At 34.9% G+C, this 72,089-nt stretch overlaps 5 protein-coding genes across 15 annotated transcripts; 3 read left to right on the top strand and 2 right to left on the bottom strand.

Annotated features, from left to right (window-relative positions):
* The first annotated feature begins 18,268 nt into the window (after positions 1-18,268).
* On the top strand, positions 18,269-25,384 carry LOC110943341. Of its 9 annotated transcripts, none has more exons than XM_035978075.1 (12): positions 18,269-18,644; positions 20,819-20,839; positions 21,078-21,149; positions 22,933-22,953; positions 23,148-23,190; positions 23,341-23,367; positions 23,578-23,974; positions 24,423-24,530; positions 24,625-24,691; positions 24,783-24,851; positions 24,945-25,001; positions 25,109-25,384. In XM_035978075.1, the coding sequence occupies exons 7-12, from the start codon at positions 23,916-23,918 to the stop codon at positions 25,367-25,369; spliced, it is 621 nt and encodes a 206-aa protein (XP_035833968.1). In that variant the 5' UTR covers positions 18,269-18,644; positions 20,819-20,839; positions 21,078-21,149; positions 22,933-22,953; positions 23,148-23,190; positions 23,341-23,367; positions 23,578-23,915; the 3' UTR covers positions 25,370-25,384. The 9 variants fall into 9 exon arrangements, with proteins under 9 accessions (XP_035833968.1, XP_035833971.1, XP_035833952.1 ...); XM_035978078.1 differs by lacking the exon at positions 22,933-22,953 and adding an exon at positions 21,595-21,602; XM_035978059.1 differs by lacking the exon at positions 22,933-22,953 and adding an exon at positions 20,923-20,950.
* Positions 25,385-28,318: 2,934 nt separating this feature from the next.
* On the top strand, positions 28,319-32,389 carry LOC110943336 (probable glutathione peroxidase 4). The gene is made up of 6 exons (XM_022185087.2): positions 28,319-28,556; positions 28,668-28,744; positions 29,840-29,901; positions 30,806-30,924; positions 31,181-31,348; positions 32,125-32,389. The coding sequence occupies exons 1-6, from the start codon at positions 28,503-28,505 to the stop codon at positions 32,155-32,157; spliced, it is 513 nt and encodes a 170-aa protein (XP_022040779.1). The 5' UTR covers positions 28,319-28,502; the 3' UTR covers positions 32,158-32,389.
* Positions 32,390-33,250: 861 nt separating this feature from the next.
* Positions 33,251-39,686, bottom strand: LOC110943326. 3 transcript variants are annotated; one of them, XM_035978051.1, is made up of 10 exons: positions 39,553-39,686; positions 39,279-39,358; positions 37,475-37,634; positions 37,244-37,372; positions 36,500-36,969; positions 35,361-35,534; positions 35,172-35,288; positions 34,044-34,223; positions 33,914-33,960; positions 33,251-33,835 (listed from the first exon to the last, which is right to left on the bottom strand). In XM_035978051.1, the coding sequence occupies exons 2-10, from the start codon at positions 39,324-39,326 to the stop codon at positions 33,424-33,426; spliced, it is 1,737 nt and encodes a 578-aa protein (XP_035833944.1). In that variant the 5' UTR covers positions 39,327-39,358; positions 39,553-39,686; the 3' UTR covers positions 33,251-33,423. The 3 variants fall into 3 exon arrangements, with proteins under 3 accessions (XP_035833944.1, XP_022040770.1, XP_022040773.1); XM_022185078.2 differs by having other exon boundaries at positions 39,279-39,345; XM_022185081.2 differs by having other exon boundaries at positions 35,361-35,531; positions 39,279-39,345.
* Positions 39,687-43,902: 4,216 nt separating this feature from the next.
* Positions 43,903-45,195, bottom strand: LOC110943318 (adenylate isopentenyltransferase 3, chloroplastic). The gene has a single exon (XM_022185071.2). The coding sequence runs from the start codon at positions 45,167-45,169 to the stop codon at positions 44,177-44,179; it is 993 nt and encodes a 330-aa protein (XP_022040763.1). The 5' UTR covers positions 45,170-45,195; the 3' UTR covers positions 43,903-44,176.
* A 24,771-nt stretch (positions 45,196-69,966) lies between these two features.
* Positions 69,967-70,748, top strand: LOC110900800. Its single transcript, XM_022147888.1, has 2 exons — positions 69,967-70,330; positions 70,423-70,748. Exons 1-2 carry the CDS (start codon positions 69,967-69,969, stop codon positions 70,746-70,748), a joined length of 690 nt encoding a protein of 229 aa, XP_022003580.1.
* Positions 70,749-72,089: the final 1,341 nt, after the last annotated feature.

The following is a 72,089-nucleotide window of genomic DNA, read 5'->3' as shown; positions in this document are numbered from 1 at the left end:
AAGACCCATAGGCCAAACCATGTGGGATCTGCAAAAAGAAAGGGCACAAGTCTGTTGAGTGCCGAAATATCAAGGATGCAACCTGCTATGGTTGCAATAAAAAGGGGCACATCAAGACAAATTGCCCCAAGAATGCAAAGAAGCCCGAGGAGGCGAAGAAAACAAATGCGAGAGTCTTTCAGATGAACGCGAGGGAAGAGGTGAACGACGAGAACGTCATAAAAGGTACCTTCCTCATCAATAATAATTATGTTAGAGTCTTATTTGATTCCGGGGTTGATAAGTCTTTTGTAGATCATAAGTTCTATAAGTTATTGAATTTGCCTATTAAGACTCTAGACATAAAATATGAGGTAGAGCTTGCCGATGGTACCTTAGAAACAGCTTCAACTCTTCTTGATGGATGCTCTATATCCATTAAGAATCATTATATCCCGCTATCCCTCTTGCCAATGAAATTGGCTGGGTTTGATATAGTTTTAGGCATGGATTGGTTGTCGCATAACCAAGCCCAAATTGCCTGTGATAAAAAGCTAGTTATTATCAAAACCCCTTCTAGCGAATCAGTCACTATTCAAGGAGATACGCAATATGGATTGCCCAGCAATGTGTCTATTCTCAAGGTATCGCAGTGTTTGAAGAGCGGATGTGTCATCTACATGGCACAAGTGTCTGTGAATGAACCGAAGCCCAAGATTGAAGACATTCCGATCATCTCTGAATATCCTGATGTCTTTCCTGACGAGTTACCTGGATTACCTCCTGAGAGGCAAGTAGAGTTCATGATAGAAATTCTCCCAGGATCAGCACCTATTGCACGAGCTCCTAATCATCTAGCACCTATGGAAATGAAAGAGCTCAGAACTCAATTAGACGACTTACTGGAAAAAGGTTTCATTCAACCCAGCTCTTCGCCTTGGGGAGCTCCGATACTGTTTGTGAAGAAGAAGGACGGATCAATGCGCTTATGCATTGATTACCGTGAATTGAATAAGGTGACAATCAAGAATCGTTATCCTTTGCCCAGGATCGATGATTTATTCGATCAACTCCAAGGGGTGAGCTATTTCTCTAAGATTGATCTGAGATCTGGATATCATCAACTCAAGGTCCGAACTGAAGATGTGCCTAAGACAGCTTTCAGAACAAGATATGGACATTTCGAGTTTTTAGTGATGCCTTTTGGGCTCACTAATGCGCCTGCAGCATTCATGGACCTCATGAATAGAGTCTGCAAACCATACTTAGATAAGTTTGTCATTGTCTTTATTGACGACATACTTATTTACCCTCGTAGCCAAGTTGATCACAAGAATCACCTTTGGTGTATCTTAGGATTGCTTCGACAGGAGAAGTTGTATGCTAAATTCTCCAAGTGCGAGTTCTGGCTTCGTGAAGTCCAATTTCTTGGACATGTTGTTAGTGAGCGTGGTATCCAAGTTGATCCCGCCAAGATAGAAGCCATTATGAATTGGGAAGCACCGAAGACGCCTACAGAAATTCGCAGCTTTCTGGGTTTAGCTGGATATTATAGAAGATTCATTGAGAACTTCTCGAGAATAGATGCACCATTAACTTCTTTGACCCGTAAGAATGTAAAATTTGATTGGGGTCCAAAGCAACAAGAATCCTATGAGATTCTTAAGCAAAAGTTGAGCAATGCTCCGGTATTATCTTTACCTGAAGGAGTAGAAGAGTTTGTCGTATACTGTGATGCTTCACACACCGGTATGGGTTGTATACTTATGCAAAAGGGCAAGATAATTGCATATGCATCACGACAACTAAAGGTGCATGAAAAGAACTACACCACCCACGATTTGGAATTGCGTGCCATTATATTCGCACTAAAGTTGTGGAGACATTATTTATATGGAACTAAATGTGTGATCTATTCGGATCACCAAAGTCTCCAACACTTATTCAATCAAAAAGAGCTCAATATGAGACAGCGACGTTGGATGGAGACTCTAAATGACTATGATTGCGAGATACGCTACCATCCAGGTAAAGCGAACGTGGTCGCTGATGCTCTAAGCCGAAAGGAAAGAGTTAAACCAATCAGGATCAATGCCAAGAGCATTGAGCTAAAGAATAGTCTGAATGAAAGGCTATTAGCTGCACAGAAAGATGTTGTTTTGGAAGTTAACCTTCCAAACGAAAAGTTAGATGTAACTGCTGAGCAGTTAGCACCTGGCAAGGATGGAATCCTCAGAATGAATGGAAGAATTTGGGTTCCTATTCATGGAGGACTTCGAGATGTAATCCTCTAGGAAGCTCACAACTCTAAGTACTCAGTTCACCCTGGAGGTGACAAAATGTATCAGGATTTGAAGGCTAATTATTGGTGGATAGGTTTGAAGAAATCTACTGCCACACATGTAGCTAAGTGCCTGACATGTGCTCAAATTAAAGCCGAACATCAAAAGCCATCAGGTCTGCTACAACAGCCAGAACTTACCACATGGAAGTGGGAGACGGTAACCATGGATTTTATAACCAAGTTACCTAAAACAAGGCACGAAAATGATACCATATGGGTTATAGTTGATAGACTAACTAAGTCAGCACATTTCTTACCCATCAAGGAGACTCATAGCTCCGACAAATTAGCCCAGTTGTACGTAGATAAGATTGTATCTCTTCATGGCGTACCGGTGTCTATTATCTCTGATAGAGATACTAGATACACCTCTTACTTTTGGAAAAGTTTCCAATAATCTTTGGGCACACGTTTGAATTTTAGTACTGCTTACCATCCTCAGACTGATGGATAGAGTGAGCGTACAATTCAAACTTTGGAAGACATGTTTCGGCAGGTGTTATTGATTTTGGTGGTAGTTGGGATGACCACATACCCTTGATCGAGTTCTCCTATAACAATAGCTACCATACAAGTATTCAGGTTGCGCCTTTTGAGGCATTATATGGTAGGAAATGCAGAACGCCTGTCTGTTGGGCAGAAATAGGAGAAGCTCAGCTATCAGGACCTGATATAGTCCTTGAAACGACGGACAAGATTGTCCAAATTCGTGATCGCCTAAAAGCTGCCAGGGATAGGCAGAAAAGTTATGCTGATAAGAGGCGAAAACCTCTAAAGTTTGAGGTTGGCGATAAAGTCTTACTGAAAGTATCACCCTGGAAAGGTGTGATGCGTTTTGGTAAGAAGGGCAAGTTAAGCCCTAGGTATATTGGACCATTCAAGATTATCAAATGTGTCGACAGTGTAGCTTATAAGCTAAACTTGCCTGAAGAGCTGAGTGGAATTCATAATGTGTTCCACATCTGTAATCTCAAGAAATGTCTAGCCGATGAATCGCTAGCTATGTCTCATAAAGACGTACAGATTGATGAAAGCCTGAGATTTGTTGAAAGACCTATATCGATCGAGGATCGACAGGTTAAAAAGCTCCGAAGGAAACATGTGCCTATAGTAAAGGTCAAATGGGATGCCCGTAGAGGTCCCGAATATACGTGGGAAGTTGAGTCCACCATGCGACAGAAGTACCCTCACTTATTCCAGTAAATCTTGGGGTCGAGATTTCTTTTAAGGGGGTGAGGATGTAACACCACGTAAAAACGTGTCCAATTATGTATAGACAAGTGTCCTAAAATCTAAATATGTGAAAGATTGAATTTGAAGGACTAAAGTTGACAAACAGTGAATATATGTATGCGAAGGGACTAAAAGTGTCAACATGCCAAACTTGAGCATCTGAATGACCATACGTGAAGAATATATTCTTAATCGAGTGATTAATTGGATATAAGAAGTCGTTTGTGAAAATAATCGGAAGATTATAAAACTATAAGGGTTAAACGTGTCAACATGTTAATTCTGACCTGTGAGTGACCTTTTAATGAATCTGAGGCTTCAAAATATTCAAATATACTCTCAAGAATAAGTGATAAAAATTTCACGTGGTTTCGAGATCGTTAAGCGAGTTTTCAAGACTTTGGGTGAAAAGTGTCAACTTGATGAAACTTGCATTTATAGTGATATTTAACGAAACCGAGCCTAACGAAGTTTGTTTATACATCATTGAGCCTCAACAATCTAACTACAACGGCCTTATATGTCAACAATAAGGTTAAATAGGGTTTAAATGGGCCAGTGACTGATTCTGCCATTTCAGAAAATTGTTTAAACTGGTTATCAGGTCTACGCGGGCCGCGTAAGATCCTTCTTGATCTTACGCGGGCCGCCTAAAGTGCCCAGCGTAGAAAAAAGTGGACAGGTGCGGGTTTCAGCTGTTGCACCGCCTCAAACTTGTTTGTAACGATCCCATGGGCTCTTAAACGGTATTATAAATCCACTAGGACACCTGGAGTGATCCTAGGATTTCCCTTAACATCTGGAAGTGATCTAAACACTTGTAAATCACTATATAAGGAGCACTTGTGTAGTGTTCTTATGCACATAAGTTGCAACAACTTCAAAGGGACTCACTTCTGGAGCTTGCATCAGTAGGAGAAGAATACCAAGTGTAGAAAAGATAGCAAGGACCCTAAGTAAGAGCCTTAATCCCTGCTTAGTCGTTTTATTTAGCTTTAAAACCGAAAAGTCAAACATATCGTAATTAAGCTTTGACTTTCAGTTTAATCACATATGGTCCAGCCACTGATCAAAACGAAAGTGGTTATGGAACCATATTAATGTAGGTGATTAACCCTTAAAAGGGCACCTCATAATTATTTCGTTTGACTAGTTAATTGTCGGGTCAAAGTAGTTTGGACAGAAAGTTTAAAAATGAATTAAACTAATAAAACAGAGGTTCAGAATTATATTTTAACATTCTAATGACTTGGTAATTAATATTAGAACATGTTTTATCAGTCCTAACCCGGCAATTATCAGTCTAAGGTCAGTTTATAACCGAAAGTCGCAAAAGCTTGACTTTTGCTTTGACTTTCAGTTCTGACCCATTCAAGCTTAATTATCCTATGTTTTAAGCTTCCATTAGGACCACATTACTCAGTAGTATAACCCTCTGGAGTTATATTGCATGGTTCTTAGTGGTTTGAATTATATCCTCTTGATCGTTAATATGCTTAAAAATGCCATAAATGCCCTTTTGACACACAAATGATACTTTTAGCAATGTGAGTGGACAGAAACCTTTGATACTGATATTTTGACTTGTCCCGAAAATTTGACATCAGTTCTTAGTCCCAAATAGGAGTTATGCTCGATATCGTAATTAGAAGCTTTTTATTAACAAATTTGCGATATCTTGCATAATGCATGTTTAAACTTGGATTTTGAACCAAAACTCATTACCTACTGTTAAGATACTATGTTTAAGGAATTTTAAGATTTTTGGTCAGATTATTATCTGTTTAAAACATAGAGTTCTTGTGTAATTCGGTTAATGACGATAATACCCTTTTTAGGCATAAAATGAGATTAACAAAAGATTTAAATGCCAAACTTTTTCCTACTTATTTCATACATTAAATAAATTATTTTGAACAATTAAAACTGATCAAAACCTCACAATTTCATAAACATCTTGATTATCGTCAAATAGCGAGTTTTACACTAATTGGGTGCATAGTATGGTTTAAAACCATATTTAACACCTAAGACTTGTTACCTACTGACTTTTTAAACAAATTTAAATATTTTTACAGTAGATATAAGTTATGAACTCAGGTTTCCAAAAATGCCCTTAAAAGCCTATGTGAAATGACCAAAATGCCCTTTCGGGACATAGTTTGGTCATAAATAGTAAATTTCACATATGTATAATATCTTACTGACGTAATGAGGTAAATTAAATATTTTTACTGATTTCAAAAGACCAGAACTTCAGTTTGTTATAAAATCTCTTTTATAAGCATTAAAATTACCAAAATGCCCTTATGGGACTTAAATTGATTTAAATTGCTTTTTGGGCATATATGTTAACATCCTACTGATGTATTAACATATTTTAAGCATAATAACAATTAAGACCTGTATGTAATTCATTTGGTTACCCTTTACGTGTTTACGCGTTCAGATCGGTTTATGTGACTAGTTTACATAAAATAGCCGAAACGGGTCAAACCTTATCATTAAATCCTCAATTTCCAGAATGTGTTTAGTTTACCCATATTATACAAGTATCCAAGCTTATCGGGTCTAAACCACATTCTATTCCGGTCTCCGCTTAATCTAGCTTTTAGAACCGTAAAGTCTCTTTCTAGCTAGCCGGTCTAAGTCTTTGACTTAGCTAAAGACCCGTTAGCATCCTAATAGGTAAACCTTCCATACAGATTAGTAGCATCCAGTAGAAGGTACCATCATAAAGCTTTAGGATTTTACGGCTGAATTATCATTCACGTGTAGCTCAGGTAAATACTTTTAACTTATTTTCTCTTATACGGGCTTGGGATATGGTATTATTATAATACCACTTGGTCGGGTATGAAATCATTTAATCGGATTGTGATTAATAAATTACATAACCCGTTTTAATTTGTCTTGTTTGATAACATAAACATTTGGGGTTAGTTCAACCGTGTCCTGGATATACTCGGCTCATTTCATTTGAAAATGGCCACGACCTATGCACGAGGTGTAGGCATACACCTGACAGATGCAAAATGCTAAATAATATATAAACCCACATGTTGGGGATAACTCCTTTGTGGGTTCTATAAGTCGTGAGTCGATTAATTATGACCGGCTTCCAACCGGCCCCAATTGTATGACAAACATGTAAACCTGTATACAAGATTATTTTTAAATAATTGTCCCAAGTTATAAATGATTTGTGCTAATGGCACCTAAATCAATTTTCATAAATATTTTCAAAAGAGTCAGTTAATTGTATTTACCAGTTTATACTGACGTATTTTCTAAAGACTGATTGACAGGTACCTCTCGTAATAGGCTGGAGCTAATAGGTGTCATAAGAGGATCTTGCAAATCCATAGATACCTGAAGTCTGTTATTTTGTTTTTCTTGTATTTTACTTATGATCCGCCTGTGGATCTTATTACATTCCAGTCTGTATATTCTTTCGTGGACACTCAGACATTATGGTTTGTAATAGTTTATTCACCAAGCCTTCCGTTGTGCTATTATATTGTGTGTATTGACAAATGACAATGATGATATCAACTACGTCACGATACTCCCCGCCGGGCCCACGGTAATATGTGGAAATATCGGGGTGTGACACTTTACTAGGGTCCAACGGGTCATCCACAGCAATTGTTCAACCCCAGGGGTCAGGGGTTTGTCTTTGTAAGGTCAGAGTTTGCAATTCAGAAAGGGGTGGTGGTGCAGCTTGTTGCCCGTCTACCTTCTGTTTTGATGTAAGTTGGCATGTTAAAAATGATAAATAATCATTTATTCACCTTTTTTTAATACAAAAAAATAAGTTTAGTTATTCAAATTTAACCCTTCTATTTTTACTAGTTTACATTTAAACCCTAAAACTTATAGTGTTTTACATAAAAAGTGTAGAGGTGGTTTGTGTATTTAAACATTTAACCCCATCAATCTTCACTAGTTTACATTTTGTCATTAAACTTATACATAAAAAGTATAAATTAACATTATATATATATATATATATATATATATATATATATATATATATATATATATATATATGTAACACATTTAACCAAATTACATTATCAATTTCTACTACTATTCAATTTCAATTTTTATCTTCAACCTTCAATGTTTATGGTTATGTTTAGTAATTTGAATTTTGGAATTTGGTAATTTCTGTTTTAATTTGTGTACACTATACTGGTTCGTATCGAAATGAACCTACCCCCTCCGTACCGAAAACGTCACAACTAGCGAATCGCATACCCGACCATGTACACGTACCGGAGAGAACCACAAAGTAAGGAGCGTGAAGTGTAGATTTGTTGGTTGGAGACTAAATGTGTTACAAAGTTCAAACCACAAGGACCATCTCTATACTTTTAGAAAAGCTACAATGGATGATGTCATGGTGTACATGTCACATAACCTCCTCATTGATCTCTAACACATAAAGCCACACACAGGAAAACACATTGACTATAAACATAATTAAGTTGATTAACTACATTTATTGCTCACAATTTTTTGTACATTGAACAAATAATAATTAAGCAGCCCAATGCATGAGTTTAAAGCACATGTTAAGAGAGAGGCCCATTTGAGTATTATTGAAGTACATAAACTATTCAGTATTTAGCATCAAGTGGGTTGTTATGCTCATTCAGTGCATGAAGCGTTAAGCAATGGGAGCAAGGTTGCTTTGAATCTGGTGTGAAGTTGTAATTTTAATTTGTAGTCCCATCCTTCAAGATTTATCAGGACTACTACTACTACTAAACCTTTGGTAATTTTCACTTAATCTTTTATGATTATATTCTTTTCTTTTTAGCTTTTTATGATTGAAAAATGAATAAATGATTGAGAAAAATTCTTGTTACATAGGATTGTTTTCTTTTCGACAAATGTTACTCCTGGTTACATAGCAGCATGGCCCAAAGTACACGGATGATCTCTGTGGTATACCAAAATTTCGGATTTGGTCCCTAGCTTTCCAAAAGTACACGGATGGTCCATGTGGTTTGCACTTTGTAACACATTTAGTCTCCAACCAACAAATCTAATGGTTTTGCATGTCTAAATTAGTGACTAAATGCGTTACAAAGTTCAAACCACAGGGACCATCTGTGTACTTTTGGAAAGCTAGGAATTAAATTCAAATTTTGGTAAACCACACGGACCATAATTGTACTTTACTCTAATATTTGCCTAGGTAAGAAATGTGTTTTGGGACGGGTATCCACGTATGGGACTAGGTATGAAGTTAGTTTTAAAAGTTTCATGGGTTTGGGACGGGTGTGGTATTAGGTGATAACCGCCCAATCACCGAAAGGCCAAACCTATTACCCACATCAGAACAGGATATATTAATATATTTTTTTATAATCTTAAAATGTATAGTATGCTGAAGCTGTTAAAAAAATTGTTAGAATTGTAGTTAAGCGTCTAATATTTCAAGCCCATTTTGTACGTGAGTTTAAGATGGGATTTTGGGGTGATGGGCATCCCAACGAGGTAATTTTTAGCCATACAAGGTCGTAAAATGGATTTTTATACCCGTGAACCTGATAGATAAAACAGGTACATGATGGATATGGCACTTGGATTACAATACCTGGCCTATTGCCATTTCTTGTTACAATTAGAGGAGTAAACGAACACGAACAAGACCATGTTCGTTTTAACAAAACATTTTAGGGGTTGGTAAACACACTTTAGTAAACACTTATAAACATTGGATCCATTAGATTAAGTTGTGGGCCCAGGTCATAGAAACTATCTCTGGATCGACCTGACCCGTGTTAACTTTGTCATTTTGACCCTTTGATTACAATACATAACCTGAATTGACCCGTTCTCGATTATTTGTATTAGCACCATGGACCTCTAGCTAGACCCGCAATGGAAGCTGACAATCTTCTTCTAAGAATCGATTTCATTCGAGAGGTCGATAAGTTGCTAAAACAAATTAGGCCTTCGGAAACCGTTGGATCCGATATTGAAGCCCTTGATCCTCAATCAGTTGCAAGTAGGTTAAAAGAACAAGAGAAGAAGAAAGTGATTGGTCATGTTGAAGCTCTTTTGGATCTTGCGATAAAACTAAGTTGGTAGCTTCATACCAATAACTTATAGATTATTAAATTGTTGTTTAATTTTTGTGGGTTTTAATTAATATATAGATTTAGAAACTAATAAGTTATATAGTTTGTCTTATTTTACGAGTAAACTGTCAAAGATGTTACTTAAGGTTTATCACTTTTGCCACTTTAGTATAAAAGTCAAATCTTTGAATCTGGGTCCCTGTGGTTTCAATTTTGTTGCTATTTTCATCTAAAACTAAATCTGGTCAGATTTTTCAGTTAACATCCAGTTTTTTGTCTTTTTTATCCCTTTGAATAAAGGGCAAAATAGTCTTTTAACATTTTATTATAACAAATTAAAAATAATCTGACCATTTTGCCACTTTAGTCCAATAACTTATAGATTATTAAATTATTGTTTAATTTTTGTGGGTCTTAATTAATATATAGATGTAATCTAATGAGTTATGTAGTTTCTATATTAATTTACAAAATTTTCTCCTTTCATAAAAACACTAATCATTTTTCTTTTTTTAATCCTTTTATTTTTATCTTTTACATTTTAACCCTTTTCATCTTTTCCATAACCCCAATAGTTTTCATCTTTTACATATTTGTCACAAGCATATTCTACTTTTAACCTCAACACCTTTTCACTATCAACTTTAGTCCCTGTACTTTACATCTTTTACAAATATGTTGTTTTACGGTTCGTCCTAGATTTTGCGAGTTAACATGTTGCAACGCGTGCATGTGGTTCAACGTTTTTACGTCTATTTTTTACGGTTTAAAGACTCCCTCGAAACTCACTGGTCCTAAGCCGACTTAGTTGTTCTTTTCTATGTGTTTCCTTTTTGGTATAGTTTTTGCGTGTTAAGGTGTTCTTAACGTGCGTGCGTGATTCATCAGTTTTACATTTACTTTTTGTTCGACTTAAGTCACTTAGCAGTCCCGCTGCAAAGCACGGGTCAAAGGAACCAAAGTCCAAACTGTTCTGAAAGAGATTTTCAATTCCTCAAATAGAAAGTCTGTATGTTATTTAAAGATATAGTCAATAATATCTCAAATAACAAGTTTTATTTTTTTAAAAAGATTTTTTTTTATTAAAAATAGCATGCTTTTCTTTTAGCATAAAACAGTTTGTTCAAATTTGCCCACTTGATAAGGTTAAAGGAATAACATAAATACCTACAATGCTTCCATCTGGTGATATTAAAATATGAGAGCAATATGCAACTGCAAAGGGATTAGGCTATGTGTAAGGGCTCCAAAGGGGGCGCTATTGGTGCCACCTCAGTAGGGCGTGGAGCGTGAATACGGTCATGGAGGGGCGCTAGAGGGGGTGCGGGGCGGGGGCTCAGCTGGAGTCGCGAGAGTGGGTGAGATTTGGGTTTCATTTTGTTTTTTATTGTTAATTATCATTATCATCTATTAATTTTAGATTCTTAAGAATAGTGTTCTGTCCACTTGACATAACACTATTGGTTAAATTTTTTTTATACATCAGACCTTGATATTGTATTTATAAGTTTCTATTTGGTAATCTTATTTATTTGTTGCTTTGATGTAGTGGTTAGTGTGCTTTAATTTTATGGAATAAGCGCGGGTTCAAATCTGTTAATAAACCAATGTTTTTTAATATAAAAACCCATTATTTAGAGCCACCTCAAATGAATACAATATTTTACATAAAGCCTCAATAAAACCCCATAACGCACCTTAGTGGTGTAAAGGGTGAAAAAAAAATGTGTGTCTACAAGGCAACACTCACTTTTTTTTCACACAAAGCCTCAATGAAGCCCCCCATAAGGCCATGTGTAATGGGCTAACGCCCTTGATGAGGTTGTAACTTTTTTGGTGTGAAGAGTCAATATCACTCCTATGGGCATTAAAATGGGCGTAAAAGCCCTCTCTGTGAGTCGTCTGACCGGTGCGAGAGAAAGGATGGTGGGCCCCATGTACTTCAGCTAGCTTTATTTTGTTTTTTTTTTATTTATTAGATTTATATATATTATTTTAATGAGTAAAGTGGATAATGAAAACTTGTAAAAATATTTACACAAACGAATTATGCTATTTTTATTTTATTTATATTTTTTATTTTAATATCGGACAAGTAGATAGACCATGTCACTAAATGATATCAATTGAGTGGGTTTAAAAGTATTAAATGATTTCATTTGAGTGGGTTATAGGAGCAAATATATATCTTTCAACAAAAGAAGAGAAAATAATGTTGTAAAACAAGTAGGATATGAGTGGGTTCAAAAGTATTATAATCAAAATGATGATTATAAAAACAGTGTTAAGTGTATGAAAAGTTCATTGTAAACTTTTCATAAAATAAAGTATTAAACCTACGCCTCCAACTAAGCATCCGGTTCCAATATATTTTGTCATTTTTATTAACATGTTTTAAAAATATGTTAAATTTATAAAAGGGTAAATTACAATTATTGTTTCAAAAGAGGTAAAAGAGATTAGAGATTGGAAGCATGCTAAATAAAATTAAAATATTGGGGTTTCTTTGGATAAAGAATTGATTCAAGATTGGGTTACTAGAATGATTCAATTGGTGTAACTTTGAAATATGTATTAGCTCATGTAAATTGTGTGTAGTAACGGATCCAAAAAAAATTTCTAATGCATTCATTTTGATAGATTCTCACATTTTTTTTTTTCAAATCATACAGTGTTTTCACTAATTCTCACTATTTTTTTTCAAACTAAAAGGAAAGATTTCAAAAAGCAGATTAGGAAGCTCACTCTCTTAAAATCAGTCCTTTCCCCTCTAGGAACCCACAAAATATGGCTAAATCGCCACTGATTGTGCAGTTGTTGATAATTTCTTGCAATCTTGCATTTCAAAAGAAATGTGCTAAGAAGAAAGTGGACAACGTTAATATTAACAAAGATAGGTTCGAATGTTATAGAGAAAATGGAAAATTGTTGTTTAGATCAACGGTCAAGGAAAACGATCAATAATCAAGATGAGAAGGCCTTCACAAATTAATGTCAATAGCTTTTTATGAAGTATAAATGGGTTCGGATCAAATACAAATATATTAACCTAAGAACCATACTAGTGTATCGTATAGGTTTTATCATAACAATACATAAATATGTACCAAAAAATACAATAAAGTACATATACTATTAACATAATATAATTTAAGACAGGTAAATTTTTTTTTTTTTTTTTTTTTTTTTGAAAATTAAACTTCATTAAAAAACCACCTCCGACCCAAACGGGCAAAAGGCCAAACAAACAACAGCACCCCCGACCCAAACGGGCAAAGGGCAAGAAAATTACAACATATACATGGGATATTTACACCATTCCTTCCACCTAATATCCTTACAAGAAGATCTATTTTTAACCCACGCGAAACTTCTAGATTTTAACTCCCCAATAATGTCCAACGGGTTACACCTTTTCTGATTAAAAACCACTTCATTTCTCTCTTTCCATATGCACCAAGACGTTATTAAAGCCAACCCATAGATGATCTTCTCCTCCTTCTTGCTACACTTAATGAATTTGTGAATATCCAAAATATCTTTAAATTCAAATAGGAAAAGCGGCGGGATTTTGCACCAATCACTGAACGCCGCCCACACCCTTAAAGCTATCGAGCACGCAGTGAACAAATGCTCAACCGATTCCTCAGTCTCTTCACATAGAGGGCACACAGTAGAAGGTATGTCCACATTCCTTCTTCTTAAATTAACTCTAGAAGGGAGTCTATCCAGATTACCTCTCCAATTCATAATGTTGCATTTAATAGGAACCCATTTACACCAATTAAAATTTGGAGGATGACCGCTGCCTCTATCCGAGATCAAGGCCGATTTGACAGCCTTCACCGAGAAACCATTCTGACTATCCCCATTCCAGAGCCAAGCATCCTTTCCTATAGACAGACTCACCATACTGGTCACCTCGCAGCATTCCTTCCATTCCTCAAGCTCCTCTTCTGATTCAGGTTGTCTAGACCACTGCCAATTCAAAACACCATTACCTCTACCGTTATCCAATCTCTCTGACACCCTGCACAATTTAAACATCTCCAAGCCAAATAAGCGGGGCCACCTTTCCCAAAAGGGAAGATCACCCACCCAGGTGTCGATCCAAAACCGAATGTCCACCCCATTCCCAACTTTACCCTTTATAAGATGATTTAAACCTTTCCCGTTAATTTTCACTTTGGAAATCAGATTCACAATATTTTTCCAGCACCCAGAGATATTACTGTTAATAGGAAGGAAGCCCCTTTGATTATACTTACAGTGACACGCTTCCACCAATTTACACCACATATTATGATTTTCGGATCTATATCTCCACCCCCATTTGACAAGAAGGGCTTCATTGACCTCTTTTAATCTGCTAATACCCAGACCACCTTTTGTTTTGGGCCACGTAATCCAATCCCAAGCCACCCAGTTCATTTTAGAAGTGTTACCAGAGCCGGCCCATAAGAATTTTCTCATCTTGGCCTCGAGGACCTTTAAGACTCCCACCGGGGCTTTATATAAAGACAAATAATAAATAGGCAAACTTTCCAGAACAGAATTAATCAAAGTTAGTCTCCCCCCCATAGATAAAGTTTTGGCTCTCCACAACGACAGCCTTTTATCAAAAATCTCAATTATATTAGCCCAATTATTGATTCTGTTCATATTTGACCCCACCTTAATTCCCAAGTATGTAAGAGGGGTAGAATCCGATTTACAACCAATCACTTTAGCCAAATCAGACACAGACCCACTATCAACACCCAAACCGTATAAGTTAGACTTAAGAAGATTAATTCTTAAGCCCGAGCATAAGTAAAAAATTCTCAAACATCTCGCCACATTCTTAACATTTACCCTATCCCACTCCCCCAACACCAGAGCATCATCAGCATAAAAAAGGTGGGAGATTACCGGACCGTTATTGGGGGTTTGAATACCTTTGAGAAGACCTTCCATCCTAGCTTTACACAACATGTTAGACAGAGCTTCCATAACCAAAAGAAACAGAAACGGGGAAAGCGGATCGCCCTGTCTGACCCCTTTGGAGCATTTGAAATCAAAGGTGGGGGACCCATTAACAAGAACCGAGGATCTAGCCGACGATAGAATCCCTTTAATCCATTTGCACCATAAATCAGGAAAACCCAATTGCCCCATAATGTCCAAAAGAAAACTCCAGCAGACATTGTCGTACGCCTTTTCGAAGTCAATTTTAAGCAAAAAGGCCTTTTTATTGTATTTTTTAATCCACGCCATTAACTCGTTAAGCATTAACGGACTGTCGAGAATGTATCTCCCTTTAAGAAAAGCCGTCTGATTATCCGAGATGATAGACCCTATAACCATTTTGAGCCGATTGGCCAAAACCTTGGAAATAGTTTTGCTAATCACCCCAATCAGGTTAATAGGTCTATACTCTCTCAGCCCCACCGGGTCATTGTTTTTAGGAATGAGAGTTATGAAGGAAGAATTGCATCCTGCTGCTATCGAACCTTTGCTGTAAAAAGATACCATCACGTTATAGAAATCCGATTCGAATTCATTCCAATACCTTTTGATGAAATTAAAGTTAAAACCGTCCGGACCAGGAGCTTTGTCAGACCCACATTCAAACACCGCGCGTTTTATCTCCTCTTTACTGAAAGGGATCGTCAGAGAAGTCGCGTCCGCTTCCGAAAGACGCTTAGCATTCTGGCAAATGATTTTAGGTCTATCCCTAATCTTTTCCTCGAACATTCTTCTGAAGAATCCCATAATCTCTTTTTTTATTAATGAAGGTTTAGTGGTCCACACTTCGTTAATCATAAGGCCCGGAATATTGTTACCTGCCCTTCTGCTTTTAATGTAACCATGGAAAAACCTTGTGTTCTCATCACCTTCCAAATCCCATCTAGCTCTAGCTCTTTGTTTGATATCTTTCACTTTGTAACCTTCAAGCTCCTTTAGATCTTTAAGGCATTCTGATCTGGTCCACTCCTCCTCTTCTGTCAACTCTCTGTCTTCCGTCACCTCTTCCAAGCATTCTAACTCTTCCTTTAACTTCATTTCTGTTTCCCCTTCCTTAGCTAAGTTCTCTTTTCTCCAAATTCTAAGTCCTTCCCTGATCTTCTTAAGTTTTTGAGATAACACTTCGTCAGGATCCCCCACCCCGATAAAATTAGAGATCTCCTTAAGCACCACCTCATCGAAGTCCTTTCTCTCCAACCAAGAGTTGAAAAATCTGAACGGCTTAGGACCAAAGTTTTTATCCGAGCAAGTCAAAACCAGAGGGCAATGATCCGAAAACATTCTCGGCATCGCCCTAAGACACGCCACCGGCCACTTCATAAAGAAATCTTGACACACCAACACTCTATCAATTTTGCTAAGTTTATTATCATTATCTTTAAGATACGTAAATTTTCTCCCTTTCATACCGTACTCTCTTAACCCATTTTCAGAGATAAAATCATTAAAAAAAGAAGCACATTTTTTATTGAAAATAGAATTCCTCCTTTCCTCCTGAAAACGAACCGCATTAAAATCACCAAGAATCACCCACCATCCTGGGTGACAACCCATCACCCCCCCAATATCATCCCAAAGAGCCTTTTTAAGAGGGACTTTATGAGGAGCGTAAACGTTCACAATATTGATAACTTGATTGCTACCTTTTAAAGTCCCCCTAGTTAATAAAAAATTAGAATGTTTAAAAGAGTCGTGTACCTTGAGAATACCCGGGTCCCACATGCTAACCACCCCTCCAGATCTGCCAGCCGCCGGAACATGATCCATCTCAAAATTGCCAGCTCCCCAAAATTTCTCGAATTCGATACCAGAGATGTCACAAAATTGAGTTTCTTGCAACGCGATGAAGTCAATACCATTTTCCCGCTTTAAATTTTTTATCCACCCCGCTTTGTTTTTTTTCCCCTCTCCTAGACCTCTAATGTTTAAAGAAAGAAAATTCATCTTTTTCCATTTTGAATTCCTTCTTCCCTGATCACTTCTTTAATCAACTCCTCGTGTCTCTGTAGATCAACACCCAGAACGTCTCCCATGACCGATGTTATGTGTAATTCCTCATCAATGCTTTCCTCCATCTCCTCGGTTGGTTTTAAATTTAAATCTTTCACCACCTCCTCCTCCCTTTCCTTTCTAAAACCCCTTGGTTCCTCCTGTTGATGCTTCTCGAAATCTTCAACATTTCCCCTAAAAATATCGTCGTTGTTTTCTGAACGAACACTATTCTCGCTCTCCTCCTGGATCCCAATTATTTTGTTCAAGTCGAACGGATCATCATCTCTCAATCTTTTCCTGGGCCTCATAATCTCACCAACTTCCTCTACTATAGTCTTTTTATAATTGGGCTTCCTCCCCTTTTTAACTTTTTTGACAGGCCCAAATGATTTTAGGTCAACCTCGAATATCTTCTTCGTAGATCCCCAATTCCCAACGCCTATATACTCATTCTCTTTCCTTTGCCCCCCCTTATTAAATTCTTGTTCTTTTTCCACATTTTTTGTAAATATCAAGCCAGCCCCCATTCGATTCTCTCCTCCCTCATAGCTGTTAACATATCTTGGAACTCCTTCCTCATTAACTCCTTCCCCATTAAATGCTACCGACTGACCAACTTCCCCTGAAACCGTCGAGGACCTCCCTTCACCGGTACCGGAAAGATCCACCGTACCCTGACCGCCCCGCGGTTGCATCTCCGGCACCTCCGGGACCGGTAACTCGTCCACCTGATCAACCACATACTCACGGTACGCATCGACAGCCTTGTCTGTACCATTAACGGGAGCCGCTTCCTCCTGACACCGAACTCCGTTCACGTTCTGCCCGCACTCCGGCGTCGGCTCTCTTACCGGCGAGTCCGTCTTCTTCTTGTTGCTGAGATTATCATACTCCGACATGAGATCCCACCCGTCACTATCTTCCGAACCCACATCCTGATTGTCGACCGAGTCCGGTATCCATGCCCCCCTTTCTTCTTCGATCCAAATTCTGAACCGTTTTCCTTTCTCAAAAATCACCACTTCTTCTTCAATCCTTTTAACCGTGTCCGTCAACACGCACACACAATCCGACGTTAGGATATTATCCTTCGCTTCTCTTTGTGAAGCATGAATAATTTTCCCGAAAACTCTCCCCACCGAGTCAAAGGTTTCGTTACCGGACAAATGTAGAGGTACACCATAAATGTTGAGCCATGCTAGTCTTTCGAAGGCGATCGTCTGTCCCATCCATAACTCTACACTAACGAACCATCCAAACCCTGCAGAACTAGCTCGAAAACTGTCGGCCTCGAAAGGCGACTGGAAAACGACCATAACGTTCAGACCGCCAATATACTTAATCACCGCGTTTCCAAAGTTTGCTTCCTTGAGCAGAATGTCAAGCTTCCTAAGATACCATAAATCTTTCATCTTACCAATGATAGCCTTGTTATACAGTTCGGCGTAAGCCTTAGCATACTCCGAAACCGTCACCTCCTTAGTACCGCCCGCGCCTATAGACTTGCCGGATACCATGTCGGCGTACGACGACCCCATGTTACTAGCCGAGCTGCCCCAGCAACCTTCAAGATTATTGAAAAGAAAAGGTCTCTCTTTCTGTTCTTTACCTTTCTGCTCTTTACTTTTCCCCTCAAGATCCTTGTTAACACGCCCCGCGTCATTATCCCTTGCGAACCTGGCAACGTTAATAAACAACCTGTAACTTCCGATCCAGACATTTCTCATCTGTTTCTCTAGCTCTGTCGCATCCTTCACCCCTAAGAAACTTGCAAAGCCGAAACGGTATCCGTTTTTATCTCTTTTCTTCGCAATATAAACCCCCTGAATAGACCCGAATGTACCTAAAGCTTCCTCGACGTCCTTAGAGCTGCACTTCTCTGGTAGCCTTGACACAAAAAACTTCGTAGAAACACCGTTCCGCCGGCCGTCCATGTCTGCCGGGAGAGGAGAGGGCTGACGCTTTATTAGGTGGACCAAATCACCCGACAGGTAAATAATCGAACTATAATTTAATATTTTTGTTTAAGAAGTTTAAGAAAAAATCAAGAAAGATATGTTTCATACTGTATGTTGTATCATTCAGCATATTACAGCTTGGCGATATATTTAAAGATCAGGCTATAAAATAGTTGTATAAGTCTAACCAATTTATTGCAAGACAGAGCAAAAGTAAAATATGATTACACAGTTTAAAAATTATATAGTTTCTAGATAAATCCAATTAAAACAACTATATAATTATTCTTGCCTCAGCAATTTTTTTAATTATTAATAATCAAAATAACTATTGTTTCTAGATGAACTATTTATATAAATTTTTTTAACACCAATAGGGTAGATGTCCATTGGCAAAGGCAAAGCCTTTAAACACATTGAGAGAGTGAGATTTTGGGTTCATGTCCCACAGACGACAGGTTAAAGAAAGTTGCCGTTAAAAAAAGCTATTTTTAACGAAAAATTTGGATCATTGACGGACCACTAGAGTATTATCATGCCACCATCGGAACCACCCGATCATATCCATCTCCACTAGTCAATAATGCATATACATCAATTCAGGAGGAAACACAATAAATCTGGGAAAAAACCCTCTTGTGGAAATGAACGCAAAACCTAATAGTCTCTAAGGGTGTAGGGAGTGGTTAGACACTTTGAATAGGTAAACTCCCAAATCACTCAATCACATAGCGTCATGTCAATTGTTTACCTAATGCTAAAAAACGCTGACAGTGGTTTACCTAATGCGGTTTAGGTAAACTATTTTTTTAAAAGAAAAATATGTGATTGGTTGAGAAGAAATGGACCACACCACATACCCTTTCTCTCCCCCTTTCCCTCTCTTCACCGAGTCGGTGAACCTTCACCGATTTCACCCCCAAATTCGGTAAACTCCTTGGCATTGGTCACCGATCGGTAAACAAGAAGTTTACCGACTCTACTCCGTATGCCCTAAGCCTTATCTTACTCCTAAGATGTCTAAGCTATAATGTCATAGGCTTAAATAGAGACTTTAAAAGATTATTGGATTTTATATTTGAACATTTACTTTTTTAATTAGTTTTGTGGGAAAAAACCTTAAACATTGAAAATGAAATGAACCAACCCTTAAGGACCATCTATGAAATTTTAGAAAACAAAATATATAAAAGAAAACTACCTTCAACAAGTCTTGAACCTACTTTACATGGGTGTGTTGGGTTTTAAAGGGGCAAGGGAATGGCACTCGTTAACAGGTTGAGGGGTATCCTTCAATTTTTTTTGGCAAACTGCATTTTTAGTGCAAAGTTTTATTTCATCTTTTTATGTATCAGCTACTCTAAATAAAAACCTTTTAGGCCGTACAACTCTCAACTTTTCTTTTAGATTCGATACTGCCAGTCGCTCACCCTGCCCTTGTCCTAAGTCGGCCCTAACCGCAACCGCATCCTACCAATGTTTTAAAAACCGGTTCAAACCGGCGGTTGAACCTTCTAATACACCCGTTTAAACCGTCTCTAAGCCCAATTCAGTACGTTATAAAAACCGAATTTACCATCAAAAATATCCTCTTGATACTACAATATCTTAGTAATAAAATTTATCTCTCTATATATATAAATGAGATGTGATGTGGGCTATGTGGCATTTGGTTTTGGCCATTTTTGCTGATGTGGCAAGTTTTTTTGTTGAGTTTAGGAGGGAATTGATAAAAGAATTCTAAATTAACTAATTGCTTCACAAATGGACGCTGGATCCGAATAAAGTCCGGGTCGGATCAGTTTGATTTGGATCCCTTAAATTTTTTGAAAGCTTTCTTCCTCTACACAATTCCATCAGATCTCCTAGGGCTTGAAGCTTATATTTTTTGAAAGCTTTCTTCCTCTACACAATTCCATCAGATATCCTAGGGCTTGAAGGACTATATTCATTTGATGGTGTCTGAACGTGGAATGCTTTTGGTCGGACAACTGAGGTTTTTTTTTTTTTTGTCTATTAAAAACTTTTGATTTAGTTTTTTGTGTTTAGATTTATCAAGATTTGATCAAATTCAAATGTAAATCTACTAAAACAAAGCTAAATATTGTTTCTTTGTGTTATTCGATTATATAGATGTTGATATTTTTTTACAAACTGATTCGATTGATACTAAGTTTGTCATTGTTCTTATTTTTTTTTTTTTGTAGATCCGTAAACATAAGTTGCAGGTATGTTAATCCGATTCGATGCTCTCTTTGTTTCCACCGTTTTTTGTCTATTAAAAACTTTTGATTTAGTTTTTTATGTTTAGATTTATCAAGATTTGATCAAATTCAAAGGTAAATCTACCAAAACAAAGCTAAATATTGTTTCTTTGTGTTATTCGATTATATAGATGTTGATATATTTTTACAAACTGATTCGATTGATACTAAGTTTGTCATTGTTCTTATTTTTTTTTTGTAGATTCGATGCTCTCTTTGTTTCCACCGTTTTCCAGAAACATCACCATGTTGGTCTATCAAGATTTGATTACTGGTAATCTTTTCCTTTCAATATCACATATATTTTGTATTTACGAATTTAGGCTTATTAGCTCTTTGATTGCGAATCTTATCGTTTTTGGTTATTGATTAGGTTTAATTTGGTTGTAATCGTCTAGATCTATGTGTTACATAATCTATTAGGTTATTGTTTGATGTGAAGTTTTTTAGTCTGAAGATTGGTTTTTTGGTTTATTTTTTCATGTGAATCCGTAATCTGTGATAAAAATCGGACTCCGATAATTCCTCAAAGAAAAGAGTTTAGTTAAATTTTATATTTTTTTAAATCTTTTTTAAGTTTGTAATATTTAATTTTATCCTTTCTGTTCAGTAATTTTTTTTTAAATTAGTAATATATGTTCTGAATGATTTATGGTTTGTATTTTCCCATGGTTAACCGTCAATCTTTTGTGAAATTCGTATTCGGAATGTTCGTCTAGCAAAACAGGTTAGTTAAATGTTGTTGGTATTGTTTGTTTTTTGATGTATAGTCTTTCTTATTTCTTATTAAATTTTGTGTCACTATTTTTTTAAATTAGTAGTATTTGTTCTGAATGATTTATTGTTTGTATTTTCCCATGGTGAACCCTCAATCCTTTTTGAAATTCGCACTCGGAATGTTCGTCTACCAAAATAGGTTAGTTAAATGTTGTTGGTATTGTTTGTTTTTTGATATGTATACCCTTTCTTATTTTTTATTTCTTATTAAATTTTCTGTTTAGGCATAATTTTGAAACTTTATGTCATTAACTCATTATCTTTTGAAGTTCATATTGTTAGTTTTGTCAGTTATGAGTTTTTCTTTTTAGGTTTAAAGATACCTTTAATTTCTTTCTAAAGATGTTTTTGTTTCCATAAACACATTACTATTTTTAAGGTTAATTTTTGTATTCTCAATTATAACTCGGTTTCTGTAATTAGACATTGTTTCTATAAATAAGTTACCGTTATATTTTTTTAGAAAATTCCTTATTTCCTTTGCAGTTATGGATTCTATAAACAACGCTTCTTTGTTTTTAATATTAGTGTTGGTTTGAATGCATAATACCATTTTGGTATTACATTCCTTTTAATATTTGTCTTCTTTATTTCCACATCAAAAAGTTGTTTTGGTTATGACATTGATTCCTAGAATCAACCATCCGAACCTCTAAATATATTTGTACGATACCAATAATTCTGTTCTATGTATTTTTAATCTTATAAAGAGTATCTTCACTATTGATTTGTTATTTTTTAAAAATAAATTATTACATGTTAATTAAACTTCATAAAGTAGCAGTTAACATGTCATATACCATTTCTGCACCTATTCCAAACCGATACTGAAATAATGTTAATTGATTTATTTAATCTATTTTTATTTTGAATTAGGTTTTTTAAATTTGTATTATTTTATTTACATAATATATTTTTTGAAAATTTCATCTATGTCAAACCAAAAAGGAAACAGTAATAATTGATTTATATATATAGATTTTGTGATCTTTTCTATCGATTTTTAAACAAAAATATGTTAAACATTATTTGAAATCATGTTGTTATATAATATAAAAGTATGATACTTAAATTGATTTGTTTACTAATTTACATTCATTTTTAGGTAATATGGAATCTAATTTTTGTAGACTAATAATTTTAATGTATCTTTTATGTTTAATTTGATTATAAACTTAATATGTATAATCTTATAGATATACATTTGAAATTGCCGTAATTTTTATCATTTTATATTTTATATATACATTTAAAAACCATTTTTGTTCTGATTTCTGTAGATCGGATCAAAGAAATTAAAGGTATGTTGTTCTTTATGTTATTCGATTGTATATAAAGTTCATTTTATAAATATTCTTTCGATTTCTAATAACTTTTTGTTTGTTTTGATTTCTGTAGATCCGATCAAACTTTATGTTTTTCTTTCTTTGTATTTCTAATAACTTTTTCTTTGTTCTGATTTGTAATAACTTTTTCTTTATTCTGATTTCTGTAGATCTGATTTCGGACTCCGATAACTCGTCAAACAAAAGAGATTAGTTAAGTGTTATAGTTGTTTTTTTTTAAGTTTTTAATATGTAATTTTATCCCTTATGTTCATTAAAAAAAATTTTACTTATTAATATATTTTGATTGATTTATGGTTTGTATTTTCCCATGGTGAACCCTCAATCTTTTTTGAAATTCAGACTCGGATTGTTCGTCTACCAAAACAGGTTAGTTATATGTTGTTGATATTGTTTGTTATTTGATATGTATAGTCTTTATTATTTGTTATTGAATTTCTGTTTATGCATAATTATTTTTAAATAGGTATAAAGATAACTTTAATTTCTTTTTAAACATGTTTCTTTAATTAGACATTGTTTTTATAAATAGGTTACCGTTATATATTTTTTTTTTAAAATTGCTTACTTCCTTTGCAGTTATGGATTCTAAAAACAACGCTCCTTCGTTTTTAAAGTTGATTGATGAAGATGATCTTATATTGTTGGTATGTTTCTTTGGTTTTCATTTTTTCAACAGACAATAATTTATTTAAGCTTTTATTTTTTTTGTTTCGATTCATATGAAATACCTTATGAAAACAAGAGCCGAGAAGTCTGGTGATGGTTACAGGTATGGTTTTACCAAGTGGTCATCTTTCTTGAAATGAAATCACATCCGGTTCGGCGCCACTTATTAGTTGATTTTATCGTTTCTGTTCGTTTTTTTTTTTCAAAAATTAATAATATATGTTCTGAATGATTTATGGTTTTTTCTCATGGTAAACCCTCAATCTTTTGTGACAATCGAACTCGGAGTGTTCGTCAACCAAAACAGGTTAGTTCAATTTTCTTGGTGTTGTTTGTTTATTGATATCTATAGTCTTTGGTTTTAAGTTTTGTCTTTATGCTTTATTTTGAAAGTTTATGTGATTATCTTTTGAAGTTCATATGGTTTGTTTTATCAATTGTATTTTTTTTCTATTTAGTTAGTTGTTAATTCTTTAAGGATACCTTTAATTTCCTTTTAAAGTTTTTTTTTTGTTTCTATAAACAAATTACTGTTTTAAGTTTAATTTTATGTATTCGGAATTATTATTCGGTTTCTGTAAATAGATATTGTTTCTATAAATAGATTACCGTTATATTTTTTAAAAACATTGCTTACTTCCTTTGTAGTTATGGATCCTAAAAACAACGCTCCTTCGTTGTTAAAGTTGATTGATACGATCTTATTAGTTGAACTTTATTTAACATTGTTACTAATGTGGACTTTTTATCTGTAGTCGAAACACAAGGAGAAGCCACAGACTACCGAAAGTCATGTTGAAGAAGGTGTTGCTGGGGATAGTGTTGGTGACTTTCAACTTCCAAATTTTGAGTCTATATTTAATGTATGTAACTATGTTTTAATATATGTTAACAAACTTTAACAACCAGTACATTGTTTTATTCTTATATTTTTATATTTATGATGTCATTTTTTAGGATACTGACGACTACAAGTTTGATCGACATAGCTGCTCTAATTGAGATGGAAGATGCTAAGAAGCTGGTAAGTGTATGCGTTCAAATTATTAACAGATCTTATTATATCTATTAGATAAGTACACTATTAAATTGTGCTACTATTTTCTTTTATGTAGTTCAATGATTGTTGGAATACAAAGAATGATACTTTGAAAGAGACTCCGTCTGCTACCTCTCAATGTCATGTAATATTTTTTTATAAGTTTGTTTATATATTATATAGGCGCTATTAGTTACTTCATGTTATATTTATATGTTTCTTATTCACTGTTGTGTAGTTGGACACGAAAGAGAAGTCAAAGGTTGTCTGTGGTGATGAAACTGTTTATCCAAAGGTTTATATGAACTAATAACATAATTTAATATTTTTTTTCAATATGTACATTGTATTTTTTATCATATTATGTGTTTTACTTTATCATATTTTTTTTCTTTTTTTTAGGTCAAAAGCAAGTTTGATATGGATCTCGATAAGTTCTTGATACCAAAGAATAAATTTCGTTTACACGAGTTGTCCAAGAATTCTCATATCGCCTATCGTACGCGTTTAAACGTTTCGAGGAAAAATTTCATCTATCTCAAACCAATAAGGAAACAATACATATATAGATTTTGGGAATATTTATATCGTTTTTTTCAAAAAAAAAAAAAAAAAAAAAAAGGTGTTAAACAGTATTTGAACTTATGTTGTTATATAATATAAAAGTATCATACTTAAATTGATTTGTTTACTAATTTACAATCAATTTTAGCTAATATGGAAACCAAATTTGGTAGACTAATAATTTTGATGAATGTTGTATGTTTTATTTGATTATAATCTTTATATATAGAATCTTAAAAAATTTCAAATTACGGTAATTTTCATTCTTTTATAATATAGATATCGAATTTTTAATAATTGCAAATAATAGTTAATTTTGTAAAGTCAACACTTTTTAGTTGATGTTAATATTTATTTGACGCTTTCAAGATTCAAGAGTATGGATGGCTTAAAGATGTTAATATTTAGACAGTGATGGGAACATTACTAATAAAATTACCAATGTAGTCTACAAAGAGATATTCTGAAATTTATACTTTCAATATTTTAATATTAATTTCCAACTTTTCTTTTTTCTTCATTGATTTTTTTATGGAATTCATCTTTACTATTTACTTCAAGATTTAAGGTTACATTAAATTTTTAGTAAATATGAGTTAGAACTTATATAATAAATGCAAATCACATATAAACAACCACATCTTAATTTGTAAATATATATATTTAAACATCGATAATCAACAAGCATTTATAGTCGATACCACTGTTAGTTATATTCAAAAATATGGTATATGTCATGATAATATACCACTAATTGTTTTCAAGCTTAAACTACCAACGACGAAAATTGAACATGATAAGAGGAGAACATGCATGTCCAAAAAAAGATACATAAAATCAGTAGCACAAAAGACTCATGATTGGTTGTTTCAGATGAACGTTTAAAGAATATAACGTTGTCTAAAATCGAAAACTCTCTTATTCGTAATGGATCCAGCTTGCATAGATTCTCACCAATGCCTATTCCTAACGAAAATCAGTAGCACAAGAGGTTTTGGAAATTATTTCTATTTAAAAATTCTTGGAAAAAATGGTGTTGAAATTAATTTTGCTGATGTAGATGTTGATGAGGTAACTATACATTTGCTTGCTTTTTTATATATAAAATTACTATATTGTTATTCTGATAAATGTTATATGTGATTTTCCGCATGTAGTTGCACCTATTGATGCAGTTGAAGAGCCAGCTATTGATGAACAAGAAGATGGTCGTGTTTATAAGTTTGTTCCTACGGCTTCTAAAGATTTTGTAAGTTTTAATATTATTCTTGGAACTACTTATATTAAAACTTACATTGTTTTATTCACATAAAAGTACATTGTTATTTTTATATTCTTCTTCTTATTAATTTTATTTTAAAAACAATACAGCGGCTGCCTGATAATGTTTCAAGGATGGCTAAACTTGATTCTGATTTAAAACCTATGACCGCCAGACTTCTGCATTTGACTGAGCAAGAGGAGTTTACCAATCGTACCAGACGTGAAAAGAGAGGAGAAGGTTTTCGTTATGCGTTATGCAAATGGTCGAGATTCATGAAACGTGCTCGCATTAATGAGGGTGATACGGTTCACGTTTCTTTTGATGAAACTCATCAAGTCTTGAATGTTGAATTCGTTGTACCTCCAAAAAGGAGTACTGATTAGTTGTTTTACATTTAGGTTTTCGATAATTGGTTTTCATATGATATACATTTACTTTGTTATCGTTAATAGTTTTTAACAATGTTTAATGGTTTTGAATTTTAAGTTATTACATCTTATCATATGTTAGTTTACTATTAGTGTTTCTTTTAATGGATAACACAATTTTCACATTATTCACTGTTCAAACTTTATCGATAATTGTTTCGACTTACAATGCAGTTTTTGTTATGATATCCATTCATATAATCAGCCACAGACCGTTTTATCATTTATTCATACACCCTATTCATCATACAATTTATCATTATTAATATATATGTATATATTTATTTGTTTAGAAAGATAGATTAACAACCCGTGAGTATTCACAGGTTATAACCTAGTTCTATAATATAAGAGTTGATGAAGGATCTTATGAATAGTAGACAAAATTTGAATACTAATTACACTTCTTGCCATATCTTTTAGACTGTGTTACTTTATTCTTTTTTTTTGTGTTCCAGATTTACCAAACTCACTATTATCTTCTTACAACCCTCAACTTACAGTTAAATAGTTACATTATTTTGATCTATTAAATTTGTATTCTTTACATTTTTCTAATTCTAAATCTCAAATCTTAAAGTTACTTTATTTTCTTTATCTAAGTCTAGATAAATTTTATAGGAAATTTTTTATATTTAGGTATAAGGGGAGGCGGGGTGGTCCGTGATGGCCACCCCATCACGCGTGGAATGAAAACGGACACCGTCGCCGCCTTGTTTATAACGCGTGTAAACCGTAACGCGTTGTGTATATCACGCGTTGAAAACGTTGCACATTTTTAGATATATAGGAGAGAGAATGGAAGAAAATGGTGACGAGGATGGTATGGGTGTTCGTGGCCAAATAGAAGGCATGCAGGGGGAGCATGTGGCAGCTTAATTTTAAAATAAAAATTATAAAAATTTGGGAGTGATAGAATTCTATCACTAGTGACCACCTCACTACATTTCTATAACTAGTGATAGAATATTGGTGATGACATGACATGAGTTGATTGGATATTAGGAGTGATAGAATTCTATCACTAGTGACCACCCCTCCTCCCCTAAGAAGGTGTTTTTTTATTTATTTGTTTATCTTTTTTATTCCTTTGATCCAAAAATACTCTAGCCTTGGGTTTTTCTTTCGATTACATGACAAGTGTCGTTACTTTAAAGGAGTGAAACGATACCAATCGAATTTCCGCCGCGAAGCTCGGAGCACCTAAACTAGCTTAAAAAAAAGCTAGTCCTAGTAAAATATATATTAAAAAAACCTAGAATTCACATATCTCATGATTACAAAAAAATAATATTTCTCAACAAATGTGTAAAATATAAAACTATTATTTTAACAAACTTTTATCAATTAATTCACATAATAAAACAGATAAAGTTGAAAAAAAGTAGAAGAAAAGTCAATATATTGCAATCAATTCCCAGAAGACATTTGCTGGCCATTTCAACCACCTTCCCTTCATTCCCGTGCACCTGTCTAATTCAATCTAAAAAACCCACCCTCTTCACCATCACTTCCGTTAACTTTAACGGTAACATCTCAAATGGGTGCAGCTCCATCTGTTCCTGAAAACTCAATCCATGAGTTCACTGTCAAGGTGGTATTATTATTTTTACATCTTTATAATATTTATATATTTATATTTATAGTTTTGAATATTGAGTTTTGTTTTGTTTTGAGGGATTATTTGATTGAATTTTGAGTGCAGGATGCCAAAGGGAAGGATGTGGATCTGAGTATCTACAAAGGAAAAGTTGTTTTGATTGTTAATGTTGCTTCCAAATGGTTGTTTCTGTTTCTGTTCTGTGTCTTGTTTTTTGGTTTTTTTGGTTTTTTGGGATTTGGGTTTATGCAATGTTTTAAAAACCGGTTTTTAAATCATACTGGGTGGGTTAGGCTCATGGTTCAATCGGTTGAACCGGATTGACTAATTAACCCTGTAAATCCATGAAATACGATTTCAACTCAAAAAATAATCCAAAGTACATCATCCCATCATAAAAAAATAGGCAAATTGGATTTAAGTAATCCTAACCGATAATAATCCCAACTCAGTTGTTTGCTGATAATAATCCGAACCGGTCCACTTTTGGCCGATAATAGTCTGCGTTAAAAATAGCTTAACGGAGTTAAGTTTTTTTCCGAATTACAAACCGATGTTTTAGGGCTTTTGATTAGAACGTGGATACAAGTTAATTGATGTAAAATTTACCTCGAAATATTGTCCAAAACGACGAAAACGGTGCTTCAATTCGGGTGTCAAAACTTCCAATTAACAAAAATCAAGCCGTTTGGAGCACCGTTTCGAGGTAAGTTTTACATAAATCGACTCGTATCCCTGTTCTGATTAAAATCCCTAAAACATTGGTTATCGGAAAAAACTTAACTCCGTTAAGCTATTTTTAACGGCAGACTATTATCGACCAAAAGTGGACCAGTTCGGATTATTATCGGCAAATAACTGAGTTGAGATTATTATCGGCCAAATTGAGAAAGTTGGGATTATTTAAATCCAATTTGCCTAAAAAATATTCCAAAAGCTAATCCATAATAAATAAATAACCCAATGTTCGATGTGAATTGTGGATGAATTTTGATTGATGTGGATTGTGGGCGCTAGGTTTAACTAAGAATGTAAATCGTCACCTTTTTGGGCCCATAAAAGATTAAAAGTCCAAATTTTAACCTTGGTACTGGTATAACCCAATTTACCGGTGGTACAGCTTCTTTGCCGTTCCCTTAGTTTACCGGTGTGATTCGAGCCAGGCAAGCTTCCGGCATCCGGTTGGTTTAAACCGGTTTTTAAAACCATGGGTTTATGTGTGATTGTTTTGTGTTTTGTTCTAATTGTTTGTTTATTGTTTTGTTGGGTTGGATTAGTGGGTTTACAAACTCGAATTACCCGAAAATGGCTGAGCTTCATGTGAAGTATAGAGATAAAGGTATGATTTCACTTGTCAAAGCTTTACATCTTCACTAAATGTTAGTGATTTTTTTTACTAATTTTGGTGATAATGAATTAATTAATTAAAGGCAAACCGGATTTAAATAATCCGAACGGGCTGTTTTTTGGACAATAATAACCCCAACTGAGTTTATTCCTGACCGTGGTCTAATCTTTTTCATTTTGTTTGTATAATGGTCCGCCGTAAAAAATAACTAAACGGAGTTAAGTTTTTTTTTCCAAATTACAAACCAATGTTTTAGGGCTTTTGATCAGAACGAGGATACGAGTTGATTGATGTAAGACTTACCTTGAAACGGTGCTCCAAACGGCTTGATTTTTGTTAATTGAAAGTTTAAACACCCAAATTGAAGCACCGTTTTCATCGTTTTGAGCACTGTTTCGAGGTAAATTTTACGTCAATCGACTCGCATCCTCGTTCTGATCAAAAGCCCTAAAACATCGGTTTCTAAATTTGGAAATTAGAAACAGTTTTACATAATTACCTATGCAGTTAATATCGGTGATTTATCGGTCCTCTAGTAGAATATCAGTACCAATATTATCGGCGATATTTGACCGAAATCACCGATATATCACTGAATTGTTAATTATAAATTGCTGTGTATATAAATTCTGCATGATATTAAAATTACCGATGTCCCACCGCGATAACCTATATCTGAAATATCGGTCCTTGACCGATATCCGTTATTTTACTGTACTAACTGCATAGAATTGTATTGTCAAAAGAATACAAAAAATTAAAATTCATCATTATAGTACATGCCCATATGATAAAATTATTGCTATGACAGTTGTAGCTTCACAAATTTGTTATGCTTATAGTAAAAAAAAATATATATATATCTATAGTAACATGTTCTAGTAACAATCATCAGGTTTCGAGATCCTGGCATTTCCATGCAATCAATTCTTGTACCAAGAACCTGAAGCAAGTGAAAAGGTGGAAGAATTTGCATGTTCGAGGTTTAACGCTGAATATCCCATCTTCCAAAAGGTTAGTATTCGATAAAATTCTATGTTACTTCAGCCATATAAAGCACATCATCCGAAACACCTACAAAGAGATCTGAAATGTAAAAACAATCGGTTGGTTTGCAAGACCATTTTCATAGGAGAATTGTGGATCTTTCGAGTACCAAAAATCTTATTATGCGTTCTCTTGTGCGTGTATGCATGATCAACTATGGAACCATGGCATGTTTGACTTTCAAAACGGTCAAATTGTTTATCTTCGTTTGGTTTTTTTGAAGATTCGTGTCAACGGGCCTAAGGCAGCGCCTTTGTACAACTTTCTTAAAGCCAAAAAAGGAGGGTTCTGCGGGTCTAGAATCAAATGGAACTTCACAAAGTTTCTTGTGGATAAAGAAGGCCAAGTCATAGGTCGTTATGGAACATCTACTTCACCGTTATCAATCGAGGTAACTTGTCCCCCCCCCCTTTTTTATTTTTTGTTTGAGTAATGTATCCGAATGATCCCTGTGGTTTACCAAAATTTTGGATTTGTTCCCTAGTTTTCCAAAAGTACATGGATGGTCCTGTGGTTTGCACTTTGTAACGCCTTTAGTCCCCAGGTTTTTCCGAAAGTACACGGATGGTCCCTGCGGTTTGCACTTTGTAACGCGTTTCGTCCCTAGGTTTTTCCGAAAGTACATGGATGGTCCCTGCGGTTTGCACTTTGTAACGCGTTTCGTCCCTAGGTTTTTCCGAAAGTACATGGATGGTCCCTGTGGTTTGCACTTTGTAACGCATTTAGTTCCTAAATTGGACCTGCTAAAACCTTTAGATTTGTTTGCCGGGGACTAAATGCGTTACAAAATACAAACCACAAGGACCATCCGTGCATTTTTTAAAAACCAGGGACAAAATCCAAAATTTTGGTAAGCTGCAGGGACCATCCGTGTACTTTACTCTTTTTGTTTCTTCTCCGATCAAATTTGGCAGTTACTTAAAAATGGGCCGATTCGGGTTTAATGTTTTGACTAACTAACAAGTAAATTTACAGATAAATATTAAAATGTTTTGACTAACTAACAAGTAAATTTGCAGATAAATATTAAAAAATAGCTTAAAGGGAAACGGGTCAAAAGTTGTCCAAAGTTCAGTATATATTTTACAAAAATAGATGTTTTGGGTCAAGTCAATTTGTACAAAAATTTAATCGGTAACGGTTCTAGCCTCATTAATTTCATTACAGGGTGATATTCAAAAGGCGTTGAACGCTCAGTGAGATCAATGAACTAGTCAAGTTCTCTTAAAAGTGAAGGTAAGCAAGATCCCTACAATCATATCAGTACGAGACCCGTCTACAGAAACGTGCTTTTTAGTGGTATAGCATAGCTGTGTAAAGGTGAACCGTGATGCTTGAGAGTTAAAGATATTGGTTTGATATGTGCGGTTTCTAAGGATGATTTCGGTTGTATTGTTCTTATTTATTTATTATAATTATGTTGGTTGTTTAACAACGTGAAAGCAGAAGACAAAGCTTGTGAATATTCATCGTTTCCAGGGGCGCAACTATTAGGGGGGGGGGGGGGGGGGGGGGGGTTTCTCGCTCAGTAGTGTAATATATGTGGTTTTCGTATAGAATTTTTTTGGGTATATACGTTTTCGACCCCCCGTCGGAAATCTCATACTTCGCCACCGATCGTTTCATAGGTGTCGAAACAGAGAGTCAAAGTTGGTATTTATTTTTTTATTTTTGGTAACCATGAGAACTCGTTAATCACAGCCTATGTTAGGCAGCGAGCCTTTAGAGGTTATAGCGGTAAATTGGCGGAAGCAAGGTTAGAACCCGAGACCCAAGCGCCCACGCGCTGCTTGGAACTCTTCCAAGTAATAGCTCCACCGTTCATAACGAATATGTATCCCATCTTCTGTCTGGAAGCTAGCATACTATAACCATACCCAGTAAATCCCCCAAATAGCAAAACAAAAACCACTTTCGTTGAAAACGGGTCGGGCTGGGTCAAATAAAGTCAAACTTGGTTTTTGAAACCAGGTTTTAACCGGTGTTGATGTATATAAAACCCGATATACCTAAAGTGCGTCCACACTAACAAACGGTTCAGATAGGGTTGAAACCAGGTCCTGTCAAACCGGTGAGTCATAGGCCGCTATGGACCTTCAACTTCACCATGGATGATGGTGAAGTTGACCAAAAGTGTACAAAAAACAATAAATGGTCCTACAGTCATAACGGTACCAAAACCGTCTATAAGAGCGGGCTCACTAGGGCATATAGTGTACGCATCAAAGGCGAAGCTTGATGCTTGAAAGTTACAGATGTTGGTTTGATATGTACGATTATTTCCCGAGAGTAGTTCACGTGTTTAGTTCTGCTTTTTATTATAACGACTTAGTTTAACAATGTAAAAGCAGAAAACAAAGTTTGTGAATAACTACTACTTCGACGGGCCGAAACAAAAGGTCAAAGTTAGGGTCATACAAAAGATATACTTATAAATATAATAACATACGTCCCGTAGATGATAGATCAGTTGTCAAAAAACTCCCATCCGTCTTCCTGAAGCTTCTTACGGTCACCAACACGACTTGCAGTTTCTTCTGGAGCTACATCCGACGTCAAACTCTTGTCAACAAATCCATACAAATCATCAAGCTCTCTACCCTTCATTAGGCTTTCATATGTCGGCTCTGGTTCACGGATTTTAAGGACGAAATCATATGAATCATTCATCTCCGTACTCTTCATAAGGCTTTCAAATGTTTCGAGCTCGGGTTCAGGTTCAAGGGGTTTAATGACACTTCTAAACGATGAACCGGAAGACGCTAAGATCGATGATGTTTGGCTAGATGAAAGCGATCGGGATCGGGTTAGCGGTATTCCTTTGTCGAACTTCTCTTTTAGCAGTAACACGTCCTGACATTTGACGGAAATTTCTCCTCTGCGAATATTTGTGTAAAAATGAAATGTTCGGGATTCTTTTTCAAATCATATTTAACTATTAAAAAAAAAAACTTACTGTAAAATATCAACTGCGCGGCCACGGTCCATGAGAAATTCTTGCAACTAAATACCAAATAAAAAAATGTCGGCATGTGCAACAAAATAAAGGGGAATAGTGCGTAATGAAACGGCTTAATGACACCTACCTTGGTATTCTCCTCGGCTACGAGTTTCAGTTTCTTTGCCTCTTCAACAACTTTTTCCATTTGGCTTTCTTGATATAAAAGTGCTTCTTTAGCAGCCCGTTCGTTTTCTAGCTTTTGTTGCTCGGCTGTTGCTATTTCATCCAAAGCGGCAGCCAATCTAGATTCTAAAGCTTTGCGCATCTAGAAAATAAACATAAATTGATTAATCGTTATCTAATAAATGTGTATGTTGTCGTATACGCATGAAAGAATATGGTAAAAAATGAAAAAAAAAAATTGTAGGTGTAGCCAACACATTAAAAATAATACATAAAATATTAAATTAAGACAAAAATGAGAAAAAAAAATACTTATAGTCAACTCAACGTCTCAACCTGTTTGGTAGGCCTATAAAATGTTCATGAACTGTTCGTAAACTTGTTCGGCTGGAAGTTCGTTTATTTAAAAAACGAACGACATGAACAAAAAATATTGTTCCTTTAGTTAAATGAACGAACATGACCACACGTGTTTGTTCATTTATGTTCGTTCGTTAAAATATTAGCAAATATATAAGTAGTTATTTTCATATAACTATAAACATAAAAGAGGCTTCCTAACTACTAATTTAAACATTTCTTATTAGTAAATGAGTTCTATAGTAAAGAAAAAAAGGGCCCGCAATTGAACTTATCGTAACTGATCACTTATTCGTTACTTATATAAAAAAACTATTTATTATTAGTATGTATGACCCCTAATTTAGATGTGTTTACGGATGAATTGTAATATATTAGACTTGTTCATTTGTGTTTATTGATATTCAATTATGTTCGTTTATAATTCTTCAATTGTGGTCATTTTCGTTTATGTTTATTCAATCATGTTCATTTAAAAAGTTTGTTTGTTTATGTTCGTTTTGTGTTCATTTACGTTCATGAACTGTCCATTTAGGTTTTAAACAAACGATCATTAACAACCACGACCACGAACATGCCCATTTTCTTAATGAACGAACACGAACAAAAATATGTGTTACTTTATATCTTCGTGTTTGGTTCAAGTTAAATGAACAAACACGAACATGCCTCTGTTCGTGTTCGTTCGGTTTGTTTACAAGCCTACTGTTTGGTAAATAAAAACCATTACCTCATCAAGAATAGCAAGCGACCTCTTTCTCTCATCTGACAATGTGAATAAACGAAGTTGAAGCTCTTTCAATTCGGTGGCTAAAATAGCCTTCTCTGCATTAACTTCTCCAGCATGCTAAAAAAACGAAAAATATAACTATACACACAAGTACTTAAAACAACCAATTTATCAAAAAGAAAAAAATACCATGTCGTTTGTTTCTTTTGCCCTTAAAAGTGCATTTTTGACCTCGTTTGCCTTAGCAAGAATATCCGAGCAACCCTGAGTGGCTTCCTCTTTTGCTTCGTCAGCAGCTTTTTCTTTCAATTCTACTTCTCGAAAAAGATCAACGACTGAATCCATGGCCGATACGAGGGCCTGCTGCACCATAACCATGTCAAAAGATGATATTTGTAAGGATACACTATTTATTATTAATTAAATATTAAATATTATTAATTAAATATATATAACAAAGTTCATGATTGTGAATAGTGAGGTGGTGCTAAAATACACCATCTCCCTTTGCTAAAACAAGCCGTGCTATCGATGCTGAAATGAGCCGCTTTTTATGGCTTTTGTATTTTTGTGTGATTTTTCTAACTTACAATCGCACCCGTATACTTTAAATAACTTGCGTTCGTTAATTATATTGATTGTCGGTATTGTACTTTTGGAGTTTTTCCTTTCGGTTGCTATACCGAGTGTCGGTACCGTATCGATACCGTAACGAACTGAACTGACACCGACTTTATATGTAAAATTTTGAATATATAAATTTAAGAGGTGCCGTTTAATGCATCTTTCTTTCCAACTATCTTTTTCTTTCCAAATCAAACAATACATTAGCATATGGGTCAAAACCACCAAATTTACGATAAACACTTGAAACAAATGAAGTTGAATAATGATATATATATATATATATATATATAGGAGAAGGATCCGTTAGGAACCACCCTTTATTGCAAGAACCATGAGGACCAATGTGAACACAACCAAAAATACCTAAAAATAGCTAAAAACACACACAATTTTTTTTAATTTTTTTATAAAAAATCGCTGGATTTCGTTACCAAAAATTTTTTTTTTTTTTTGGCTACTAAAAGTAGCGATTTTAATGTAAAAATATTAAAAAAAAATTGTGTGTTTTTTTTTATTTTTTTAGATTTTTTTAGGTTTTGTGGGGGTTTAGTTTTTAGCATTTTAGCTTGGGTGGGGTTAGGGAGTTGGGGGGGGGGGGAGGTTTTTTTTAGCCTTTTTTGGTTGTGTTCACATTGGTTCTCGCAATAAAGGTGGTTCTCGCAAGAACCTTACCCTATATATAAATATAAATACAGAATTACCTTGTTATTTTTAGCATCTTCAATAATTTCCTCAAGAAGCTCAATGCTACACTTTTCTTCTGATCTAGTCAGCACAGAACTCATACCCGACCCACCATCTAAATCATCAAACTCAACTTCAGACGCTTCTTTCTCCGAGGCAGATTTTGATAAAGTGGGACCCGATTCTTGAGTCGCAACTATATTTGTTTCACAAACTCCAACTAAATGGTTGCTTGCTGGAACAAATATTGTTTCATTATCAACAATTTCGCATCCAGCTTTCACGCATCCTTGATTTTGGCTGTCAGAAGAAGTGCTGTCGTGATTCATAGCAATGTTGTCTCCAAACGTCTCCAAGAATCTTGATGAGCATTCAGTTTCGGGTTCACCATTTGCATCGTGATAAGATGATGTGGCAAGTGATTCGGGATTTACAGGCTCTATAACTGTGTGACTGTTAAGTTGAGCGGTATCACTAGCATCCAAAGCTACAGAATAATAATAATAAAAAAAAAACACATTTCGAATTAGAAGTCGGTACGCTACAGACTCAAAAAACAACGCATTAAACTGATTATGTGATAAAAATAAAATGATTTTGCTGCAAGTCTGACCGCTACATGATAAGATAATCAAACTCTGAATCGTTATATGCTAAAATTTAAAATTTAAAATTGAATATCGCAACTGAACAATCCATAACACAAAGTCAAACAGCCTTTAACCGGATAAACAAAAGTAAAGTCTACATGATAATTTTACCTTCTGTTACACCAGGTAAGCTTCCATCAATGCTCGAAACAACATAATCTTTAGTTGACTGTTCATGATCATTTAAATTAACAGCTAAACGATCCATAGTTGACTCGGGTTTACTAGTTTCACCGCCACCTACAGCCATCAAATCAAAAATATAGACCAAATACATTATCACAAATTTACAAAAAACCAACAAAAATATATATAAAAAAAGAAAAAAAAAAAGCCTAATACCTTCAAGTAAACTGGATGAGCTCTTACTACTACTTGAAGAACCAACTGTAATTGCTTTTTTAGGAAGATTAGGGATAACCTCAACAAGAACAACCTCCACAGCCAAATCGGCATCCTTAGAATGTTCTATAGCCACAGCTTTCAGAGCACGAGAATCAACCTGCATAATTCATTTCCTTTTATCAATCCCGTACTAAAAAAAACTAAACTTTTTAAAGAACCCGTAACGGCGTAACCAAAACAAAGATAATAGACAAAAATATATTTTTACTCAACACTATGCAGTTATAGTGGCCCAAAATCGAATAGCTATCAAGGTCCGCTATATGATATACAGGTTATAGCGGTGGTACAGCAGTGGTATATTGGTAATTTTTATATTTATGTATTTATATATATAGGGGAGGGTTATCTTGAGAACGCTAAATATTGCGAGAACCGTGAGAACGAATAAAAAAACGAATAAAAACCGAATTTTTTTAATACAAACCTCATTGTAATTAAAATACAACATCAAAAAAGAATTTACATCAAATAATTCATTTATCCTCTCAAAATCACTCTTACTAGATTTTTTACACATGTGTAAATATAACAAATTTACACATGTGTAAATGACAAACTTACACATGTGTAAAAAAAATTTATTTACTAATTCACGTAAATTTAAATGTGTAAATTTAATTTCTAACATTGTATTCGAACAATAATGATAAGTGTAAAAAGAATTTTTGAATTTGAATTGTTTTGACCAAGTTCTCGTGGTTTTTTCATTTGTTCTCACAGTTCTCGTGATATTTAGCGTTCTCATTTAAACCCTCCCCTATATATATATATATATAAATATATTTGAAAAATATTAATAGTAACATCAAAAGTCATAGTAATATCATGCAAAATATTAACAGTAATAAAGTGTCAATGTTTGAAACACGATCTAATCATAAGCCGTGAAATCTTCTTCTGGCCTTACTCATACCGTACGCACACAACGGATTTATGATTGGACTAGGTTTAGTTTGTGTTTGGGTCTTTACTTTTGGGTTATTTCAAACAAAAAATTGATTTATGTGGGCTTTACCCAACTTTTGGCCTCAAAATTAAAAAACCGAGAAAAGAGGTGGTACGACCGCTATATGGGATTCAAAATAGTGGTATTTAGCACCGCCATGGTTTTAAAAAACGTTTGAGGCGTGCGCCTCAAGGCGCGCCTCGAGACGAAACGGCAAAAAAACGAGTCTGAGGCGCGCCTCATAGTGTTTTTAATGTATATGCGCCTCAGAGGGGCAGAGGCGCTAAGAAAGCTGCACCTCAAGTGCGCCTCATGGGATTTTGATAGTTGTTTTTGATGTTTTGACTTTTTGTGTCGATTTCAAGCATTTCATGTCTTTTTTAAGTGTGTTTTTGATGATTTTGATGAATCTGATGATGAAATTAGTTAGTATTATTATTTTTATAATATATATAAAATTTTATATTTATTTATTAATACCACCTCGGCCTTACGCCTCGTGAGGCGAAGGGAAAACGTCTCGAAACTCGTTTCCGTTCTTTTAAACCTTGAGCCCGCTGCGCTATAAGTGACCGCTATGTGGTCGGATGCCCGCTAACCACTAAAGCCGTGCTATAGCACCGCTATAGCAAGCTATTGACTGCATCATATAAAGATGTAAAGGTATGCAAAGGTTATATGCACACTATACATCATTCTTACAATACTTATGTAATCACTTTCAAAATGAACATCCATATGTTAACTATATATGAAAAAATAAAATAAAAAATTTAGAGTAAATTTACATACCTCTGGAAAAACATCTTGCAATGCCCTATAAACTGATTTGAACCCCATATTTCAACAGTACCTAAACCTGAACAATAAAATTGTACACAATAATGAACCAATCAATATATGATCTATCAAAAACTAACAAAATCAATAAATTCAGCCTATGTGATCATCAGTTGATCATACAGAACATAGGATCGTACAGTAAACTCTTCGGTTGAAGAGAATTTATGGTGTATCGAGACGATTGTTCGTGAAGAACGATTAGGGTTTAGAGTAGGAAATTTACCTTGAAATTCGTAATTCTGTTGAGAGATTCAAACCCTAGGAGAGGAAGTATTTATTTCAAGTGTTGGTTGGGTCACGAAGAAGCTTGGAACTCATCGGACGAGATAACCCCTTTGCTAAGAAATTGTGAGGGTCATAAATGAATGCAATAATGTAAAATATAATAATATAAATATATATAAATAAATCCTTATTTTAATAAGGTTGTGTCGGTGCGGAAAACTGTATCATATAGCACCAATGTCATATCACCGACAGCGACCATCAACTAGGGTTGTAAACGAACCGAACAAACACGAACAAATATATAAATAAATCCTTATTTTAATAAGGTTGCGGCGGTGCGGAAAACTGTGTCATATAGCACCAATGTCATATCACCGACAGCGACCATCAACTAGGGCTGTAAACGAACCGATCGAACACGAACAAATATATAAATAAATCCTTATTTTAATAAGGTTGCGGCGGTGCGGAAAACTGTGTCATATAGCACCAATGTCATATCACCGACAGCGACCATCAACTAGGGCTGTAAACGAACCGAACAAACACGAACAAGACTTTGTTCGTGTTTGTTCGTTAAGGATATATTGTGTTCATGAACACTTACCGAACGAGATTTGTTGTCCGTGTTCGTTCATTGAGGAAAGGAACGGTTCACGAACACAAATAAAATCGGCGAAGACGACAGTGATTAGTAGTTGATGGTGAGAGGGAGCATTGCTCCTAGACCTTGAAGTCATAATCGTTGAACGAAGGTTGAAAGCATTTTTCGATGTGAATAATGAGAAAGAAAGTGGAACGTTGCATAAAAAGGTAGAGATAGGGTTTCTTATATTATTTTTTTAGGTAATCAGATATATAATAATTAAAGGATATAAAAAATTTAGATAAGATAAATAAGTGCTAAAAAATCTCTAATGAACAGCATAAACAAACGAACATGAACGAACGTTCAAAACACATTACCGAACGTTCATGAACGCAATTGAACGAACGAGACATTTGGTCGTGTTCGTTCATTTAACTAACCGAACAAATTTTATTGTTCATGTTCATTCATTAATTAAATTAATGAACGTAAACGAATTTCGCACCGAACGGTTCACGAATTGTTCGCTAAACGTTCAGTTCGTTTACAGCCCTACCATCAACACTTAAGTTGTGATATATTAATGCGAATAAATAAGACCAAACCATAAAACATTGATAATAATAACTAAGTGGATCTAGGACCCGCACGTTGCCACAAACCTGCCAAACGAAAAAAATGGACTTAAAATCGTTGAACCACAAATGCACGTAGCGTCGTGTAAACTCACAAAATTATGAAAGGTAAAACGTATAGGGACCAAAGATAAAAGTAAAAACGTTGTGAGGTTAAATTGCAAAAGATGAAAAGTTTGTGTTAAAAGTAAAAAAAACAAACTCTTTTTTAAAAAACACCCTAAGGATGGGATACAACATCATTATGCATAGAAGATTTGCAAATTAATACTATGCCTGGTCAGGTCGGGCCGGGCATCATGTCGCGTCATAACACGCCACATAAAAGGGTTATTTTGACTCGAGTCAAAACGGGTTTGGGTCAAACAATTTTCGGTCAGAACATGTCACGTAATAATATTTAATATTTGTTAATTAGTTGAATTTAATATGTTAATTTTGAAATTCTTTTATTTGTTTTTCTCTTAATAATATGTATTGATATGGTTACTTACACATGTCAATCATGTCAAAACCTAGTAAACAACACAGCACAACGCGAACTCAATTGCTAGTATATATGTATATATATACGTATGTATGACTGGGCACAATTTTTTTTATTTCTAACCATGTAATAACAGAATGTGTTTGTGATTACACGTTTAGGTAATCGGGTTGTGTTCGAGTTACATAACTCATTCAAGTAAAGTAATCATCACATTAACCCATTTAAAAATAAAATAAAACATAACATATATTTTTATAAACACAACTCGTGACATGTTTATAACTCATTTAACCCTTTGATTACAGATAATCAACCCTTAAAGTTTGTCAAACTTGTTTAGATAAATAGGTTACATATTTTGTTTCTTTTCATATATTAGACTTGTTTTTTTGTTTCTTTTTTTTTTTTTTTTTTGCCATTTAAACAACGTTTCTAGGCCCAATATTTAGGATTTTACACTAGGAGTCCGCACTGTCCACGCACGCAACACATCAACCCTTGTTGGCGTCTTTTGAGTAAGCAATGTGAAATTGATTGCGGATTGAGCGAAATTAGGGCCGATATTAGGAAAAATCATCGCTCTGGTTATTCAATGTCTCAAATCTCAATCTCAATTCATTTATACCAATAATAAGGCCCTGACTTTATAATTCGTTTAGGCCCCCAAAAACGTTAGAACGGCCCTGATTGTGTCCCGATTAGGTTGATGCCATTTATATGAATAAATTTATAAGTTGAGTTAATTAATTAAACCAACTAATCCCACATGGGGTGTTAATTAATTGGCTTTCCGGTTTTTCGAGTCGAGTTAAACGGGTTGTGGCCTTTGGAAAAGTGAACCGAATACCGACCCTTATAAGATTCGGTATTCGGGTTTATCGAGTTCTTCTGTTTGGGCTTTCCAGGTTATAAACGGGCTGCCTTCTATAATGTGCTAGTCACAATTGGGATGCTAAAAAATAGATGTCACATCATAGGCTTGCAACCAAGTTAAATGGGCCGCTATAAATTCAATTGGGCTACTAAACAATGTGAATCAAAAGCTAAAAAAACATATATTCGTATACATCGAACTTCGAACATGACTTAAAATGGGAATCAAATGCTAAAAGGTTAGATGTAACATGAATATGACATTACAAAAATGATTAGTAATAAGAATACTTTTCTCGGTTTCTTGGATTTTGTCTCAATCTTCTTATTTTCTTCACGGATGGTTTTATTGCTTAAGTTGAATTACCCTGAAGCGGTTTTGAGTATAGATTAAACTCTGAATAATTGTAGGAGTCAAAGAACTCTTATAGCCTATAGGGGTCCAAACCCCTCACACTTGTGCTGAAAAACTGATTTAGAAGATGTTGTTAACACGACAATGTCGAATAAGTCTCTAGACATTGAGGGTAGAAATTGGAATCTCGGGGTATTGACTATCCTCATTTTAAAAAATTGAAGACCTCTAAATCCGTTTTTGGTACTACTTTATGTGTTTTCATCTTTTCCCTTACTTTTTTCTGAATTATGGTTTTGGCGTCATGTCTTCTGAATATTGACATTTACCTAATACCGATGAAGTTGAAGGCTCGGTGGCATTAAAAGTTGGGAAAAAGAATTCTAATATAGTCATTGTAAAGTACATACAAAGATTCTATTTAACGATATTCATTTTCTTTTCTTCCACTTTTTTCCCATAACAATCGACAAATAGTATATCCATTAACATTACTTTGTTCCTTGGGTCTAGAATTAAAGCAAAAGTACATAAATAAGTTCATTTTATGTAACTTGCCAAGATACTTATCAAACTTTGTCTTTATTGCCATCCGCATTCGACAAAGACTTGGACTATCAATAGCATCATCCAAAACGCTACGAATGAAATATATATTTTTTCTAAGCAGGAGCTTGATGTCACATAGTTTGTCACTTACATCAAAGTAACATCATAAAACGGTTTCAAAAAGTGGCATAAATCTTTAACACTTTGCCAATCGACAGGTGTAAGTACCTCAAAACCAACATTTTGAACGTCGAATCTAAAGTTAAGACTCCTCAAGATCACATATCTCAAAGGTGGTCTCATACGCTTGTGCAACATCCAACATAGAGTAGGAGGTGCTTCTCTAATTACATGTTTCATTGTATCAGCGTTAACATTCATAGAAAAGTCGTCGAATTTGTCAAGCCATGAAGGTCATTGCCTAATCCACCTGACCGCCCACCTAATTTTGTCAACCGGATTATCAACTCTTTTAATTCCATTTTGAACCACGAAGTTTACAATATGCGCAATGCGCTTAATGTGTGTTCATTTATCGTTTAAAAGACACAAGCAAAAGCATCAACAATCGAAATAAGCAAAACGGAAGCATCAATGTGATCGAACCTTGTTTACAAAATGATGTTAATCGGGTTTAGGTTGCTAGTAATCGAGTTCGGGTTTTGGATTTAAAAAAAAACCCACCCCTAACCCCATATAATTATCACCACTAAATTTCAATACATGATTGATTAAAGATTATTTATATTGAATTTATTATACTAAATTTATTTGCCATAAAACCGTGTGGAGTGTGTTTTTTAGTGTATAATTAAATGCCACTTTGGTTTGATACTACTAAGTGCAAACAACGGTCATAGAGAAAACATAGATACATTGTATTATATTTTGTACACACTCCTGTTACAGATCATACATACACTGTCATACATTTTTAAATGATCTATCCCAATTATTATTATTCCTACTCTAAAGGGTATTTCAGTCAATTCACTGAAACACGTATAAGTATATTGTACGGTACAACACATTACCTACATGACATATATTCCCAATGCAAAAGCCAAAATGCCAAAAAAAAAATAATTTTATTTGTGCAAATTGGTCATGGAATAACTTCCATGGTACCTAGCAACTCTCGGCGGCTGTCACCGGGGCTCTTCTTTCGTATTCTCTAATCACACTGTCGGCGAATCTGTTAGACGTGACAGATTCGTCGACAGTGGTAGGAATACAAGAATGACTACGGATAAACTGGCTGACGATGGTTGTAGCTGGTGCTCTCACCAGCTCAGACCACGCATCGTCAGCATGTTTACCTGTCGTTTCAAAAACTTTTGTGGCGTCAATTCGGTGAAGATCCCAACCTTTAACGTTTCTTAGCCGGTCAATTTTTTTTAATTGTTGGCATGCAAGTGCGCATGTATTGATCTTTACGTCGTTAATCGCGGATTCTAATAATTTTGCTCTCGTTTCTTCGTTGATTGATGACGAGTATTCCGAGCGGAAATACGAGTCGAATTCGGGTACCCCGATGGCGCGACGGATTCCCTTCGAGTAATCCGAATTAGGGTTATACATTTTCCGAACCTCCTCCACCATTCCCGCTGCCACCATCCGATCAACCCGGTCGGATACAAACCGTTTCAACACCGGCATTGCGACGTCAACCCACAAGAAACAAACGTCGTAGCGCGAACGAAACTCACAACTCCGATCATCAATCAATGCTTCGACGAAAGAATTCGATCCTCCGGCTATGATCGGCCGCTTGCCTCTACCGATGATCGACTCAATCGCTAGCGATGAAGTCCGAACGAAGTCTTTCGCGGTGAAATCCGCTTCGGGTGGTATGATTCCGATGAGGTGGTGAGGGACACCATTGCATTCTTCATAGGTGATCTTGTTGGTAGTAATGTCTAAACCTTGGTACATTTGTATCTTGTCGGAGTTAACAACCTCGGCGGTGAAGTGGGTGGCGAGATCGACGGAGAGTCTTGATTTTCCGGCACCGGTGACTCCCAACACCACCAGAACTTTTTCTTTTTGTGGTCGGCGCCTGAGGAGATGGAATTTTATGGGTATTTGAGATATGGAAGTACGCACATGGTTGCATATCATCTTTGTAAGTGTGTTTTTTCCGGTAAGTTTGTGGTGGCGGACGGTGGTGGGTTATGCCGGAATATTTGAATTGTTGAATGTTGAGGGAAAGTGTGTGTGTGTATGATGTGGAAAAGACACTCGTGTAGGGTTTTATTTATAGTGAAAGTATGTTACATGGGATGTTAAAAGTTATATAGAAAGAAGCTTCGTTTAGTTGCATCTTGTGAATATTTAATCAACTTATGTTGGTGTTTAGGTAGCGTTCGTTTCATGGAATGGAATGGAATTAGGAAGTTTTTCTTTGTAAAATTGATCTTGGTTGGGGGAGGGAGGAATTTGAAATCCCATGAATTTCTTTAATCAATGAAATTTGTGACTATTTCAACATTCCTTAGAAATCCTTCACTCTAATGAAGGAATGGAATGGAATGTTGAAATAGTCACAAATTTCATTGATTAAAGAAATTCATTGGATTTCAAATTCCTCCCTCCCCCAACCAAGATCAATTTTACAAAGAAAAACTTCCTAATTCCATTCCATTCCATGAAACGAACGCTACCTTAGTTCTCAACTTAAAGATATATATTATAACTTGATCCATCTATATTATTATTCTTTTGTAAATTTATGTGTTGGTTCTAATTTTGACGATGGTTGGTCACTTGTAACTATTTGTATCACAGCTGGTATTAAAGTCACTTTTATGTCGTTCTGAATGGTAGGATATGTTAACCTAATCTTGTATCTCTAAATCGTTGGTATTGTAAGGCAAACCACACGGGAAAAACGATGAGTCAATATGGGTATTATATATGGTATTTAAGCCATTTTTTGTCGTTCTGAATGGTGGGACCTACCTACTAGCGGATGATGAGCCCCCTTGGGATTTGTTACACCAATCTTGTATCTCCAAGTCATTGGGAATGTGAGCCAAACCTCATTGGTAACAATGAATCAATAAAGGGTGTTTGTAACTTTCATGAAAATCCACATCACCATTGACAGAAATGGGCTCATAAAAAAGGGGTTTTTCCTATCACTAATGAAATCAAATGCATTGATTGTGAATGAATGAAATGAGAGCTCCATAATGAGGTAATCTTGAGATGGCTAAGTATGTGATCTATTGGGAGGTCTTCACTTCGGTAACAACAACAAAGTCGTGAACTTCTTGTAAGTAAAACAAACAACATTGGTTGGTATTAAGGATCGAACGTCACAAATGTTTAGAACACCATGAAAACTTATGAATCATGATAAGAAAAACATGTTATCAGAACTCATTTTGCATAGATAATATTGTAATGGCGTCAAATTAAACTATTTTTTTAATTCCATATACCTAATTTGTTTTAACGAAACAAAACTAAAAGGTTATTGAACTTCGTTTGATCCCTAATTCGTTAGGGATACCGAAACCACATATCATTTGATTGGGGATGGGGTGTTCTATTACGGAAAGACCTAGGTGCAATTACAAGATGGTTGGATTTGGTGCTACCGATTTTTGTTAAACCGTTACATCTTAGGTCATGGGTAGATTCGTTAACTATGAAGTTTGCCAATAAATTCTCGATGGAAGCTATTATGATGACGACTTGGTGAATGATGTGGCAGTTCAAGAACAACTGTGTCTTCAAGGTCAACAAGAACTCGATGGAAATGATTTGGATACTTTTGTAACTTATTCGTTTTTTGTGGTTTGTTAATAGGAATCTTACGTCAAACATTAGCCGGGTGGAGTGACTTCAATATCCTCTTTTGTACCGGTACTTTTTTTCCGGCTAGCTTCTTGCTAGTTGTCGGTTTTTAATGTTTGTTTAAGAAAATGCAATTGAAAATAAGTAAAATCTCTATTAACTAATTCTTCTCTTGTAAAGATGGATGGGAAGACTGATTCGTATGGGTTATTTTTTTAAGAATCTTTTTTACTAGTCCATAACTAATGTTATGATCAACTAGAACTTTTATAACTTATAGGATGTTGACTTTTTTTTATTGTAAGTTTAAATAATTTCTTCCACCACGTCTATTTGAAAAATAAAAATAAAAATAAATGATGTAATCCAATCCTACGTTTGTTAGATCCTGTACCCAATCCCACCCTGCATCTCAATTATTGAATGGTGTTCAACAAAGATACTTAGATGTTGAAATCCACTACTCTATTTGGTGTATTTAGAAGTAGGGTCGTAAACGAAGGTTCAGCAAACAGTTCGTGAACCGTTCGGTGGGAAGTTCGTTCGTTTATTAAACAAACAAACATAAACAAGAAATTTTGTTCGTTTAGTTAAATGAACGAACATGAACAAAGGGCGCGTTCGTGAATGTTCGGTAACGTGTTCGATTGTGTTCGATAGTTCATTAGTTTTTTTTTAATTTTTTTAGTTTTTAATACTTTAAAACTCCAACAAATAAAATATTTAATAAGTGTCGGTGTATTATGTTTTCTTGTTATGAACACTTGTTTGTGTTCGTTGTTTCCATTTGTGTTCATGAACATTAGTATGTGCTCATTTGTGTTCATCAACGTTCGTTTTCGTTCGTTGCCTAGAATTAACAAACGAACACGAACAAGTTCATTTCCTTAACAGACGAATACGAACATAGAATCTCGTTCGGTAAGTGTTCATGAACAATTCGTGAACACGTATATTTCTTAACAAACGAACACGAACAGAGTCTTGTTCGTGTTCGTTCGGTTCGTTTGCAGCCATATTTAGAAGCATCAAAACCAAGTATCGCTCTCAACAACAAAGCCACGAAACAACAAGATTTTAGTTTTAGATAACGTAATAATGCTTCGGTACTTTTGGATTTCAAAAGGTAGTATAAAAGATTGGTTTGGATCTTATATGTTGGTGTTACTTGTAAGACTTTGATGTAACATCTTATTACGTATTGGGTGATATGTTACTATTACAGACTCAAAAGCTACAAGATATGATAAGTGAACCAAAGACTCGATGACACTATGAACCATATGGGCGAGATGGGCCATTAGCACCATACCACCACCCACCATAACATAACCTAGGATCGATCAATCAAGACATCTATCTCTTAAGAGTCAATGTGCTAAGTGTTGTAGTGTGATCACATCATATGTTTTCATGCTATAAACAACCCCATTCTACCATTTTTTTTACAAAAACTCTCTAATTCATCTCATTTTCTCTTAACTTTCTTCACATTTTCACTTCAAAAATTTTGAAAAAATGGCAACGATTCCATAGACCGCAGAAGAAGACATTGCGTTGTGTGAATCGTGAGTCGAATGTTTACCTACTACATGCCTCGTAATCACTCGGGCCTGTTTTAGAGAGTATTTTCCAACAATTTTGTATTCATATGGGTGACATCACCCGAACTATGGATGGACTTTCTTCGCGTTTTAGGACTATCCGTTTGGATAGTGAAAGATTTGAGATGGTGCGCAACGCGATGGAAAATAACGGTGGTGACCTTGCGGAAGACGACATCATACAAGTCGCCCTCATCAACTATATACACGCCTACAACCGTGACTTCAAACACGTTTTGACGTGGTAGATAATTAGGTTTCTTTATTTTATGTTTAGGTTTAACATTTTATTTTAATTGTGTAATGTTGTTTTTAGTTTACTTCGTGTGTTTTTTTAGTTTCGTTTTTTTAAGTTATGTAATGTTTTTATATTTAAAGTTATGTAGTGTTTTTTTATTAATGTTATTTCTTTAATTGATATTATGTTTTTTTTAATTAAAAATGGATTTTATATAATTTATAATAATAAAATAATACTAAAAAGTGTGTGCCACAGTTGAATAACACCACCCTTTCACGCCACGTTCCACTCATCCCGTTTTCGCACCACATCACTTTTCTGACGCATGCTGACGTGGCGCCCAAATGTCGTATAACGCTCCCTTTTCAAACCCCCTCCCCGCGTATCATCTAAACACAAAACTTGTGACCTTCAAAAAGAATATATATTTGAATAATGTGTTACATTTATATGAAAAACATTTATGTTTAGTTGTTGAAGTTATGGTGATTAATAATAACAAATGTAGAAAATTTTTACAAAAAAATTACTTCTATACTGATCCGTTCCATTGACATTGTCATATCAATATATCATTTCACAAATATGAACTAACCTAAGGTAAATTGTGTAAGTCGCAGATGAGTAACCAGTGGCGGTGATGAGGGTGTGCGGTGAGAACCACTGTATAGGGCCCGTGATTTCGAGGGGTATGTGTTTTTTAAAATAAAATCCGATATATATTGTTAATTTTTTTAAATAGTACACTCATATTAAGTTTAAGATAGACCTATTTACAAAACAATTTTTACGGTTTAGGGAGTCCAATATTCATTTGATTTAAAAAAAATAATAAAAAACATTACAGAAGGACACATTTTTTCAAACTCAAACAAAGTAAATGAATTCTCAGAGACATCTCTGTGACTAAGACTATGGGGTATGGGGCGGAGGTTGGGGCATGGGTTGGGTGAAAACGCCCAAGTCACCACCCCGGGTGGGCTTAGGGTTTCGGCATGGCCCCTTGGGCGGGGGATTCAGCTCGGGCGTTGGGCATGCCTAGCGGTCATATGTGGCCGGCTCTTATTGGCTTGTTGGCTAGGGCATAGCGGGCTATGTTTAAATTTTAAAATATAACCGGGCGGTGATATAAGTCACGAAGACCGGGTCCCGGGCGGTGATATAAGTCACGAAGCTCGATCGTTTTAAAGCTTACTACGACAGCGTCCTGGGCGGTGATATAAGTCACGAAGACCGGGTGGCGGTGGCCAACATCGAGTTCCGGGGCAAGGAGTGGAAGCCGTTTGACAAGCTCGCCCTTTTCGAAATCTACCTAACGCTTTAGGCTTTTTTTTATTTTGTAATCCTTTTTTGTAGAATTTTGTAATTTTTAGTAAATTTTAATAATAATTTTAGGCTTTTTTTTTAATTTTTTGTGTATTTTTTAATTTTAGGTTTTTTTTAATTTTAATAAACCTGGTCAATTCACGCAGGCTAGCCACGCCCCGTCATATCCCACGGACACGTCACTCACCAACGGGGAACTCGAACTCCACGTGTCAACCCATACCCCAAACCCCCGCCCCACCATACCCCACGGCGTAACATATGGTGATTGCTTTATTGACACCCTTTGATGTATTATACTGTATCACCACTCCACATTCTTGGAGACTTACAAATGGCCAGGTGGTCATTTGTCACAAATTCGCCAGTAATACCTTATCATTCTTTGGAAATTTTTGAAATTGCGTGTCCACAACTCACAAGATGCTCACCAATTGAAATAGTGGGGCTATTATAAAATTGAGTTTTTTTACCCTTTTCTTTTATTTATATATATATATTTTTTAAACACAAGTTATGTTTATTTTTTTAGGAATTTATGAAAATTTAAAGCTGTTATATCTTTTTTTAATATATAAACTTACATAAATTGTAAGCTTTTATAATAAAATATAAGTTTTATGAAAATTTGTGGTGTGAGGGTGATTGAAGGTTGTGATTTGGGATTGAAAATATTTAACCTAACTTGCCAGTTATAATAATACCCTTCTCACATTTCACGTAAACCTTGACACCCTTAAGACCATTCGCAATGGTCTTGTTGTTGTGCGTGGAACGCACCAATCACGAGGGAACACCGCCCCCTTGCTCGTGGTTGGGCAAAAATGGATCCAACTCGTGCTTCAGACTATGCGTTCTTGTTCAGTTAATCTAGGTAAGTCACCGTTGCAAACGGTAACTACTGTAAGTGCGCGTGGATCGATAAACAAGCTCACATCACTCTTGATTCATCAAACCCAAGTCGGGTGTGGTATGAACGAAACAAACAATAAAAACGAACAAGACAGAAGATGTAGAAATTGATTTTATTGATAAACAACATGGATTGCATACCGAAAGAGTTTACATCTTTACATTAACGCTCTTGTCCCAATCCTAGATGAGCACACCTAAGATTGGTGACTCATTCCCAACAACCCCTCACAAATGAGGAGGTTATGCCTATTTATAGTATTTGGAAGCTTTCTTATGGACTTTTTAACTTGGGCCCTTAAAAACCTATACAACCCAAACACCAATCACAACCTATTGTAGTCTGGATGAATCGTGAAATCTAACTAGTCGCCACTAGTGAATCCTTTTAAGGTTTCGCATGAACCCTTTTGTAAGGTTTCGAATGAAACCTGTCATTTAACTTTATTTGCATAGCAATAGTCACAAATCATGCATCAACAAATTCCCTCTTGATTATTGCTATCAAATATGTCAAACACTGATAATCATCAGTCAGAAATAATGCATCAACAACTACCTATAAATATAAAAAAATCAATTTCTTTTATTTTTAATACTATAAATATAAATACCTACCATTTCCACCATTCTAACTCACAAACTTATTCACATAACATTCTCAAAATATGATATCTTTCATATTTTTATACTTTTTTATGGCGAACCGATGGACCAAGGAAGAGGATATCGCTTTGCCTATGAATTGGGTACATGTTGTGGAGTTAGGGCACCTTCCAAATAATGTTACTATTTAGAACACGATTTTGACACACTTTCTTCATCAAGTTGGCGCAAATAATCGTAATTTGAGTCACATTACAGGAATGTGTTACGATGCGAGCAAGTTGTGGTTTTTTTTAAAGGCTCTTTATCAATGCTCTCAACCGCAAAGAATGCATGACTGAGGATCAAGCGATTGAGGTGACACGTGTAGAGTACGAAACACATAAGAAAACAAGCTTCCGTCATCTTGCGGCTTGGAGAAGTTTTGGTGCACATTTAAACAACTAGGTTGTTTATTCTAGTTTTTATTTATTGCTTTTAATTTAGTCGGTTGCAATCTTTTTAATTCTAGTTTAATGAAACGTTTTACTTTTTATATTGTTTTTTCTACTTGTTTTTTTATATAATGTTTTAAAGATTATAAATAAAAAATATAAATAATAATCATTAGGTAATTAATACCTAATTAATGAAAGGGTGGGTGAACCACTACACCATTTCACATGCCATTTTACCATGTGAAATGGCTTAGGTGATGCGGCCGACACGTGACGAAAAATTGTATGTGGTTTGCGCAACCACTATAGATGGTCTAAGTTGGTGTGAAATTCAAAAGCCCTATTGTCTACGTGGCACCTACATGACACACTGCTTTTTCTTCTTTATTTTTTAATTTTTACATTTCACACCTCCCACAAGCCACAACACACATGGCACACTGTTTTTTCTTTTTAAATTTTTACATTTCACCCCTCCCACAGGCTATAACAACACATAGTCTAAGCGTGACAATTTCCAGATACCACATGCCTAAACTTTTATAGGTTTTATTAGGCTATAGGGTGTGGGGATCATGGTTGGAACATTATTTGCCACCTAGGAACATGAATGGAAGGCTACACCACCCCCTTAATTGATCCACCATGGTTTGCATGGATTAAACCATGGCAACCATGGTCCTCCTTTCCATTTTTCAACAAATCATTTCCTTATTGTTTAGACAAAGATAATAAATAAGGGGCTAATGGTTTGGGTCATGACCATACCCTTAGGGTAGTGGTTTTGGATGGTGGATTAAAGATGAGTTACATGGCACTAACATGGAGGGTCATGGTGGTCATGAGGGTCATGACCACACCCTATAGCCTTATTAGGTTAAAACATTTGTTGGAATCATTTAATACAAACTATATGGTAGTGCATACATGGTAACATATTATGACATGTGCTCATTAATTTGATGATACTAATAACATAAACATATTTTTTGCAAATATTGGTTAAAAGTATGCATATGAAGATGTAATTTTTAGTGAGTCTCAGATGACAACTGGTCGGTACCAACCTAGGGTGTAGGGAGTGTGAAGGGGTATGGTCCTAAATCTCGCATCAAAGTGGTTGTGAGTGATCATTACCCTTATCAAATACTCCTACCGGCAAGAACTTATCTGCGTCCGTGCGGGCACGCCCGAACACAGCGCTCGAATCCAATCTGTCAAGTGGTGAGAAGACTTACCTTGTGTATGAAAATGGGTGTTGCACATAGCGATGTGGCTTAGCACCGCATCCTATGAACATTTTAGTCAGGGCCGGTCCTGAGAATTCGTGTACCCTGTTCGAGCTCGAAAAAAATGTGCCCTTAGGTCTTAACGAAATTGGGTATTTGGCTCACTAAAGGTCTAAACCTAATGCCAAAGGGGTTAATAACTAATCTAAACCATAAGAATAGTTCTGTAAAGGGGCCTATGTTGATGTTTGTATGGATGTGCCCAATTAAAAAAATATTTTACATATACATATCGGGCTTTTTTCATAAAAAAACGTGCCCCTCGAAATATCGGGCCCTGACCGGTGGTCCTCCCCGCCCACACCCAGGGCCGGCCATGATTTTAGTCACGACAAGGGATATAGAAAAAGCAGTTACCAAGTATGGCGATGCGGCTCTGCACCGCATCCCATAAACATCTTCGTCAAGCCAAGGGACGCGGAACCAACCGCGGTTACCGCAGGTAGCGATGCGGCCTAGCACCGCATCCTATTGACGACGCAAGTGGGACTGACACCTTGAGTCAGGTAGCCAAAACAACAAGTGGCACTGATGACAGTCATATGTCAGCCCATACGTAAACGACACTGGCACACAGACTAACACCACAGTGGGACGTGGCATCACCTCCGTGACCGAAAAGCCTGACACACCTGCAAGGGGTTGCGCGTTGTCAGTCTAGCCACTCAATTACCCTCCTTCACCCCTCGGCTATAAATACCCATCCCAGACCAGGTTTGAGGTATCGATTATCAAACTCTCTCACTCTTACTACTATCACACACTTTCCTCTCAAGCAAATTACTGTTTATCACGCCGAAGAGTGGTAACAAGGAGCACCACCCACTCCATCCTCCTTGTTACGAGTCACGGTGTGTTTTCCTTGTGCAGGAGACAGATCAGCGGACGATCCAGCCACCGATCCTCGGAAAGAAGGGATTAACCCTACTTGACGAGACCAGTGAATTAACCTCCATTGGTTAACCACTGCTTCATCAGAGTGGTTAGACACTTGAAAGTGGTAAACTTCAAAATCAACCAATGAGAGTGTGCCATGTCATTCAATGAAAAATGTTTAAACTATGCTCAAAAGTGTTGGAAATGGTTAGACACTTCATGAATTGGTAAACTATTTAAAAAAAAAGGAAAAATGTGTGATTGGTTGAGATGGCATGGACCCACCACACACACCCCATCTCTCTCCTTCCCTACCTTCACCGATCGGCAACCTGTTACCGCACCTCCACCTTCACCGCACGGCAAAGATGGTTGGCGGTGGTGTTCCCGAGCGACAAAACCACTTTACCGAACCACTTTGCCGTCCACACCGCCCTTAGTGAGACATTTAACAGGTGACCATTGCATCATTAGTGAAATGACATCTGATCACACTACATTGACTTGTGAGATATTCATGGTAAAGATAAACTCTTGGTGAATACGAAAAAGTGAATGTAAGGTGAGTTAGGTGCTGTTTGTTTTTTTCAAGAAGTACTTCCTGACCTCTTATGTCTGCTCCGCGCAGATCACGCGCAGACTTATAGGTCTGAAGACTGTTTGTTTTCTAGAAGACATTTCACTTAAAAAGATCTGTCTGACCTCTTCTTGGTGCAGACCTGGGATTGTGTCTTCTCACCTCTTCTTGCATCTTCTTCCTTTCTTTTTTCCCTAACATCACACACACAGACACAAGTCACACAACTCCTTCTCCTCCAACCTCTCCTCCACTCCTCCTCCCACCTCCGCCACCGTCGACACCTCCACCTCTTCCGCCACCACCTCCACTTCCTCTGCCACCACCTCCACTTCCTCCGCCTCCGCCACCACCTCCACAACCCCCATCGTCTCCGCCACCCTCCACAGCCGCCGTCACCTCCCTCACCTCTACAGTCCGCCGCCGCCACAGTCCGCCGTACGTCAGCCCTTCCTCCTCGCAGCCTCCGCAGTCCGCCGCAAGTCATCTTGAATTTCTCACAGGTTCCGTTGATTCATTTTTCTTGGGTTTAGAGTTTGAAGTTGCTTTCTTGATTTGCGAGTTTGTTAACTCCAGTTAAAATTGATTTCGTATCTTATATATATTATATATAATAACATGTATAATGTAAAGAAGAACTGGAAAAGATTGATGGAAGCGAGTAAAATGGGAATAAATAGATCCAAACTAGAGTTCATGGAAGACATCTTATCTTATTTAATTTTTGAAAGGTAGTGTTGAGTTAAATAAAATCAGCAGCCTGCAGAAGCTAAAAAACAAACAGTCTTCTCTTTGCAGACTGCAGAGGTTTGGTCCATCTCTTCAGCTACAGATGTTTGCAGATGTGGTTCGCAGACCGCAGACGTTTTACCTCTGGAAAAACAAACAACACCTTAGTTTACACTCTTCTGCTCAAATTGATGTAATTCTAATTGTAAGAAGTGTAAAAAGTTTTTACAAAGTGACAAGTGTCCAATAACTTAAAGGCTAAGCTCACTATACCACCACCCAAAACTTAAACACCCACACCCACCCCACCCTACCACCACCCAAAACCTAAATTTCAATATGAGTATCATTTCTATTAATTTAACTTTATGTTATGGGGTATTGGATTTTAATAATCCCAAGTTTCACTAATTGGCCGGTAATAATCCCAACTTCAAAAATTGCCTACAACAGTCCCAACTTGTAAGATTTTGGCCACCAATGATCCTTGTCTAACTGGGTTATAACCTTGTTGGGCTGGTGACCTGCAACTTATTTCGGCGACCCGTTTTACCCCTGAAACCACCAAACGAGACCACCACCAATCATCTCCGACCTCCTGTAATCTTCTCCGTTTCTCAAAAGTTTAAAATTTCCACCATCTACGCAACTCCGGTGACCTGCAACTTATTCCGATGACCTTCTTTACCCCTGAAACCACCAAAGGAGACCACCACTTGTCATCTCCAACCTCTAGTGATCTTCTCCGCCGCTCAAAACTTCAAAAAACTAACTGGGTTATAACGCAGTTAGACAAGGATCATTGGTGGCCAAAATCTTACAAGTTGGGACTGTTGTAGGCAATTTTTGAAGTTGGCATTATTACCGGCCAATCAGTGAAACTTGGGATTATTAAAATCCAATACCCCTTATGTTATTAATATTTAAAAATATACTTATAACTTACTAACTTTCTTTTTTAAATATATAGCGCGATGTATAGACTCGTGGAAGCTCATATTCATATATAATAAAGAAAGCGATCAAGGAATACCAAGAAGTGAAAAAAGGAAACCCCCCCCCCCCAAGATGAAATTGCGATTTCCGTGATGGACGATCAAGGAGCGGCTATTTGGAAAGAAGCATTTGATCGGGATACGAAGGTGTTTACAAAACCGCATGACAATGTGAACAAACTGGTCTTGGAAGTAATTCTTCATCGTAAACGTGACATAGCCAAGAAGTAAAATTGGTCTTGTGATTTCTAGTTTTTTATGTTTTTTAATTTTTAGTAATTAATATTTGAATTTTAGTGTGTGAAGAATTTTTGTTTATGTTTTTTTAAGTTAATAAAGTTGTGTTTTTCTGTTTTTACATATATAATATAATGAGAAATTGAATTTTAATAATCTCACCTAGAGGTGGTTAGCTAATATTGATCCCACATTTGAATATTACAACTGGCAGTCTCACATTTTAAGTATTTTTTCTCACTGGACTTCCGTTAAAAAACTTAACTTCGTTAATTTTTTTTTCCGGATTTCAAACTGATGTTTTAGGGTTTTTGATCAAACGACGATACGAGTCGATTGATGTAAAACTTAACTCGAAACGGTACTTTAAACGACTTGATTTTTGTTAATTGGAAATTCAAACACTCGAATTGAAGCATTGTTTTCGTCATTTGGAGCATCAATTCAAGATAAGTTTTACATCAATCGACTCGTGTCATTATTCTGAGTAAAAGCCCTAAAACAACATTTTGAAATTCGGAAAAAAAACATTTTTTTAACGGAGGTCCAGTGAGATAAAAATACTTAAAAGGTGGGACTATCACATGGTAACATTCAAAGGTGGGATCAATATTGGCCAACAACCTCTAGGTGAGATTATTAAAATCCAATTTCTTATATATAATTTATATTTTATTTATAAAAAGGAAAATTTGAATTTTGGTTCATCAGGTTTATTTTTGGACTGCCTTTACAATTTGGTTTATCAATTTAAAATTTAGATAAAAATGAGGTGATACCTCCTCATTGCTATTCAAAAAAAAAAAAATTTGGGGTGTCCGTACACCCTAAGAAGAGAACATATCCCCCTTTCTCCCTAGGTTTCTATGGTATCTAAGCTATGAGATGCGATCAACATGTTATAAAAATATACATGAGGTTACAAAACCCACTTAAATACCTAGATACGAAACAAAACGGAATATTTGTTCACTTCAAACGAAATTTACATATGTAAAAGTTCAACTTCATGTCATCGTTACCTTTGCAAAAACTAACTCAATATTCAACTTCCTCTTTCAATATTTTCTCTCACTCTCACTTAGAGATTGCAAAATAAAATAAAAAACTAGAATTACGACCCGCCGCAATGCGGCGGGGATTCTTTAGTTATAACTAAGTCGATTTAGGACGCGTACGTTATGTTGAACCTGTCAAACGGGAAAAAATAGACGATGTAAAAACGTTCACCCACACACGCACGTTGCGTCGTATTAACTCGCAAAATTTAGAATGAAACGTAAAAACGCTAAACCAAAGACGCACGTTGCGATGTGTTAAGTCACAAAATTTTGAACGAAGCATAAAATGAAAAATTTGCGGAAAATGAAAACTATAAAGGACCAAAGTTGAAAGTAAAAAAATTGTGAAGATAGATTGCAAAAGATAAAAAGTTTTGTGTTAAAAGTAAAAAAAAAAACAAATAGTTTTGGGTTAAAAGTAATTTTTGAAACACTTTTGAGTGAAAAGTAAAAAAATCGATTTTTTTTTTTTGAAAAACCCTTAAAGCCAAGGTTACAACAACCATATGCATAATCATTTTTTCTTTGAAAAACCCCCAAAGCCAAGATTACAACACATAAGTAAAAAAATCAAAGTGGTTAAATCGCAAAAGATGAAAACTTTTGAATTAGAAGTAAAAAATCAAATTAATCAAAGGGGTTAAATTACCATATATTAAAACTTTAAACTTAAATTGTCAAAGATTATATCTTTAGGGTTAAAAAGGAAACAAAGATTAAAAATTTTAAACTTAAATTGTCAAAGAATAAAACTTTAGGGTAATTGTCAAAGATTAAAACTTTAGGGTTAAAAAAGAAACAAAGATTAAAAGTTTATACTTAAATTGTCAAACATTAAAACTTTAGGATTAAAAATGAAAATTTCTATTTTTTTTTAAAAACTCCCATAGCTAATATTACAACTCATATATGCATAGTTATGTTGGTTTTTTATAGTGTATTAATAACCTACTCAACCCTAACTTCCACTTTAGTCTAGTCCATAAACTTGGATATAATCCAAATATATACCTAGGCCTGTTCAAAAAGCTCGCGGCTCGGAGCTCACTCGAAGCTCGCTCGGATTTAGCTCGGAAAAAGCTCGCTCGATATGGCTCGGTTTGAAAGTGAGCCGAGCCGGCTCGACTCGGTTAGAAAGTGAGCCTAGCTCGGCTCGTGACGAACCAAATTGGCTCAGTTTGGCTCGGCTCGCTTGGTAGCTCGGCTCGACTTAGCTCGAATTATTTACTTATAATATATTTTAATTTTTTATACATCTAATATATTACAAAAAAAGTGATTATTATTTACATGTATTTAGACTTGTAGTTTGACATCTATGACATATTTAAAGGTTGATTGTCGTGCTAATGAACAAATATTGTATTTACTTGAAATATAAAACTTATTTTGCGTTGTTGGACGTGATTTTGGGTTGTAATGTATTAGGTTGAACTTATTTTAAATATGTTCTTTTGAAGTATTGAATAATATTTTAGAATACTGAATTTTAAGAGCTATGTATTAATTTTTATTTTTAAATCCAGCCAAACCAAGCTAAGCCGAGCCCGAGCTTAGATTTTCAGCTCGATTTCAAATCCGAGCCAGCTCGGTTTATAATCGAGCCGAGCCCGAGCTTGCCCTAGTTCAGCTCGGCTCGACTCATGAACAGCCCTATATACACCCCAAAATTAGACTAATTTTGACATTTTAATCAAATATATTGAAACTATATAAAGTATTTCCAATAACAATAATAATAATAATAAAACAATTTTACTAAAATAATATATTTTATCTCGTATAAGTCATTTAACGAATGTTAAAAGGTTAGATTACGTGTAACCAGCTAACGCTCATGGTGAGTCGGTGACTACGCCCCACGAACGTTGGGGGTGTGGGTCCCCATATATCATAACACCAATTCGATTTTATTCACAACTCTCATCCATTTCTCTTAATAACTCTAAAATCTTTCTTATTTTTTTTGGCGAATTGGAAGTAAATAGTCTCACCTAACTCAATTTGGCCGATAATAATCTCAAGTTAGTTATTGGCCTATAATAATCCGAACTGGTCAGTTTTTTTTTTTTTTTTTTGGTAAAATATCCGCCGTTAAAATAACTTAACGAAGTTAGGTTTTTTTCCGAATTACAAACCGATGTTTTAGGGATTTTGATCAGAATGACGATATGAGTCGATTGATGTAAAACTTACCTCGAAGTTGTGCTCGAAATGGCTTGATTTTAGTTAATTGGAAGTTTAAACACCCGAATTGAAGCACCGTTTTCGTGGGTTGGGGCAGGATTTCGAGGTAAGTTTTACATCAATCGCTCGTATCCTCGTTCTGATCAAAAGCCCTAAAACATCGGTTTGTAATTTGGAATAAAACTTAACTTCGTTAAGCTATTTTAATGGCGGACTATTTTACAAAAAAAATGATCAGTTCGGATTATTGTTGGCCAATAACTGACTTGGGATTATTATCGCCCAAATTGCGTTAGGTAGGATTATTTGTTTCCAATTTGCCCAATTTTTTTAAAAATGCCACTCGACTTATCCGATTCAGACGTGGAAGATCAAATCAAAGTTCATGCAGACTTGGTAAACCATCTTTGGGCAAATCATGCCATGATGATGATGGTAATAATGACGACGTTGATGAAGATTAGATTAGTTTTTTTTTTATGTTTTAAATATTATTGGGTTATTGGATTTTAATAATCCTAAGTTTCACCTGTTAGTCGATAATAATTCCAACTTTAAAAATTCCCTCCAATAATCCCAACTTGTAAAAGTTTGGCCGCCATTGATCTTTTTTCAAACATATAATAATTTGGTCTACTCAATAGATTCAATTACACCTAGAGACTCTTTAATTGATTTAAGTGCACGTATGTTAGAAAATGATCAATGACGGCCAAACTTTTACAAGTTGCGATTATTGGAGGGTATTTTTAAAGTTGGGATTATTATCGGCCAACAGGTAAAACTTAGGATTATTAAAATCCAATAACCCAATATTATTTTACTAGGTTAGAACCCTGTGTATTATACGGGTTTAATAAATATTTATACAACATTTCTTATATACGTTAACTAGGTTAGAACCTCGTGTATTATATGCGTTTAATAAATGTAATTTTATATACTAAATAAAAAAAACAATATATTTTTAAAAACCTCATTTATTACATGTGTTGAATAAATATAATTTTATATATTAAATAATAAAAAATATATCTTTAAGAACCTCGTGTATTGTGCGGGTTGAATAAAGTAATTTTATATACCAAACAATAAAAAAGTTATATTAAAAAACCTATGTATTCACGGGTGGAAGAAATGTAATTTTATATACTGAATAATAAAAAAAAGTTATATTTAAAAAAAACTTTGTTTATTGTACGGGTTGAATAAATTTAATTTTATATAGCAAATAATAAAAAAATGTTATATCTTTAAAAACCATGTATATTACATGGGTTTATCTATAGTTAAAAAAATATTTCTAAATCAAAATGGATTTTATTTTTTATTTTTTGAATTAGGTTAATACTATTTAAAATTTTTGGTTTGATTAATAAGTTATTTAATATAATTTCTCATAGTTAACAATAATAGCATTAACAATAAATAATATGCATATTTATCTAGTGTTAAGTGAAACAATGCTTTTTAATTTAGATAAAACTTTACGATTTAAAGTTAAGTTTATGAAAATAATTTAGAGTTGATAAGATTTAGAATAATGATAAGTGTCCCTTATTGGTTTTTTTTTATTGTATAGTATAGATTTTAATTTTACTTTAGTTGTTTTAATTTGATTGTACTTTTTTAGTTGTTTTTATTTTATTGTTAATTTATTTGTTTTAGTTAATGTTAAAAATATTATTTAAATAAATAGGTAATAACTAAAAAATAATGACATGCAATGAAAACTTGTAAAACCATAACAATGTGTAGTGAAAAAAGTGAGTGAAAGTGGTGTGGTGATGCATCAGTGAAGCTATAAAGGGTGATATAAAATTGACAAAGGATTATATATTTGTAATATATTTCCAAAGAGAAAGCTAATGGGTTGTTTGATAACTTATGAATGGTTAAATGCTGAATCAGTAAGGGGTCTGAACCATTAAGTGCTGAACCAGTAAGAGGTCTGAATTATTAAGAGTCAGTATAATGCTTAACGTTCAAAGGCAAATTTCTGACCAATTCAGATTAGAGGTCTTAACCATTCAGACTCAGTATAATACTTAATCATTCAGATGCAAATTTCTGAACCATTCAGACATCTGCTCGCGAAACAAACAGTCTGAACCATTAAGTGTTGAACTAGTAAGAGGTCTGAACCATTAAGAGTCTCATTAAGAGGTAAACAACTCCTAAATCATTCTAGTTATATTCATAAGCATCAAGTTGATTAAAATTTGTCTATAACTAACACACCCATCATGGAAAATGCTTATTAGAAGGACGACTAAATGCCAATGAGGTAGTGGTGGAGTGGTTGAGGAAAGACTTGGTGTTCCTTGTGACCCACGTTCGATTCCCACTCTCTCCATTATTTTCTGCGGCATCCAGGTGAAGAGCAAGTACGAGTGGCGTCGGTTCGTCTAGGATGGAAGGTGAGGTTTTACCAATTATTCCACTGTTGTGCCTTCAGTCGGGTGGATGTCAAGTTTCCGCACATCTGGGAGAGCCAAGGGGTTGGCAGCGGTCGAGTAGTCGACATTGGCTACAACGTCTGGTATCACGGTGGTTGGCACACCATTCCTTGTCGTTCAAAAAAAAGAAGGACGATTAAATACTATAAATTCAAAAATATTAAAAACCAATGATCTCTAGAAAAAGAAGACGACGTAACTAGTATGGTTGTTAAAAAAAAAAAAGAAGGATACTCTAAATTCAAAAATATTAAAAACAAATGATCTCTAAAAAAAAGAAGAGGACATAACTAGTATGGTCGTTCAGAAAAAAGAAGGATACTATAAATTCAAAAATATTAAAAACAAATGATCTCTAGAAAAAGAAGAGGACATAACTAGTATGGTCAAATCAAATCAAAAGTGGACTAGTGAATTTAAGAACTAAGAGCATGAGCTTCGCTACTTTTGTTAATGGAGGTCTTTAATGATATCATTTAATAATTAATCATTCAAAAGCTAATTATAACTAATTGCATTTTAATTATAAACCATACCACTTGTGGATCAAGAATATGATTTGGATTCTAAAGTGTTTCTTCATTTTTAGTTCTTAGTTTTATAGTATTATTCTTTGGTTCTTTTTTTCCCGTGTGAAATGGATTTTTCTTATGAAAATTGAAAAACCTTGGCAGGCAAGAAGCATGAGAATAACACTTTCTATCTACTCAATGGAATTTGCATCGACACAATGACAAAGAATATGTCAATAAACATTGCAAGATATTTGTGAAAAATTGAATCGCGTTGACAATATGGATGTTTTGACGTACAAAAGATTCTCATATGTTTAAAATATAGATATAGATGTTGTTCAAATGGGATTTATAAAACATTAGTGAATCTTATATGAATTTAAGATTGGTAAGAAGTTAGAGGTGTGGATAGTTACTTAGATTATTTGAATTAGTTACACTAATGGTGAAATAGTAAGTTGAGTTTATGGTTTTAGTTAGGGCTAGCAATAGATATCTGTATAAGACACGATTAGACCTGTTTACTGAAAAAGTACACAACGTGATTTTTTTACTTTTTAAAAATAAATATAACTGTGAGGTTAGCATCCATCATTTCTTCTTCTTGGTACATAAAACGAAAAACTGTGTTATAAACGTGAGATATAAAGTAGTTAAACGAGTTGTATTCATGTTTAATAATTGTGTTACACACGTCGTTAGAGACCTGTTAAACCCGATAAGACACGATTTGACAGGCCTAGTTTTAATCCCAAGTTTCAGAAATTACATTCATCGACTTCATTGTTTCCCTTGTGTTTAGTTACACGGATGGTCCTTGAAGTGGATGAAGTTAATTTTTTCTTTCTTTTTTTTTTTTTAATTTATACAAAACTAGGATTACGACCCGCCGCAATGCGGCGAGGATTCTTTATTTATAACTAAGTCGATCTACGACCCACATGTTATGTTAAACCTGTCAAACGGGGTAAAAATAGACGATGTAAAAACGTTCACCCACACACGCACGTTGCATCGTGTTAACTCGCAAAATTTAGAACGAAACGTAAAAACGTTAAGCCAAAGACGCATGCTGTGATGTCTTAAGTCACAAAATTTAGAACCAAGCATAGAGCGCAAAATTTGTGGAAAATGAAAACTATAAAGGACCAAAGTTAAAAGTAAAAAAAGTTATGAGGATAAATTGTAAAAAATAAAAAGTTTTGGGTTAAAAGTAAAAAACAAATAGTTTTGGGTTAAAAGTAATTTATGAAATACTTTTGGGTGAAAAGTAAAAAAAAAAAATCAATTTTTTTTTGAAAACCCCCAAAGCCAACGTTACGAGAACCATATGCTTAACAATTTTTTCTTTGAAAAATCCTCAAAGCACACCCCGTGTTGCGGCGGGGTGTAAAACGGTGTCAAATAGTACTAATGTCACACAACCGTCATCGACAACCAACACTGACTCGACCTATAATATGCGTAATGCGACGAACCTGTCAAACATGGAAAAATAGAGGTAAAAACGTTGAACCACACATGCACGTTGCGTCGTATTAACTCGAAAATTTTAGAACTATACGTAAAACGAAAATTTGCGAAAGATGAAAAGCAGAAGTGACAAAAGTTGTGAAGTTAAATTGCAAATAATGAAAAGTTTTGGGTTAAAGTTAAAAAAAACAAATTATGAGGGTTAAAATTGGAAAATGTACAAACCTTTGGGTTAAAACTAAAAAAATCAAGTTTTTTTTTTTTTTTTGGAAAACACTCAAAGCACAACTTACAAGTCCTTATGCACAAAAAGTTTGCTAATTTATATAGGTTTTAATGATCATTTTACTCTTAGAGTGGTGATGGTGTGTGGCGGTGACTCACATTCTACTAATGGCTTATTTAATGATGATGGTTGCTACTACTACAATTACTACCGATGGTTCAATTGTTGTTAATGTTCATGATGGTGCAATCACTATTGTTAGCTCGGTATGTGACAACAACTCAATTACTTCACGTAGGTTGGTTCCAATGGATAGTTGATCAGTACTACCATCGTTAATGTCATGATGTTCCTACTGCTGCTTCGGCTCAGCTCGATTACTTCATTAGCAGTTACTCATTGTTGTACGCATGTCGTTAAATTAACTTGTAGCTTCGTCGTGATAGAATGAATAACGAGACAACAAACACATAAAAGTGAGAGATACGAGATACATACTATAATTGAGAGATCCCCTTATAGAATTGTTCCATGCACAAAATCAAGGGATTGACATTTCATGATCGGGTGTCTTCATTCACTAATTTCGTTATTCATAAACAATTAAATATTGAAAAGCTCGGGATTCTCTCAAAACAATTAAACATTGAAAAGCTTGGGGTTCTCTCTCAGTAATGCGAACTCATCTTAATGCAACTATTGCTTTGGTTATCGTGCAATGAGGGAAACACATTTATTTTGAAGTAGGCGTGGATTATGTGTTTAGGGACATGTGTCAAACACAAATCTTCATTCAACTATTGTTGTTTAGTTTTGTTTAGGGGTGTAAACAAGCTGAGCTGAGCTCCAGCTCGTTTAGGCTCAGGCTCGGCTCGACTCGTTTTAACTTAAAGGGCTAGAACTTGACTCAACTTGTTTAGAGTTTTATTTTTTAAAGCTCAACCTAGGCTCTTGAGTTCTTTCTCAAGCTCGAGCTCAACTTAAGTCCGACTCGTTTATTTTAATTATTGAACAATTTTATTTATATACTAGGTTATAGACTCGTATATTAGACGAGTTGAATAAAAAAATATCTCACGTAAATAAAAGATGATAAACACCATACAAAAATTGCTTAACACCACCCTTAATTAGTAAAGTGTCAATTTCTTTTTTCGGAATCTAAAGAAAAAAAAATCATAATAGTTTTGAAACAAATTTACACAATTTAGGACGCCAATACATCAAATATAATCATAAAGCTATACATGAAGAATCTACTAGTTCTTCTATATATTAAAAACAGTATGAAATGAACAGTAAACAAAATATATTAAAATTAAAAACAGATATATATAAATAAAAATAGAATTTAATGAATAGCAATATTACTAAGGAATGAGCTGGTATCAGGTACCGGTATCAAATTTATTAAACCGAGTGTATTTTCGGTACCAGTTTGGCACCGGTATTCATCGGTTTTTGCCCTCAAATACCGGTGCCGTACCAGTACCGGTACCCGTACCGAGCCGTACCGTACTAGGTATATTCGGTACCGGTACCCACTTTTGGGGATTTGGGTAACGGTATTTTCCGTACCGGTTGGTACCGAGCTCATCAAATCATGTAGCAACGTGCAATGCAAGTAATTGCACCGTTTAGATTATTTTTCATACACACAGTAAGTAAACTGTATTTTGTTTGAATGAGGTTTTATATACACAACTTATTTTGCTTTATTTTTTGTCTTTTTCTGTAATGAATGAATTGTAGCATGTAAAATTAACTTGGATATTTAGATTATTGATGAGCAAATCGTATCAAATCCTGTAATCAAACCGGTATCTTATTGGTACCAAATTTACTATACCAAATCATTTTTTGTACCAATTTGGTACCCACCTTTTGGCGTTTTCAGAATCGATACTTTCGGTTCGACACTGGTCTAGCACCATACCTGTATTTATTGATTTTTACCTTCAAATACCATACCGTATTGTACCGAGCATTTTCGGTGCCTGTACCTAATTTCGATGATTTTCCGGATCGGTACTTTCGGTACCGTTACCGGTACTGAGCTCATCCATATTTTAACGTGTTAGCACCGTAATAACTGAACTGAAAACAACCGAATTTCCAATGTGTAGGACGTGTGGGTCCTATTATTATATATTAGGTTATTTAAAATCGTTTTCTTTAGGAAGGAGTGACTATCCTTTTTACGACATTTTTATTTATGTTTTTATTCAGTATCTGCTTGCCGTTACTGACATGCGTTTTGCAGTCATTGGATCCCCGCCGCAACGCGCGGACGAAAAATCAACTAGTATTACTAAATTTTAAAGATTAGCTTAAGCACATATTTTATTAATGGTTTTTACTTTCATATCATGTGTCGATTTTTGTGCAAAAATTAGTAAAGTTAAAACTTATTTTTTTAAAGATCACAAATTTTTTGGACTCTGAAGTTTAACGACTTTGTCTAGTTTATTTTTTTTGGTTGATATACCGAGTGTCGGCATCGTACCATAACCGTAACAAATCAAACTAATATAGATCGAAATCAAGTTCCCGCTGTATCATGTGACGGATTCCAATAGTTATTACTTTAAATTATATATCAAATTAAACACATCCAATTAGTTTATTCAACTAGTCAAATGTATCTTATGTAATAATGAAAAGTAACTTACTTATTTTATTGATCTTAAATTGCAATCATAAACTTAAATATAATTTAATTATTATAAATTATAAAAATAATTATATTCGAAAGTATATATTTTTTAATTCTTCGACTGGCAACTATTTTTAGCAATTTAATGTTATTAATAAATTGAAGGAGAAAGTGTTACAAGACATTTATTGTAATCATTTATCAGAAGCTAGATTTTTTATAATTATTTAAATATGTTTTTTTTAGTGTTATAACTTTATATATGAATAGTATATATTATTTAGTTATTGTTATCATAATTATATATATAATAATCCTTATTATATGAATAAATAAATAAATAAATTTTGTATAAAAAAATCTCGTTCAGGCTCATGAGCCGACTCTAGCTTGATATTTGAAGCTTGTGAGCCTCAATAAAAACTTGAGCTCGGACTCGTTAATCTCGGCTCTATTCGAATTTTTAATAAAGAAATCTCGAGTAGTCTACGGACAACTCAGCTTGTTTACAACCCAAGGGTTTTTTTTTTTTTTTTTTTTTTTTTCAGTTGGGTCACTCTTGAAAACACTTTTGGTAATATTGTAGTATCTTTCTGTACTGTTTTGATTGAAAAACAATCATATTTCCTACAACCATTTTTACCCAAACTTAGGTTGGACTTCACCCAACCCGACACACCCTTTTTACATGGCTTACGTATAACTAAAGAAGTTGAGGACTAGAATAATAATTTCAAACATAACAATGGACCATTTTTGATCTTCATAAAAAAGTAATATATAATATGTTGATCAAATATAAACTCCCCATTTTTTTTCCTTTTACCATATACTTCATTAAAACTTTTATCTACAGACAAATTCTAATATCTATCGGCTACTATCTTCTTTTTACACAAATTTTATTTCAAGAACAATTATTATTTAAGTAATATTGGAGTTGTTTAGAACTTTTTAATTCATAAATATTTTGGTATTATTAGTTAAGTAAAAAGTTTAAATACAAAAGGTTGTTAATGTACAACGTGTAAAAAGAATTTTTAATTGTTATTTCCTTCATACGCAATTTTTTCATGCGTAATTACTTTTTACACTTTGTACGTTAAGTGTAGTTTGTAAATTAATTACCCGTTAGTTAAAATGAGGTAAATTTCTAATTTTTTTAAGGTGGCTTGGAATGGATATTCAAGTCTAAGTTTCAAACACATGAAAGTCTTGAGATTTAACAATCTTTTAAACCAACTGGTTTATAAGTTGTTTGCCTAATGTTTAAAGTTGATTAAAAGTGTTTAAAAGTTGTTTAAATTACATTTGAAAGTTTCTTTTAATGATTTGAATGGCTTTTTTTGTTTGTTTTGTCAAAGTCATGGTATGTTGATTCATTCAATTTCAAGAGTATTAAGCCTGGGCAATAATTTGAATGATGGTTTAAAATCTGAAAGTTGCCTTCAATTCTACTATTCTAGTCAATGAAATACGATAGTGAAGGGGAAAATGCAGTCTTCAATTCCAAGATCTTGTTATTATTAGAACTAATAGTTAATTAGTTGGTTAGTTGGGGTTGTGCGTTGCAGCAGTGACATTGACGTGGTGAAATACGTAGTCTTGAATATCAAACGTAGAAAAAGCATGTTGCAGTGATATAATTGAAAATCCCATGAAAATTACGTCATTGTAAAAATGAGCGTTAAGAAACACGAAAAAGAATTAAAAAGATCGTATAACCAAAAGATAAGATCGTCAACATATAAACATCACAGAACCAGCGAATGGGTTGATGGCAATGATTTAGGTTTGAATGGTAGAACACACGGAAGTGGGCTTAAAGTAGGCTTCAATTGAAGCAGATAGGGGATTCAATCGTGGGTAAATGGAAATGGTAGGGTAATCTGCAGCGACGCAAGTGAAGCATTCAATCTCCTATTCAGTTGCCAATGTGGTGAAGTCAGGACCTATTGGTCCTAAAGTCTTATCTCACCCCGAAGATGCCACTAGGCTATAAAGCCTTGGACGTCAGTGATGACTGATGGTAGGGAGTGTGATGAATGAGGGTAATTTTAGTTGAATTGGGGCCAAAATTGGGAGAAAGGGATGAGGGAGCAAGCCATTACTGATTGTCTGCCATCTTAAATTTTGAGTAAACTGCCAAAATGATCCGTGAGGTTTGGTCACTTTTGTCACTTTAGTCCAAAACTCAAAACTTTTGAATCTGGGTCCCTGTGATTTCAGTTTTGTTGTCATTTTCATCCAAAAGCAAAATCTGGTCAGATTTTTCAGTTAATATCCAATTCTTTTGTCTTTTTCTTCCATTTTAATGAAAGGCAAAATGGTTAGATTTTTTTAATTTGTTATAATAAAACATTTAAAGACCATTTTGTTTTTCATTAAAAGGAAGGAAAAAGACAAAAACGTTGTATGTTAACTCAAAAACCTCACCAGGTTTTGATTTTGGATGAAAATGACAAGAAAATTGAAACCACAGGGACCCAGATTCAAAAGATTTGAATTTTGAACTAAAGTGACAAAAGTGATGAAACCTCAAGGATCATTTTAGCAGTTTACTTTTAAATTTATAAAGAAAATTATCTTTCTGTACATGGGATGGGAGATCTTTTATATAGTAAGTAATATAGATTAGCTAAACGGGTTGTAGACGGGGGGTTGGGGATAGCGCCTCTTGAGGTTAATAATAATGCAATGTTAATCAAATGGCTTTCCCTTTACTGTTTGCGCTCGAGAAGTCTAAAAGGGTCCTAATTCATCTTCGGCTGAAGTTCAATGGGGGCAACAGAACTATTTGTTGGGAGTGGTCCAGAATTCCTTTTTCTCCAGAAAAGATTCAGGAGAAGTCTTCGTTGGAGAATTTATTACATGCGGTGATTTTGGATGGTAGAGAGGACACATGGGAGTGGTCACATGGGGCTTACAGTGGGTTCGAGGTGGTGGCTGTCAAGAGTTGGTTACGTGGGGCTCCGGTTAGTGATGCTCCTTTGGAGTTTGTGGGAGTTCGTGGGTGCCGACCAAATGCAATATTTTTATGTGGCGTGCGTTTTTGGACTGTCTTCCTACCAGGTTGGCCCTTGCTCGTAGAAATATTGTCGTTGGCAATCTTTTTTGTGTTTGGTGCGACGCGTATGATGAATCTATCGAGCATGTTCTTACAGGTTGTTTTATGGCGATGGGGGTTTGGAACGAGATTTCTACTTGGTGCAAGATTCCTAGACCGTTCGTTTTTCATGTTAACGATTTGGTGCATTTGCATGAGCATAGTGGTGTTTCGGGTGTCAAGAAAACGATTCTCCATGGCATTATTATAATTATTTGTTGGAGACTTTGGAGAGCTAGGAACGACAAAGTGTTTAATAGTAAAGATCCTAATGTGGTGGAACTGGTTGCGGAGATCAAGTCCTTGGGGTTTCTATGGTACAAATATAGGTTTAAGGGTGGGGTTGTGGATTGGACTCGTTGGTGTACGTTTGATGTAACGTGAATGGTTGTACGTTGTTTTTTCGGTTTTCGGCTTCTTTCTCCGTCTTGAAGATAGTTGTTGGTTTTGGTTGGTGTTAATGAAAGTTAATTTTCAAAAAAAAAAAAAAAGCTAAATAACAAATGAATTATTAAATTAAAAAGCGGTATAATTATTATTTTACATTAATTAAACAAAAGTTAGTTTTGGACCCTAAATATAGTACAAAATTGAAAATTCAGCCGTGGCATGTTTTGTTGTTGGCGCTACATGTTAAAATTTCAGTTGCACTTTTTTGTAAAAAAAATCCCTTTTAGTTTCAGTTGCACTTTTTGTAAAAAAAAAATCCCTTTTAGTTTATAATTTAAAAATATAAAAACTTTAACCCCCAAAGGAATCAACATTGATCCTCCAGCCAAGAAATCGACTAGCCACCGTTGAACAAACAGTCTTCCTCCAACCGTCGTTTAATTGCCTATGAAACAGAATGGTTCAACCATACATTTGTTTTAGTTTTGACTCAGCCCCTGATCTTTGTTCATCAAAACCGATTTCGACCACCACCCTTCACAACCACTAACAGGGCGGAGCTTGACCAAAAGTTCTGCGGAGCGGAAAGTCATAGGAACCAATTTATATATGATATAAATATTTAGGCAAAATAATTGTTGGGGGGGGGGGGGGGGGGCGATCCTTTATAATTTTAAAATTTTTCGATGAAAAAACGGAAAATTACTTCTAACCGAAACATTGGGGTGGACAGGTACAACCCCGAGTATCAACTAAGCTACGCCCCTCCCTGACCACTAACCACAACTGTCACAACCTAAATAACTCAAATTTAATCATACCATTCACTGATCTCCACCTTCTGCAATCTCTAGCCACAAAGGATGCATTGGAAACGGCTACGGCTGCAAACGAACCAAACGTTCATCGAACAAGAAGTTCGTTTGTTTATTAATCAAACAAACACGAACAAGAAATTTCATTCGTTTCATTAAATAAACGAACATGTACAGTAGCCGTGTTCGTTTCTTTATGTTCGTGAACGTTCGTCAATGTGTTTGTTTGTGTTCGATAGTTCGTTAGTGTTTTTTGTTTTTATATTTTATTTAAATAATTCAAAATTTCAACAAATAAAATACTTAATAAGTAGCAGTATATTATATATTTTCTTCATGAACGCTTGTTTGTGTTCATTTGTTTCTATTTATGTACATGAAAATTAGTTTGTGCTCATTTGTGTTCATCAACGTTCGATTTTGTTCGTTGCCAAAATTAACAAATAAACACAAACGGACACGAACATGAACAAGTTCATTTCCTTAACAAACGAACACGAACATAGAATCTCCTTCGGTA

The sequence above is a fragment of the Helianthus annuus genome, chromosome 1 (genome assembly GCF_002127325.2).
Source record: "Helianthus annuus cultivar XRQ/B chromosome 1, HanXRQr2.0-SUNRISE, whole genome shotgun sequence".
Taxonomy (NCBI): Eukaryota; Viridiplantae; Streptophyta; class Magnoliopsida; order Asterales; family Asteraceae; genus Helianthus; species Helianthus annuus.
The sequence above is the reverse complement of the archived record's forward strand: the minus strand, read 5'-3'. Positions and strand labels throughout refer to the sequence as shown.

Excerpts from the sequence above, each read along its gene's own strand:
- LOC110943341 (XM_035978080.1), top strand. The coding sequence starts at position 23,916 with ATGGTAAACCCTCAATCTTTTGTGACAATCGAACTCGGAGTGTTCGTC. Across the intron at positions 23,975-24,422 it reads GTGTTCGTCAACCAAAACAG|TCGAAACACAAGGAGAAGCC; the intron begins GTTAGTTCAATT and ends TTTTATCTGTAG. Across the intron at positions 24,852-24,944 it reads CTGCTACCTCTCAATGTCAT|TTGGACACGAAAGAGAAGTC; the intron begins GTAATATTTTTT and ends ACTGTTGTGTAG.
- LOC110943336 (XM_022185087.2), top strand. The coding sequence starts at position 28,503 with ATGGGTGCAGCTCCATCTGTTCCTGAAAACTCAATCCATGAGTTCACT. Across the intron at positions 28,557-28,667 it reads TCCATGAGTTCACTGTCAAG|GATGCCAAAGGGAAGGATGT; the intron begins GTGGTATTATTA and ends TTTTGAGTGCAG. Across the intron at positions 29,902-30,805 it reads TGTGAAGTATAGAGATAAAG|GTTTCGAGATCCTGGCATTT; the intron begins GTATGATTTCAC and ends AACAATCATCAG.
- LOC110943326 (XM_035978051.1), bottom strand. The coding sequence starts at position 39,326 with ATGGGGTTCAAATCAGTTTATAGGGCATTGCAAGATGTTTTTCCAGAG. Across the intron at positions 36,970-37,243 it reads CTTACCTGGTGTAACAGAAG|CTTTGGATGCTAGTGATACC; the intron begins GTAAAATTATCA and ends ATTATTCTGTAG. Across the intron at positions 34,224-35,171 it reads CGCTTGCTATTCTTGATGAG|ATGCGCAAAGCTTTAGAATC; the intron begins GTAATGGTTTTT and ends TTTATTTTCTAG.
- LOC110943318 (XM_022185071.2), bottom strand. The coding sequence starts at position 45,169 with ATGATATGCAACCATGTGCGTACTTCCATATCTCAAATACCCATAAAA.
- LOC110900800 (XM_022147888.1), top strand. The coding sequence starts at position 69,967 with ATGGCTTTCCCTTTACTGTTTGCGCTCGAGAAGTCTAAAAGGGTCCTA. Across the intron at positions 70,331-70,422 it reads TTGGACTGTCTTCCTACCAG|GTTGTTTTATGGCGATGGGG; the intron begins GTTGGCCCTTGC and ends ATGTTCTTACAG.